At 39.1% G+C, this 72,089-nt stretch overlaps 2 protein-coding genes across 4 annotated transcripts; both read left to right on the top strand.

Annotated features, from left to right (window-relative positions):
• The first annotated feature begins 36,454 nt into the window (after positions 1–36,454).
• LOC103956590 (DNA repair RAD52-like protein 1, mitochondrial) lies at positions 36,455–38,219 on the top strand. Its single transcript, XM_009368611.3, has 4 exons — positions 36,455–36,844; positions 36,941–36,978; positions 37,066–37,160; positions 37,839–38,219. Exons 1-4 carry the CDS (start codon positions 36,537–36,539, stop codon positions 37,980–37,982), a joined length of 585 nt encoding a protein of 194 aa, XP_009366886.2. The 5' UTR covers positions 36,455–36,536; the 3' UTR covers positions 37,983–38,219.
• A 25,470-nt stretch (positions 38,220–63,689) lies between these two features.
• LOC103956591 (RNA-binding protein 24-A) lies at positions 63,690–68,213 on the top strand. Of its 3 annotated transcripts, XM_048575917.1 has the most exons (7): positions 63,690–63,948; positions 64,039–64,288; positions 64,425–64,557; positions 65,492–65,639; positions 66,370–66,406; positions 67,211–67,535; positions 67,664–68,213. In XM_048575917.1, exons 2-7 carry the CDS (start codon positions 64,106–64,108, stop codon positions 67,702–67,704), a joined length of 867 nt encoding a protein of 288 aa, XP_048431874.1. In that variant the 5' UTR covers positions 63,690–63,948; positions 64,039–64,105; the 3' UTR covers positions 67,705–68,213. The 3 variants fall into 3 exon arrangements, with proteins under 3 accessions (XP_048431874.1, XP_048431875.1, XP_048431873.1); XM_048575918.1 differs by having other exon boundaries at positions 63,691–64,288; positions 67,644–68,213; XM_048575916.1 differs by having other exon boundaries at positions 63,691–64,288.
• Positions 68,214–72,089: the final 3,876 nt, after the last annotated feature.

Genomic DNA, 72,089 nt, shown 5'->3' on the forward strand with positions numbered 1-72,089 from the left:
GAATCAAATAAGTAGTTCAAAGATCATTTCGATGAGTATCCCAAAAAATGTCGTTTTGGAAAGATTAGTACAAGGTCCGTTGATAACTATCCATCCTCGAGCTGAGCGCACTCTTAGAAGAATAGTTTGAGGCATTTGTAGGACAGTGAGTTTCTAGGCCGATGACACATGGGACTCAGGTTTTTCAGAATGACCAAAAAGCCCTTTGAGTGAGATCATAGCTATTATTCTGGTTTGAATTACCATAGGCCACAGTAGTTCGGCACGGCTCCATTAGCTCTAAGCCCATTAAAGATATTATTTGTCTCCCTAATACGAAAACCCTATTCAACTCAAATTAGGATATCTTTGGGGATTAAGCAACATAATCATAATCCTAGGAGGATTGGATATCTTATCTAGACCGGCAATTCCTTACACAACATGTTAACCCAACCAAAATGACACAAAAATAACAGGTTTGGGGTCAACATGTTAACTAATCAGGTTGTTGTCATGTCACACTTTAAGGACCCATTAATAATGGGTTCTTAATAGGTTTACGTGTAGGTAATCCGTTTCAATCTAATTAGGAAAAAAAAATTTGTTGGGTAAAGTACAAAAAACTACCTCAACTATTATTGTTACAACACTTTCATTCCTCATCTTTTAAAATTGAAAATGTCATGCCTCATCTTACGAATTTGTGCCAATGTTATACCTTCCGTTAGCCTGCTGTTAATTTGTCAGTTAAATGCTGACGTGGCTTGATTCAGGGCCTACTTTCTATTAAAAAAAAAAATCATTTAATATTTTTTAAATATTAAAATAATAAAGAAAAGAAAAAAAATAAAAATAAAAACCTTTCGTCGCCCAATTCGCATCTCCATTCCCAAACAGCTTCCCACTCGAGTTCGTCCCCACCGCTACCGGAAAATCCGAACACGTCCCATACGTCGCTGAAGCCCCAACCGAACAGCACCTTCGGGTCCCACTCCGCTCACTACTCCTCCCGGAAACCGACCTCGACCCACGACGCCGCCGCTTCTTTGCGATGAACCGGAAGCTCCCGTTCCTAGTATGGTGTCCACCGGAGATCGTCCTGTCGTAGTCAACCAAGGTAAGTCTCTAGGGTTGATTCTGCTTATTGCAATAAACTTTCTGACGCAGATGGGGGATTGGGATTTCCATGTCCAAGGGCCTCTCATTCCCTAAATTTTGTGTCTGGTTACTTGGTGTTGTTTGGTGGTGGATGTGAGGGAGGTTAGTTAGTTAATCTTGCTTAAAATAATCCCTTCTCAAATTTTGCTTTTATGGGTTGCATGTAGGGGCTCAGGGTGGGGGAGAAGAGGGGGTGGGGGATTGGGGAGAAGAGAGAAGGACGCGTGGGGGAGGGGGGAAGGGATGAAGTTTTGTTTTTTTGTTTTTTTTTTTTTTTTCTTTCTTCTTCTTTTGTTTTCTGGGTTGCAGCAGGTAGATGGAGGAGGGAGGGAGGGGGGAAGGGAAGAAAGGTTTTGTTTTTTTTTTTACTTTTCCTTATTATTTTAATATTTAAAAAATGTTAAATGATTTTTTTTAGTTTTTAATAATATTTTATTAATTTTTTTAATAAAAAGTGGGCCCTGAATCAAGCCATGTTAGCATTTAAATGACAAATTAACAGCAGGCTAACGGAAGGTATAACATTGGCACAAATTCGTAAGATGAGGTATGACATTGTCAATTTTAAAAGATGAGGTATGAAAGTGTCGTGACACCAATAGTTGATGTAGTTTTTTGTACTTTACCCAAATTTGTTTGATAATTTTAAACTACTAAAAAAACCTTACTACAATAGCTACAGTATTTAATCTCATATAAGTAAGATTTAAAAATTCAAAGCACATTAAAAATACCAAAGCACATTAAAAAATTCATAATAGTTAATTTATAAGTGTAAAAAATGTGAAAAAAATATGCAAACACTCGTGATTGCATCTTCTACGCTTTGAGATGGGTACATAGCCGTTTGATTTTTTAAACCCTACAAACCCTCATGAATAGTGGTCTTTGTTTCAATGCAAAATTAATAGAAATTTATAATAATTAATGCAGAATTGTGAAAATGTTAAAAAAATAAATATATACAGCCACTCATGACAAGCTTTACATCTTTCATGAAGATGTCCACTCTGAAATTTGACACCATAATCTATAAACTGCATTTATGCTCTATTCTTCTCACTAGATTTCATTTTTTAAAGACATAAACTTTTGGAGGATGCAGAAAAATGAACTGTTCGGATCTTGATATCACATTCTGATATTTACCATTAACTGAAATATGAGTCAATGTTATAAAATTTTAGAGACTTTATGAACTCCAAGCAATATTTTCACCAACCGAAAAAATCTATATGTGATACTAATAATCCAAGCCATTCATCTTTCTGCATCTGCTGATAAAATTTGAAACAAAATTCGATGAAAAGAATGAAGCGCAAAATTGAACAACAACTAACAGCTAAATTTTTAAATGGGTAAATTACACAGAACTACCTCAACTATTAGGTCATTAATAGTTTCATACCTCGTCTTTAAAAAGTTTCAGCGTCATACCTCATCGACGAATTTGTTACAATTTTATACCTTCCGTCAGTTGTCCATCAATTCCTCCGTTAAAATGCTAATGTGGCAAGTGACGACACCCATTTTCTATTAAAATATTAATTAAATATTAAAAAAAGAAAAAAGAAAGAAACCCAAATCCAAATCCATTCCCCCTTCGCGAAACCCATCCCCTTTTCCCATCCTCCCCATCTGTCCCCGCCTTCCAAACCCAGAACCACACCCCCCTCATGCCCACTCTTCCTCCATCTCCTCCTCCCTCCCATGGTGCCCCTCCCCTTCCTCCTGCTTCACTAACCTCTCCCCCCACCTGAGCCAAACCTGCAACTTAGAAAAACAAAAAAAAAAAAAAAAAAACCCCATCTTCATCTTCCCGTAAAGGGTAGGTGCAGGGAAATAGGCGGGATTAGGGAAGAAGGGATATGGGTTTTTTTTTTTTTTTTTTTTTTGGTTGCAGGTGGGGGGAAGACGAACTGGGGGTTTTGAATGGGAGGGAATGGGTGTGATTTAAGGAGTAGGGTGTGTAGAGGAAGGAAAAAGGTGGGTGCGAGGGTGGAGGAGGAGAAGGAGAAGGAGGAGGATGAGGGGGAGGAGCGCCATGGGAGGGAGGAAAAGAGAGCGCGGGGACCGGGGTGGGGGGGGTTAAGGGTTTGGAAGGGGGGACGGATGGGGAAGATGGGAAGAGGGATGAGATCTGGGTTTGGGTTTCTTTCTTCTTCTTCTTCTTCTTCTTTTTTTTTAATTTTTAATTAACATTTTAATAGAAAATGGGTTCATCACTTGCCATGTTCAGGGCCGCCCCAGGCCCAGTGCAAGCCGCAAGACCGTCCAGGGCCCAAAATATTTAGGGGCACCAAAATTATTAGGGTGGTATATTTGTATATGTTTTCATAAGAGTATAAATTTAAAAAATTTGATTTAATGACAAAGAAGTTTAACTAAAACTGGTGGTTTTGTCATTTGAAATTAATAAGGAGGTCTTGGGTTCAAAACACATGTGTGCTTATTTGTTTTTCAATTTTTACAAATTTCGTTTCATAAGAGTATAAATATATAAAATTTGGCTAAATGATCAAGAAGTTCAATTAGAATCAATGGTTTTTGTTGTTTAAAATTAACGAGAGATCCTAAGTTTGAAATGTTAAGTGCATGTTTATTCTTTTCAATTTTCACGAATTTTTGTTTGGTTGTTAATTTATTTTTAATTAATAGTTAGTAGCTATGTGGGTTGTTATTTTTAAACATTTGTTGACACACCCCGATCGAGATCAGGGCATGCTGGCCGTCACGTGGAAGTGACATAACCATGTGCACAGTGCGGAAGCTAATAAAATAATAAATAGTACGGATAAATAAAACTAGCTTTACACAAAGTAATAACAAACAAGTGCAAGCATAAGTGTGAACACTAAGTTCAGAGCAAGAACGCCTAATGCAGTCCAGGAGAAAACGATACAACAAAAGCACACCCGAAGGTGGTCCTACGCTGGTGGTGGTCTGTCAGATATGCCGGGGAAGACCTCGAGGAAGCCACCAAACGTGCTAGCCAACTAGAACCTGGAGGGGCGCAAAACAAAAGCGTGAGTGGGCGAAAACAAAGCTTTTCAAAAACCATTTCAAAACAAGTTATAACCCATCACCGTAAAACCTGTATACTTCCCAAAAAATAGCATACACATATATATATAAGTCATGCTCGGAAAACGTGCCATGTTATATGTCTCGAAGTAATATGCAAGTGCTCAGGAATGTCAATCAATACCATGTAACCTGTCAACCGGAGTCACCTAACGTGACCTGTACGGCTGAAACTAGAGCTCAAATCTCCATCTTACTAACTATACCTGCACACGAGTCGGAACCACCTAAAGTGGTCTGTACGATAGGCCTGGGTGTAATATAGGTACGCTCAGTGCTACGATCACGTGAAGGCTGGGCGAATAATCGTCGGTCACCTACGAGTCGGAACCACCTAAGTGGTCTATACGAAATGACTGTGCACCTAATTTGGATCCAAGATGAGCGTGTGGTGCGGGAGGTGAACATCACGTGAAGGACTGTGCCCTACTCTGGGCGGGAGCACTAACACCGGGGGTGCAGGTTATGAGCTCTCTATGTATCTAGAATCACTACTGAACGTAAATGTAAATCATACTCACCTGGCACTTACCTGTGCGTCCGCAGCGCCAAACATGTATATATATATATATATATATGCAACTAGCAATGTATAACAAATGGCAATATAATGCATGGCATATAACGAATAAACGTTTCAAAATCAATTTCTGGGAAAAGTATAAGTATATAAGTATATACGGAAAACCAAAAGCCCACTCACTGGTAAGTAAAAGGGTCGTAACCCCCTTGCCTCAAGTGACCACGCTCGTCCTCGGGATACGTCTCACCTATATGCGAAACAACTATAAAAACGTTAATTTTAAAGCACATAACCAACCTTTAGAAATAACTTCTCATACATTGCTCAAATGGGGTGTATGAATACACCAACGTGATCTACTCAACCTCAGGAACATTCCCATATTTTTAGAAAAATTTTCCATCGCCGCACGCTCCCCCACGCGCCAGCCAAGGCACGGCCACACGCATCGGCCACGTGCAGGTACGTGCCTGGCACGCTGACGGCGTCAGTTAATGCCGTCAGGAATATTCCGTTATCTTTAACGGTTTCAGTCAACGGCGTTAGGAATATTCCGTCGTCTTCTCCGACGAGACTCTAGCGCTGTCGCCGGTGCCGGAAAATCAGGAAATCTTTAAATCGTCCTATCTTCTTCATTTTTCAACCAAATTTCACAAAATTGGTACCAAAATGAAGCTTACAACGAGAGGAACAAAATCATACCACTTTCAAGTGCTAAAATCCACAAAATCTCGCCTGGAAATTACCCCCAACTCCGGCCAACCTCGAAACTCGCGATCCCGACATCCAAAACCTTCAAACGAACCACCCCGAGCCTCCTAGGGACCTCAACAAGCTTCCTACAAGCTTGAAATTCCCAAAAACATAAGAAATTACGTGTGCATGAACAGTGCTAAAAATCGGGTATCTCGAGTTCGACGTGAAAACGAAGGTATCCTTACCTGAAATGGGTATGGTTGGACTTCTACGAGCCTCACGAGCATGGATATGTACTTTGTTTCTTCAATCTGTGAAGATTTGGTGTGTTTGTGTGTGTGTCCATACAATGAAAGGGAAAATGGGAAGGGAAATGGCACGGGACTGGTGCAGGGAAATAGGAAATGGTGAGGGTGTGTGTGGGGGAAAGTGTGTGGCCCAAAACCTGCCAACAAAACCCCAAGAACAACCACATAATGAAAAAATCACGCTAGGGGCAAAATCGTCTGTTCACGCGTACGTTTTAAAAATCTCCAGAACGGGCTGTTACATTTGTTCCTAATCTTCTACTAACAGTAATGCGTTGACCAAATTTTTAGACCAAATTTGCAAATCATATAACGTGTCATCAAAAAGTTTAATTTAGTACCAATTTATTACTTATACATATCAATTAAAGAATAAAAAATATCATTATTTTTTTAGTCCCATATTGACATGGTTAGTAAATAAGAAAAAACACCTCACAATTTATACAAACACACTTTAAAAGTTCAGATGGAAAACAAAACTTATATCTATCTACTTGTAAACCTAGAGCTTTTTTGTTCCTTCTCACGATACAAAATAAATTGGTTTTTCCTTATTTCTAAATTATTAAGTTTGAAGTGTTTTTCTAACTATAAATTTATCAATGTCCTACATGTAAAAACAAATAATTTTCTTGTATAAAGTAACGGCACATTTTTTAACGTCACTCCGGACCTCAAAAATCTCTGGACCGACCCTGGCCACTTCAGCGTTTTAACAGAGGAATTGACAGACAATTGACTGAAGGTATGAAATTGTAACAAATTCGTAGATGAAGTATGACATTGAAATTTTTTAAAGACGAGGTATGAAACTATTAATGACCCAATAGTTGAGATAGTTTTGTGTATTGTACCCTTTTTAAATCTATTGACACACCCTGACCTAGGAAGGTGGAAGCATGCTGGCCATCACCGTGAGGTGATGTAACCATAAGGTAAGTGAAGTGAAAAAATGAATAAATTTAAAACTAATTAGAACTAATTATACTAAACAGTGAAAAAGTGCGCAATCGTGGGAATAACCCACTATAATTATTCAGAGCTTAAAAGACAATACGACTACCAAAGAGTAGTCAAAGCAGCTAAAGTACACTTATTACACAACAGCGATAAGTTTATACGTGTAAACCGAAGATAATGTCAGAACTGCCGAGATTCCTAGTACAGCTATCTAGGTCATGGAGGGGCGAAAAACAAAGTTGAGTGGGTCAGCAAAACAATGCTTATACGAAAACCTTTATTTTCGTATATAGTAGCCCTTCGCCGTAAAACAAGTATAGTTTCCTTAAAACATACTACATAGGTAGGTAAACAACAATAATAACAATATAACCAAGAAATATGCCAAGTCATGATATATCAATGCCACAGTAATAAAAATCATGTGATAATCAAGTATAGCTAAGTGCTCATCCATCTAAGCTGACACATGAGTTCGAACAAATAATCTCTGACATGAACAAGATCGGGCATAATCAATACGCTCTAGTACTATGATCACGTGAGGGCTGGTGCAGAAGCACGTCACATACAAGTCGGATTGCCTAATGCAATCTGCCCGACAGGACTGGTACCTAACTTAGATCCAAGGTGAGCGAATGGTGCGATGTGAACATACACATAAAGGACTGGCCCTGGCCCTGGCCCTGGGGTGAGTACTAACACTGGTGCAACAAGATGAGCATATATAGATATGTATGAATGTCATGATAGTAATATCCCAACCACATAGCAGCATTTATCACATTTAATATCACAATGACGAATACTTGGCAATATAAGCGTAAAAGTGAAGTAACTATGCATTTAGGGAAACTATAAATATGTATAGGTATAAAATAAACTGCCCACTCACAAGTATGTTGCAAGGTCGTAGCCCCCGAGTCTAGCCTGGCCTCGTACGTCCTCGAGATACGTTTCCCCTATATGTGAAATAACTATAATAGAATTAATTAGCACATATACGAAAACTTAAATAAAGCCCCCATAGTTTGCTCAAACCTAGGGTTTAAATACATGAAATCGATCTACTTGACGTCACAAATCTACACAAATTTTCAGCTAAATTTTTGGACCCCGCATACGCCCCCACCCGCAGGCACGTGCCGTCAGTGTGACTGACGCCGTTAGGAATATTATGTTAAAAGCTTAACATAGATTAACAGCGTTACATGATGTCGTTAGAATATTTCGTCGACTTTGATGGAATATTCCCTGTCTTCTCCAACGAGCTTCGTCTTCCGCCGCTGGCGCCACCATCTGCAACTCGAATCTCGTTGGTTTTTAGAAAAAATTTCAAACTTGCATAACTTCTTCATTTCTCAACCATTTTCAACCTACTTTATATGGATTTGAAGCTTATAAAGAGTAGAATCGTTATACCTCTTTGGAGTCCAAAAAGTGGACGAAGGTGGTCAGAAATCACCTCGAAATTTTTGGCCAAAAGTGAACTCCTTGATACTCGGTTGTTTTGACATCCAAGGTTCTTCAAAATTGTCCTAGAGGTCTTGGGAAGTTGTGGGAAAGCTTCCTCGCCCTCCCAACCTCCTTAACTCGGCCTAAAAATTGATGAACTCAAACTCACTAAGTTCGAACTTTCTGAGTTCAACGTTCAAAACTCAGCCAAACTAAGGTTGGTTGGTATGGTTGAGTTCGTGAAGGTGAGATGAATGTAATGGTGGGATTTTTAAGCTCGATCTATGAGCTTTGGTGCTCATTCATGGCAATTGTAGAGAAAGAGAGCTTCGGAAGGGAGAGAGAAGGAAAAGAGAAAGAGTTTGATATTTTCTTGCTTTTCTGATTAGGTGCCGTGTAGAGGGAAATGATGGGATTGGTGAGAGATTTGAGGGAGTTGATTGGTGAGTGAAGAAAAAGGGGAGAGGGCACGAGTAGATTTAAAGAATATAAGGGATAGGGTTTCAGGTTTTCTAGAGTAAAAGGAAATGAAAATCTATATGTAATAGTGTTTCCACACTGATAAAAATTCACGTACACTCATAACAATGTGTACAGATTAATTACGGAAGTGAGAATAAATTAAGAGAGGAATAAACACGTCCACGTCACTTGCCTCTAAGGGCATAATAGTCAATTCACATATTTGGGGAGAAATTACATAGAAAATTAGGGATGCGTCATCACATCTATAATTTTATGGGATTATGGTGGTGAATTTCGGAGTTAACATCTTCAAAAAAGTTGTAAAGTTTGTGTGACAACCCATCCCTAATTTTAAGTTTTATAAATTTTAAAATAGTGAATTGGCGAAAATGCCCGGAGGCACAGACTTTGACTTCCGTGGAGCATTTTCTAGAGCAATGTATGACTTTTCCCATAGCGCATTTGTGTAGTACTCATTGGTACGAACGCATAGGCAAAAGCCGTTTGTAAGTCCGGATTATAATGATATAATTACAAACGTTTGAAAGTGATTATTTATATTTTAGATTTCAAGTGTTAAACTCCCACCTTGTGGGAAGTTTGACCATTCATGATAAAGGGAAGGAACCAATTAGAAATAGAGGAGGAAGTGTGGACCAATCAGACAATTGGCAAGGGACCAATTAGAAGAAAAGGTAGCAGCCAATCAGGAAAGGGACCTTTCTCTTCCATCGACCAAACCCACGACAAAATCGGTTTCGACCCGGTTCTAATTCCGACCAATTTATACCATTTTCAGGTGAAATTCACCCCACCTTCACCTGCAATCAGCACCATACTTCTTCTCCTTTATTTTTCACCCAAGATTCGACGGAAATTGGGGTAAATTCGTGGTATTTGGGCATGGTGACACCAACGGGTTTTAGAGGTGATTCGTCAATCCGGAGAGTTTCAACACTAACCACCACCCTTAATCAACTCCCCTTGGCCCCTGGAACAAGATCCAAGCAGTTGTAGTGATGTTGGAACATTGAGGAAGTCGAATCGAATAACACCCATCTTAGGGTTTCCAACGGGTTTGAGTGAAATTGGAGTCTTCCCTGGCTAAATTGGACTTGGCCACAGGTATAAAACTTGCTCTACTAATTGAGATCTTCATTTCTATGAAGTTTGAGAATTTTTAGAAATAGTTGATTTTTCAGGTGAGTCGAGGGGGCCAACTGCCATGTGCGGCGGTACCTGAGCCGAGTCACCCCTGACCTTTCTAAGCTAAGTTTGAACCCCAATTCCATAGGTGAAGTCCGATTGATGAAATCTCATTGTTTGAGCATAGTTTTGAAAAAGACGGCTACTTGAACATTATATGAATTGACGATCCGACCGTTGGATCGTCACCAAACTTTAATACATTATAGTATGTAATATTTGATGACCATAGAAACTTACAGATCAGGAATCTGATGTATGGATATTTCCGAATTGGATTTGTAAGTTCGTAAAATAAATGTTAACCGCCACTTGTTTTGCGCAATTGGCGGAGATCCGACCGTTGGATCGTAATGAAATTGTAGTATGTTATTCTAGAAGTATAATGTGGATCTTTGGAAGTTGCAGATTGGAAATCTAATATGCGGATCTTCCGGATTGAGTTATACATGGTTGTGGACCCTACCGTCGATCTTTGATCGACGGTTAACTTGTGGTCAATGGGTCTCAAACTATTTTAGAATGTCCTTGAGGATGTGTTTATGTGAATTATGTATTCTATTTATAAGAGTTCTGAGATGTGATTCAATAATTGTTCTAGGCGCCATTCGTTCAGGACGCCTCAATGTTCATGCTAGGAAAATGATTGGGCGGACTCCAGGTGAGTGGATCTTTTCCTTTTTATCTCATATATATATATGATTGATAATTTCAAAAATACTTTTAAATTGAATTAAGCAATTTGTGTTGTGTTATATATATTTATATGCTCTAAAGTACTACGAGATGGTCAAGTTTAGATTATGCCATGGTATATCCATATGCATGTTACCTATAAATAATTGATGTGAACTACGATTGGCTTGATCCCTATTTGGGGCACATAGGCAGTCTAACAATACGTTAGATTAGATGCAACCATACAATAATTGAGATTAAATAATCGAGATAAAAGCCCTGTTTGAGGAATTGAGCAATGTGAAGGAAGTTGGTGGAAAGGTGAGATTTAACCTTATGTTTTTGGTGGTTAAATGTTGGTCATAAATCAATGTGTGAGGCATTGAGAGATTGAAGTAAATAATCGTAAATAATGATGGTCAATTAAACTAATATTTAGTTGGACTTGTTCTCAATAATTATTCTCGAAATAAATAGTTCGAGAGTAGGGTGTTACAGATTATGCATATTTGGCCATGTTATATAAATATATAAATATATATATATATATATATGTATATACTGGTAAATGCTATGATATGGTTGGGTATTAGATTGCATTATGACGTATCCATATGTATACTATCTGTAAGAAATTACTGTGAATGCTTTGAAGTGCGAAGAGGAACGTAGGACGCACAGGTAAGTTCAGGTAAGTTTATGGTGTTATTTGAAATGATCGAGTTATGGCATGACTATATTTATACTTTAGGCAACTCCAACCTTGTCGTACAGGTTGCAATGATAAGCAACTCCGACACTGTCGTATAGGTTACCTATGAGTCGTACATGTTATGTTGAGATGCATTGAGAGCTCATAAACCTACACCCCGGTGTTAGGGCTCCAGCCCGTGGCCAGGGCATAGTCCTTCACGTGATGTTCACCTTTCACACCTTACGCTCACCTTGGATCCAAGGTAGGTGCATAGTCCTGTCATACAGACCACTATAGGTGGTTTCGACTCGTAGGTGGCTAGCAATTATTCGCACAGTCTTCACGTGATCGTAGCATTTGAGCGTATTTATTTACACCTAGTCCTGTCGTGCAGACCACTTTAGGTGGTTCCGACTCGTGTGCAAGTATACTTATTGGGCTATTGGCTAGCATGTTGATGAGCTATTGGCTAGCATCTTATTAAGCTATTAGCTAGCATCTTATTGTGCTATTGGCTACCATGTTGATGAGCTATTGGCTAGCATGTTATTGAGCTATTGGCTAACATGTTATTGGCTAGCATGTTAATGAGATATTGGCTAGCATGTTATTGAGCTATTAGCTAATATGTTGATGAGTTATTGAGTTAGCCGTACAGGTCACATGAAGTGACTCCGGCTAGCATGTTGATGAGCTATTGGTTCAGCCGTACAGGCCACAATAAGTGGATCCGGCTGACATACCATTTCATATTGATTTAGTTCACCTAGGTTACTTATTCTTGTTGAGATATTTGACACGACATAGCTGTGAGACTATTATTTTGGTTATGGTTTAGAGTTATAGTCATGCCTATTATTTTCTGGGAAATTATACAGGTATTACGACGAGGGGTTACTACCTTTGGTAATTGAAATTGATTTGAAAAGTTTTGTTTCACTCACTCACATTTTCTATTTTTGCACCCCTCCAGGTTCTAGCAGCAGAATTCCGTATCAATGAGGATTCATGGCACTTTTTAGTACATATGTCTTTTTATGATGGTATAATCATTATCTTACCTTACTGTACTTTACCTATGCTCTGTATCACGCGTGAAATGGGTCCAGACCCGCTCATCACTCACTCGTGTACTTAAGCACTTTTAGTTTTTAATTTATTCACATTTTATACACTATCACACTTTATGGCTTCGTCACCTTCCTAGTGTCGGCCAGTATAGCTCGATTCGGGGTCCTAGTGGACATTCCAGGTCGGGGTGTGACAGTTTGTCATTGCGAGCATTTGTAATTTTTTCTTATACTTTTCACACTTCTATATTAATTAAAAACCTTGCTACAACAATACCCATAGGATTTAGTCTCATATGAGATTAAAACCTTTCATGAGATTAAATTCTTATCATTGGATTCCTTGATCTCACTTATGTGGTATGTAGATACTACTTTACTATTACGTTTTTCATTTGATTATTTATTGATTTAAAGTATATTTTCTTGAATGGGTAACGGGTTAGGTCATATTACTCGTTCATTTTAACAATATTACATAACATGACCTGTTAAGATATCAGGTATGTCATGAAAATGACATGAATGAGAAAAACACGCCAAGAATGTCAAGTCTAATCTTATCCTAGATTTCCTCCTAGATTGATTCTGATTTAAATGAGATTACTCTCTCAAGATCTTTATAAATACTCTAGATGGAGTATTTATGAAGGGCTCTCTATGACTTCTCTTTTTCTACAATGTACATATATATATATATATATATATATATATTCCCTCATGCACATTGTTCGTCTACGCGTAGGCATGGAGAAGCATCTCATGTATGCCTCAACATAGGATATTCGTCAAGGATATATTCTAATGTATCGCACGTCATATATCCTCCTTTCTTAGAACTCTACCAGTGGTTTGATTCTCCATGCACGGAGATATATAGGTAATCCGATATAGATACAAACACCCTGTAATCAACTCCATTCTCCCCTCATCGGAGTTCGTAGGTCATTCTAACTGGATTTTGCCTCCATTTGTGGATGTGCGTGAATATGATTCCAACATAGTGGTAGTGGCCGAACCACCCTCTTTTGGCTAACAACTTTAGTGTTACTTATGTGCCTTATTCAGCAGCCAAATGAGCTTGCCCCGCATGATGAAGCAGAATAGGGGATGGTACACTGTGTGTCATAACACAACTGAAGGTAGTTTTTATTTTTTTTTCAAGTGTCCCTTCACTTGTATCGAGACACGTACTGTACTTGATGCGAAAATTATACGCACACAAATTAAACCCTCTTTTTATCAATTGTAGTAAGTATGTAAGTAGGGATCATTCTGGACCGGGAATTAGGAGGGATTGTTAATCACTTGGATTTGACTCAAAAAACGTAAAAACAAGTTTAAAACACTATACTAGACTCAAAGAATGCAAAACTCAGAATACGATAGATTAAGAATAAGGCTAAACAAAATATGGGGGGGGGGGGGGATTGAGGTTTGGACGAATTTAAATTAAATGGATAGATTTTAAAGAAAACAAATTGTAAATACGAATTTGACGGAAATGAATGGATGGGAAGCTAGCTAAGGGGTTCATCTCCACACATGTTATACTTGCATACAAAATGATTTCTAATTGCTTTTCAATAAACCATGAATTCTCAACACCCCGGGTTAATTAGGTCTGTTTAAATTAACCGTCAAGTTTTCCTTAAGTTAATGAATTGGATGATTGCATACGACAACCAAAAGCATTTCCCACAAGTTCCCCACATGAATTGCATAATAGAGATACAAGCAAGAATCATTAAGTTCTTTGAAAACCATAAGTGTTGACGAGGCATTCGTTACTATGATTGCATGAAACTTATGCCAAGAATTTACTTAACGCGATTGTTTATAAGCAACCTCCACTACTTGTGAATATAAGTTCATAACTATTAGGTGAAACTCACTTATATTCTAGCGTCATATTCATGCATGAAAATTAAGCGTGCACTCTCAATAAACATACATAAATAGGTTATCAATCAAATAGTTAAACAAATTGAATCCACAACTTATGAAACACAATTAGAAGTAATCAAATCATATCGCAAGCATAAACATGTATTTCGAATCGCCCCCTAGCCAAGGGGGGGTTTAGTTCCTCATACGTACAAGACAAAGAGAATTGAAATTAAACATTGAAATCGAGGAAAAGCAACACCTAAAAATTCCAACAACTCAAACTTGAATTGTATGAACGTTTAGGCACTCTTCTCCTCCTCTTTGTTGTAGCACAAGGTCTAAGGATAATGTTTTGGGGGGATGGAAGTGTGGAATGGAGTGGGGAGTTATGGAAATGGATGCAATAGAGGAGAAAATGGTGCAGAAATGGATGAGGATGCACAGCACAAAGGGGGAGTGTTTGTGTTGTGTTGTGGTAATGAGAATGGAGAGTGAATTCCATCCATTGTGTGATGGGATTGCATGGTTTTATAGGGAGAGAATGGGTGAGAATGTGGCTGCAATGCATGTGAAAAACAGCTAGGAAAGTGGGTGGAAAGCTGGAATTGCACAAGGGGAATGCTGGAAAGGCAAGGGAACCCACGGCAATGCTTGTTTTGGTGCTGGAAATGCATGTGTTGGCTGATTTGTTTGTTGGTAAGGCATGTGAGTGACAACTAGGATGATTGGTGGCTGCAATGATGAAGGGGAATGGCTGGAAATGCAAGGGAAATGCATGTGGAATGACAGCTAGGTTGCTTGATGGAAAGCTGGAATTTCAAGGGTTATGCACGGCAAGGAGTTTTCTTGATGGTTTTGGGGTTATGATGCATGTGAATGCATGTGAATTAAAACTAGAGTGAATGATGATGAATGCATATGGAACAAAGAGGGAGAATGTGGTGCAATGATGAATGGGAAGCTGGAAATGAAGGGGAAGGCACAGCAAGGAAGGGAAGTGATTGTTGTTTGTGTGAAGTGTGTGTGAATGATTAGGGTGAATGAAAGGTGAATGAATAATGAAATGGGGAAACATGTGAGTAACAACTAGGTTGAATGATGATGAGTGCATGTGGCTAAATGAAAACATGTGAATGAATGAGAATGTGTGGCTGCAAGGTTGTAGTTTAGGGTGTTGAAAGGTTTTGCATGGCTTTGAAGTGATTGTGGATTTTGGAATTGGAAGGAAATGCATGGCCTTGGGGTTGGTTTAAGAGAGAATGGGCTAGGCCCTTTGTTTTATGTCCAAAGTGCATACAAGGCCTTCAAATTCGTCCAACACTTTGGCTCCAAGCATATGCTATCCATTCCAAGCCCAATTTTGCTCCAAAATGCATCTTTTTGCTTCCTTCGCCATATGAACCTAAAAACACACGAAAATGGCTTAAACTACTAAAACAACTAGGAATTAACAATATAAATGCATGAAAACAAGCTAAGTAAGTCGCCTAAATATGCTCCTATCAGTACTAACTCATATTCCCATTACACATAAAAATTTCTCTTTTCAGCTGGTGTGCCAAAGTAAGATGATGTCAAATAGTTAATTGCCACTTAGATTTTTATTGACAAAAATATTGATAACTATGGAATGCAAGATATAGTATCAATTAGACGTCAATGGCCGATAATGTATCAATATGTGCAAGAATATTAAATGGTTAGGCTAACCAATTGGTTGGACAATCTGACCCAACTCGCTCCTAAATGGCGGCACTCACTTCTAGTAGTCTTCAATCGTCGACATATATTGGCTCATTTGGAAGTATTTTATAAATGACTGAAAGCGCTTATAACTAAAATGTTTTCAAGTTCTCAAAACACTTAAAGCGCTTTAAGTACTTTTTCAAGATTCACTTGCATCTTTACTAAAGATTCTTTTTAAAAATAATTTCACCAGAACTTTTTCAGCTATGTTAAAGCACTTCCAAACAAGCTCTTTTTTTAAAAAAAAAAAAGAAATTAACTCAAATAAGAAATATCTTCACCCAAAGAATAAAGGATTTAAATTATGAATAATTTTATTGTGGAAGGTAAAATATAAATTTTTTTTTATTCTATATATTAGTAAAATGCAAGGTCAGTCATAAATTAAAATAAAGAATTTTTTTTGAAATATCATATGAACTTGTACGCACTATTCTATTTGTCATATAAACTAAAATTTTAAGCAATTTGTCATACCTACTTTTCCACGCCGTCATGTAAGGGCTCAACACCTTTACCTAACTTTGATAAGTTTTCCATCCAATATAAGTCATGTGCGGGTTATTTCGGTCATTTTAATACCTTACTTCTGTATTCGACAAGAAACTGTAGGTTTTTCAGGCAATGGAACAATATTTTTGATATGATAGCAATGAAATGATCATCCAATGCACTTGATGTACATTTAAACTAACCTAAATAATAGATTAATTAAAACCAAATTAAACTCGCAAGTGCACGAATCAATTGTAGTAATATATGCAAATACGAGGTCGATCCCACAGGGATTGCTTTAACACCAATTTAACCGATTAATCACACAAGACTATATTAAACAAACAAAGGATAAATAGAATTGAATAATTGAGTAATTGATTAAGACTAAAATTGTGAAAGCCCGTTCCGAATTATTCGTACCGCAGGTGTGAAATGATGATTTTGCCCCTGGACGTTATTTAGTGTTGTAGGGTGTTGTTTGAATTGTTTTTGTTTGTGGGCTGCCATCTGGACCTCACCCACACACACTCACACCTATGGACCCTCTTTCTATTCTCTCTCTCGAATTTTCTTCCATTTCCTTTGCAAAGGTACGGACGAACTTCAAACTACCTTCTACTTTCACGAATCGACGTCGAGGAGGTTACCTTTGTGTTCCTTGTGAGCTCAGGAGCTCATTCATACAATTTTTAGGATGTGAAACCTTCGAAAACTCGAGAACCCAGTTTTTTTGCACTGTTCATGCACACGTGATCGTGAGGTTTTTAGAAGTTATTAAGGTTCTAGGGAGCTTTAGAACCTTCTCACGAAGCTCGGGGAACAATTTTGAAGTGTTTTGGACGTCGGGAAGCCCAATTTTGGGAGTTGCAAGTTTGGCCGGAATATCGTGAGTTTTTCCGGCAAAATTCGATTGGTTTTAGGTCCCCAAAGTGATAAGATTTTATTCTACTTGTTGTAAGCTTCATTTTGGTACCAATTTCATGGAATTTGGTTGAGAAATGAAAAAGATATTAAGGTTTGAAGTTTTTCCAGTTTTCCGACGAAATTCGAGTTGCTGACGGCGGCGGACAGCGGCGATCGGCGAGGCTCACCGGAGAATGAGGAGAATATTTCGTTAGAGTTAACGGAATATTCTAACGGCGTCAGGTAACGGCCATTAACGTCTGTTAGGGTTTTAACGGAATACTTCCTAATGTCGTTAGGGTTCCACATGCATGCCAGGCACGTGCCCGCACGTGGCCGATGCATCTGGCAATGCCTTAGCCGGGGCATGGCGGCGGGTGGGAGGTCAAAAAATAATTTTAAAAAAATAGGGATGTTCGTGGGATTGAGTAGATCACGTTGGTATATTCAAACACTCCATTTGAGCAATGTATGAGAAGTTATTACCCAAGGTTGGTTATGTGCGTTAAATTGACGTTTTTATAGTTTTTCGCATATAGGTGAGGACTATCCGAAGGACGAGCGCAACCACGCGAGGCTCGGGGCTTACGACCCTTCTACGTATCAGTGAATGGCCCTTTGTTTTTAGTATATATATATTGATTGGTATCTTTCTAGAAATTACATTTTAAATGGTATTATAATTGAAATGCCATGTCGAATATCGTCATTATTATTATTGTGATTGTGTTGGTTATATATTGGTGCCGCGGACGCTCGGGTAAGTCAGGTGAGTATGTTGTTAGTGATAGATGTGGTGTTGATGAGATTGAGTTATAGGTTATATTCCTGCACCTCGGTGATTGTGCTCCGCTAGAGTAGGGCCTAGCCTTCAGGTGATCGTTCATCTCCTGCACCGTAAGCTCACCTTGGATCCAAGGCAGGTGCCAGCCTGTCGTACAAACCACTTTAGGTGGTTTCGACTCGTAGGTGACTTGTGATATATCGCACAACCTTCATGTGATCATAGCACTGAGCGTATTTATTTACACCCAGCCTGTCGTACAAACCACTATAGGTGGTTCCGACTCGTGTGCAGGATAGTGATTGAGGAGCTATAGTTTTAGCCGTACAAGTCACTTTAGGTGACTCCAGCTGACGTATTGATATCACTAGCATATTATGATTTGTTTTAACTCACTTGCTTGATGCTTATATTATTTGTTTGGATATTCTGACACGGCATATTCTGGCATGGCATATTTGAGCTTTATTGTTTTAGCATGTTTTCATATACAAGTACGTGTACTATTTTCTGGAAAGTATACGGGTTTTACAGAGAGGGGTTATTACTTGATATTGAAATGGTTTAAAAATAAACTTTGCTTTTGCCCACTCACATTTTCTATTTTGTGCCCCTCCAGGTTTTAGGTAGCAAGGACGTGGGTGACGAACAAGGCATCGAGGCATTTTTGACAGAGCACCCTCCATGTAGGATTTTCTAATTATCACTTGTGTAGTGTTTGTTTATTCTGGACTGCACCTAGGATACTTGAACTCCTACTTTGCATGTTCCTTCTGTGTTTGTCACTAGCACTCATGGATCTTTTATTGTAATTATTTTGTTGACTTTATTTTCGTCGTATTTTTCACTCTCTTGCTTCCGCACTGTGCACTTGTCTACGTCACCCTCACGTGACGGCCATCACGCTCCATTTTAGATTTGGGGTGTGTTAGTCGGTATCAGAGCGTAGGTTTGGCAATCCTGCATTATTGTGAGTATTCTAATTATTCTTCTGTTTTCTGCCAAAACTATGCCGCCTTGTCGAGAATCACGTCACTCAACTGAGCCTAGTTTCCCTGATATAGCTCAGTTGGGGGAAGCTATTGCTCATGCGATTTAGTCTATGCTTCACCCTCCTCAAAGGACTCCTCTGGAGACCATGTATAATCTAAAGCTGGATAAGTTTGAGGGTCATGAAGGATATGAGGGAGCTGAGCGGTGGCTTGAGCATATTGAAAAGATTTTTCTAGTGTTGCAAAGTCAAGGGAATCTTCATTCTGAAAGGTGGGTAGAGATGACTTCTTGGTTTTTAGGTAAAGAATTGGCATCCTGGTGGGTACAGGAGGTTCGTCATTTCACCCCAGAGGAAGCTGCTGAATGAAAAATGTTTAAACGGTTGTTTCGGGAAAAGTTTGTTCCCCCTAAGTATATTGCTCGCAAGAAGAAAGAATTCACTGATTTGAAGCAGGGGAAGTTAACGACGAATGAGTACTACAGAAGATTCACTGATTCGTCTCGTTACCATCTGGAAGTTGCTGCTAATCTGGTTGAGATGCTTTGTCGTTTCAGGCTAAATACTAAGAAGAAGTGGCGTTTTATGGCGACCACTACTCCTTGCGATACTTATCAGGAGTTCTACGAGATTTTGTTGAGGATTAAGGATTCTGAGAATATGCCTAGTGAAAGTGAAGAAGAAGAGAAGAATGGTAATCAAAAGAAAGATGATAGAGGTAAAGGTCAAGCATTTCAGGGACCCAGGAAGACTCAGAGTTTTAAGAAAAGCAGGGCTAGCTCTAGTTCGTCTAGTCGAGGCATGAGTTCTACGGGCCAACGTAAAGGTGGTAGGTTTGCCGAAGGCCCACCTTTTCAGAGGTAATGAGATGTTGGCGGTTCTAGTGGTTCAAGACCTCCGTTTTGTCGGAGATGTAACAGCTGGCACTTTGGCGAGTGTTGACAGCGCAGTTGAGGATGTTTTACTTGTGGACAGGTTGGACATCGGGTAGCAAATTGTCCACAGGGATAGCAAAGGCCCCAATTGCCTTCTTTGCCACCACTAGTTCCTAGTCAGCAGGCTCCAGCACCGAACGGTTATGGTCAGACGGGTCGTGGGTGTGCTTACCATTACCAGGGAGATTATGTCCCTTATTCAGCAGCGCCATACCCATATCCTCAAGATCCATATTATCCAGGTGGCTACCAGAGTGGATATCAACAGTAACCTGGAGGGTACATCCCATATCCTCTTTATCCAGCTGGCGAATCGCAGTGGTATTCGAGAGTTCAGCCTCAGCAGAGAGAGGTTACTTCTAGCAGCGCAGGGTCGTTAAAACCGGCTGGTCAGGGTCGTAGTACACCTGGACGTAGTGGTTGACAGCAGCCTCAGGGCCGTATTCATAACTTCACAGTGCAGGATGCTCAGAACAAACCATATTTAATCATGGGTACGTAGAGTTTGCGATCGACTTATTGCCAGGTACAAACCCTATATCCTTGACTCTCTATCAGATGGCTCCTGCTGAGTTGAGAGAGTTGAAACTTCAGTTGCAGGAGTTATTAGATAAAGGTTTTATACAACCCAGTACTTCACTTTTGGGAGCTCCAGTCTTGTTCGTGCTAAAGAAGGATGGTACCTTAAGGCTGTGTATAGACTACCAGCAGCTGAACCGGGTGATGATTAAGACCGTTATCTATTGCGACGTATCGATGATTTGTTTAATTAGCTACGAGGAGTTTGTGTGTTTTCGAAGATTGATTTAAGGTCTGGCTACTGTTAGCTGAAGATTAAGAGTGATGATGTCCCTAAGACGGCGTTTCAAACCCGATATGGTCACTATGAGTTTTTAGTGATGTCGTTCGAGTTAACTAACACACCTGCTGTTTTTATGGATTTGATGAACCAGGTGTTTAAGCAGTACTAGGACAGGTTTGTCATTGTTTTTATCGATGACATTTTGATTTATTCCAAATCCAAAGCAAATCATGTGAAACATCTTACTTTAGTGTTGACAAAACTGAAGAAGCATTGGTTATACGCTAAATTCATTAAATTTCAGTTTTGGTTAGATCAATAGCGTTCTTAGGACATGTCATCTTAGCTCAAGGTATTCAGGTCGATTCCCAGAAATTGCAGTGGTGGAAAATTGAAAGCAGCCACGACCCATCTCTGAAGTATGGAGTTTCCTTGGTCTGGCAAGTTATTGTTGACGGTTTGTTAAGGATTTTTCCATTATTGCATTACCACTTACGAGGCTAACCAAGAAAAATGTTAGATTCAAGTGGGACGATAGCTGCGAGCAAAGTTTTCAACAATTGAAGTATTGTCTCACTCATGCGTCGGTATTAGCACTTCCAGACGATAGTGGTAACTTTAAGATCAACAGCGATGCGTCGTTGAATGGTTTGGGCTAGATACTCATGCAACACGAAAGGGTTATCGCTTATGGTTCGAGACAATTGAAGCCTCATGAGGTAAACTATCCTACTCACAATCTTCAGTTGGCGGCGATCGTGTTTGCACTAAAGATTTGGAGACATTATCTTTATGGTGAGAGATGTAGGATCTTCACAGATCACAAGAGTCTCCAGTACCTGTTTACTCAGTGAGATTTGAACCTTCGCCAGCGGAGGTGGATAGAGCTGCTAAGTGATTACGACTGCACGATCGAGTATCACCCAGGACGTGTAAATGTAGTAGCTGATGCTCTTAGTCGAAAATCTCAGGGCGGAATTGATGCTTTGCATGCAAGCTGTGTTCCTCTTCTTACTGATTTGAGGTTGACCGGGGTAAAGTTAGAAGTGGAAGTTCAAGAGGAGGCCAATCTTGATCGACCGTAAACTCGAGGCACAGTTCGATGATGATGAAACTCAAGAGCTGATTCGGCTAAGAAATGAGGGGAAAAAGAAAGATCTTCGGATTCGAGAATCAGACGGCATGCTCATGCTTGAAGGTAGAATGTTTGTACGGAACAACGCGGAGTTAAAGAGGGATATTTTGGATGAGGCACACGTATCAGCATATGCTATGCATCCAGGGAGCACTATAATATATTATACCATATGACCATTTTACTATTGGCCGGGTATGAAAAAAGAGATTGTTGAGTATGTTAGCAAATGTATTGTATGCTAGTAGGTTAAAGCCGAGAGGAAGAAGCCGTTTGGATAGATGCAGCCACTTCCCGTTCCACAGTGGAAATGGGAAAATATTACCATGGATTTCATGTACAAACTTCCCCGTACACGGAATGGTTATGATGGCGTTTGGGTAGTGGTTGATCGGCTCACCAAGTCCGCGCATATTATTTCAATTCAAGAAAAGTTTTACTTGAAACGGTTAGCTGAACTCTTTGTGTCGAAGATCGTTAAATACCATGGTGTACCAGTTAGCATCATCTCTGATCGAGATCCAAGATTTACTTCTAAATTCTGGACAGCATTTCAAGCAGCTCTTGGTTCTAGATTACTGTATAGCACGGCATATCATCCTCAAACCGACGGGTAATCACAGAGGACCATTCAAACACTAGAGGATACGCTAAGATCCTCTGTTTTGCAGTTTGGCGATGCATGGCATAGACGTCTAGATCTGATGGAGTTTGCCTACAACAACAGTTACCATTCAAGCCTTGGTATGTCACCTTTCGAGGCATTGTATGATAAATCTTGTCATACGCCGTTGTGTTGGTCAGAGGTAGGCAAAAGACTTTTGGAGGGCCCAGAGATAGTGGACGAGACTACCCAAAATATTCAAGTAATCAAGTCTAACCTGAAGGCGGCCCATGATCGTTAGAAGAGCTTAACGAACACACATGCCACTAATCGGACCTATAAAGTAGGTGATTGGGTATTCTTGAAGTTGTCGCTGTGGAAGGGTGTTGTACGATTCAGGAAAAAGGGGAAATTGAGTCCCAGGTATATCGGACCGTATATGATCACTGAGCAGATTGGCGAAGTAGCTTATATTCTTGAGTTACCTTCAGAGTTATCTCGAGTGCATGATGTATTGCACATTTCGATGCTTCGTCACTATGTCTCGGATCCATCACATGTGCTACCTCCGCAGCCGTTGGAAATTGATCTTGATTTGACTTATGACGAGGAGCTAGTGACTATTATAGACTGGAAAGATAAGATTATGAGGAACAAGACAGTGCACTTGGTGAAGATATTGTGGCGAAATCACTCAGTGGAGGAGGTTACTTGGGAGACGGAGGATCAGATGAGAGATTTGTATGCCCGTTTGTTTTATGATTACTAGTGGTTTGTTTTGATGTGTAATTTCGGGGATGAAATTTTCTTAAGGTGGGTAGTTTGTGACAGCCCGTTCCGAATTATTCGTACCGTAGGTGTGAAATGATGATTTTGCCCCTGGACGTTATTTAGCATTGTAAGGTGTTGTTTGAATTGTTTTTGTTTGTGGGATGCCATTTGGACCTCACCCACACACACTCACACCCATGGACCCTCTCTCTCTTCTCGAATTTTCTTCCAATTTCTTCCATTTCCTTTGCAAAGGTACTAGCGAACATCAAACTACCTTCTACTTTCACGGATCAACGTCGAGGAGGTTACCTTTGTGTTCCTTGTGAGCTCAGGAGCTCATCCATACCATTTTTAGAACATGAAACCTTCGAAAACCCGAGAACCCAGTTTTTGTGCATTGTTCATGCACACGTGATCGTGAGGTTTTTAGAAGTTTTTAAGGTTCTAGGGAGCTTTAGAACCTTCTCACGAAGCTCGGGGAACAATTTTGAAGTGTTTTGGACATCGGGAAGCCCAGTTTCAAGGAGTTGCAGGTTTGGTCGAAATATCGTGAGTTTTTCCAACGAGATTCCGTTGGTTTTAGGTCCCCTAAATTTTGTAAGCTTCATTTTGGTACCAATTTTGATGGAATTTGGTTAAGAAATGAAGAAGATATTAAGGTTTGAAGTTTTTCCAGTTTTTCAGCGAAATTTGAGTTGTAGACGGTAGCGACCAGCGAAGCTCAACGGAAAAGAAGGAGAATATTCCGTCAAAGTTAACGGAATATTCTAACGGTGTCAGGTAATGGCCGTTAACGTCTGTTAGGGTTTTAAAGGAATATTCCATGGAATATTCCCTAACGCCGTTAGGGTTCCACATATGTGCCAGGCATGTGGCCGGCGTTTGGCGGTGCGTGGAAGGTCAGAAAATTATTTTAAAAATATGGGGATGTTCGTGGGATTAAGTAGATCACGTTGGTATATTCAAACATCCCATTTGAGCAATGTATGAGAAGTTAATACCCAAGGTTGGTTACGTGCATTAAATTGACATTTTTATAGTTGTTTCACATATAGGTGAGGACTATCCGAAGGACGAGCGCAACCACGCGAGGCTCGGGGCTTACGACCCTTCTACGTATCAGTGAATGGCCCTTTGTTTTCAGTATATATATATTGATTGGTATCTTTCAGAAATTACATTTTAAATGGTATTATAATTGAAATGCCATGTCGAATATCGTCATTATTATTATTGTGATTGTGTTGGTTATATATTGGTGCCGCGGACGCTCGGGTAAGTCAGGTGAGTATGTTGTTAGTGATAGATGTGGTGTTGATGAGATTGAGTTATAGGTTATATTCCTGCACCTCGGTGATTGTGCTCCGCTAGAGTAGGGCCTAGCCTTCAGGTGATCGTTCATCTCCTGCACCGTAAGCTCACCTTGGATCCAAGGCAGGTGCCAGCCTGTCGTACAAACCACTTTAGGTGGTTCCGACTCGTAGGTGACTTGTGATACATCGCACAGCCTTCATGTGATCATAGCACTGAGCGTATTTATTTACACCCATCCTGTCGTACAAACCACTATAGGTGGTTCCGACTCGTGTGCAGGATAGTGATTGAGGAGCTATAGTTTTAGCCGTACAGGTCACTTTAGGTGACTCCAGCTGACGTATTGATATCACTAGCATATTATGATTTGTTTTATCTCACCTGCTTGATGCTTATATTATTTGTTTGGATATTCTGATGCGGCATATTCTGGCATGGCATATTTGAGCTTTATCGTTTTAGCATGTTTTGATATACGAGTACATATCGTATTTTCTGGAAAGTATACGGGTTTTACAGAAATGGGTTATTACTTGATATTGAAATGGTTTAAAAACAAACTTTGTTTTTGCCCACTCACGTTTTCTGTTTTGCGCCCCTCTAGGTTTTAGGTAGCGAGGACATGGGTGACGAACAAGGCATCGAGGCATTTTTGACAGAGCACCCTCCATGTAAGATTTTCTAGTTATCACTTATGTAGTATTTGTTTATTCTGGACTGCACCTACTCTACTTTGCATGTTCCTTTCGTGTTTGTCACTAGCACTCACTGATCTTTTATTGTAATTATTTTGTTAACTTTATTTTCCTCGTATTTTTAACTTTCTTGCTTCCGCACTGTGCACTTGGCTATGTCACCCTCACATGATGGCCAGCACGCTCCATTTTAGATTCGGGGTGTGTCAAAAATTAACAAGAAAAAGAAAAGACAATTAACTAAATCAAAGACACGACACAAGAAAACCTAAGGTTATGAATCCACCAATAACAATTCTATTTATTTTTCCTAGAGCCAATTACTATCCAATTACCATGCCAATGTTAAAGGTTGTTCTTTCTAAGGTCTGAATTAATCTGTGGTCAGGCATCAACTATTGTATCTCTACATGATAATTATATCTTATTGGTTAGGCATACAATTAAACACATAGAAACCCATTAAGCAAAGAAGAATCATGTCAACCAAGTAGGACTAACTTGATATTGGTCATCCTCACTAGTTTGTCTACTCTTCTTAATCTTAGTTCCAATAAACCTAATTGATATTGGTTATCCTCATAGATTTATCTAAATCTCTAGATGCAAAATTTCTAAAGGTGATCAGTCATTAGAAACCCGAACCTAGAATAAAATACCCACAAAGATTAAGAATATAACATGGCATATAATCGGATAACAATCAACAAAGTACTTCGCAAATATTCATGTCGTGACTTCATCATAAACCTTAGAAAATAACTTAGTTACACATAGAAATAAAAATAAAAGAAAGTTAGAACCCAGAATCCATGGCAAAGCACATCCCTAAGCTCTTCTTCACTTATTGTGGAGATGGTGAATGGTAGTATGGTGCAGTGGTATGGGTTATGCGGGGGTAGATGGATGGATGATGGATGGATGGATGGATGTATGGATGTATGGATGGATGGATGATGGATGAGCGAGAGCTTAGGGACCTTATTTAAACTAAAAAACCCTAAAAGGTCTGGGAGAAACTCTCCTAAAATAAAACAAACTCCTAAACAATTAATGACACAAACTAGGAAAGAATCCTTCTTGGCTTGGGAAACACGTCATCTGTCTTGCACGCCAGATTTGGGGTCGATTTTTCTTTTCGAAAATTCTGTAAAAATATGACGAACGTAGCTTTATCTCTTATCTTTCCAGGCATATATTGTACATCACTAGAAAAAATCGGGAAGGCCTTCAAATCTTCATTCTCCTACAGCTGCGCAATTCTGAATAGAAAACAACTTCTTCGAGATTCATTTGTGAAACTGGAATGAATGGCTCCATGGAAAATTATGAAATTTGAAAATAACGATCTTCAGCCTCTTAGCTTCCTTCTCCAGTTAGCCTTGCATCAAAACTCCTCCGGAAAGTCTAATTATCACCAAAAACGTCCTAAGTGCACAGAATGGCTGAAACTAAGAAAAGGAAAGTAATAAGGCTCTTTTAAGATCAATTCCTTAACAAAACTTAGGCATAATTAATATGAAAATTTGATAAGTAATGCACCTATCAGCACTCTCTTCTGGTTATTTCAAATATTTAATAATACATAAGTGGGAATTTGCATTTTAGCATGCCCGACTCTATAAATGAGAAACAAGTTGACGTTTTGTGCCATAAATGGAGTTGTAGATGCATATGCGCTAAAGAAAAGTAAAAAATTTAAGTGTTTGTAGTAAAGAAAAGTAAAAACCTTGTGAAAAGATGTTTAAATGACCTAAGTAACCCCAAACACAAGTCATGTTCGAGGTACATGAGTTATATTGGATGAAAAACTTAATGGAGTTAGGGTTAGATGACAAATTAATGATTTTGTAAAGTTGGTATGACAAATTGCTTAAAATTTTAGTTTATATGACAAATTGAAAAATATGAACAAGTTCATATGACATTTAAAAAATTTCCCTTCAAATAATTCCAAAATAACACATAAAATATCAACAACTAATATACTTCCAGTAATAGTACTTGGCTCCACAAGATTTTGAACGCAGTCCTACATAAAAAGGAGGTGAAATAAAACAATGATTGGCTGCTCAATAATAAGTAAGAGTTTCTACTTAAAATTGTTGTCGATTTATAGAATTTTGTGTTTATGATCGGAATTGTTTATACTATGAATCACTTTGTAAATATCATCTCTGCAAAAAAATAAAAAATATATAAATAAATAAAAATAAAAATAAGGTCATTTAGCCAATCTATTATAGCAAAAACATAGACAGTGCGCAATGCTTTTACCAATTCCGTTAATCTACTTTTATACAATTTGATGACTAATCGACCTTAGTTCTAATTGCTTTTTTTTTTTTTTTTTTTGTAGAGATGATATTTATAAAGTGATTTATAATATATACGGTTGTGATTATAAACACAAAATTCTATACATCGGCAACAAACAATTTTGAATAAAAACTCCCACTCATCTTTGAGTGGCCAAATATTGTTCAGTGGAATAAGTTGCTTAAAATAAAAAGATAAAAAGAAAAAGAGTGACAAGGTATCAGCATATGGAGGAACCACATCTATTTTGTAAAGTGTAATGCTAGGAAGACCAACTTTTTAAACCAAATTTGCAAACCAAATGAGGTGATTCTAAATGATTGGATTATCAATTAAGTGTCGATTAACGTACTTATTTCTTAGTGGTGGCATATCATTTGGTATGCATATTTGTTTTAAAAACTTAATCTTCCTAACATTATCTAAAATGACTCCTTTCGTAACCTTGTGGAACCAAGTATCGTTCTACTTGTAATACCCATTCCAGCTCACTTTAACATCTTCCAAATAAATAAATGATGTCATTAATAAAAAAATGTTCGTCCTTACACTCCCCAGTCATTCTCATGATAAGGAGTAATCCTGTAATCCTATTTTTCTTTTACTTTCTATTTTATGAAAACCCAATAATATCTAGTTTATCTCTTGACAAATAAAAACCCCTAATAATAATAATCTCGTTTTGTTTTTATAAACTTGGGGAAAATGTTTCTAAGACTAATGATAATTAATCAAGTGGAAGAGAATATTGAAGTCTCACCATTGCTAAAACTAAGTGCTCGGTTGACATCTTGCTTGGACATAGATAGTTAAGCAAATTCATGATTACCCATCGTCACTACATGTCAACCCTCTCTCGCATTGAAAGAAAACCACATATGAGAATCCATTTTTTCCCTTGATTGTTGATTCAAAACAAAACTTCTTTCTGTGATAGATGCAGAGTACACAAGTGTGTGCAATGTGCATAATATATGCCCACGCGCGCATGCACTAATTAAACAAACTCGAATAATAAAGCATTTAAACCACAATTTCATACATGAACCATACTTTTACTTGAAAGGACATGAATATAGAAAACACACCTGTGGACATAGTCGAAGAAGAAGCCGTGACATACCTCTAAAGATAACACCTTCTCCTCTCTTGCAAATTCACAATGCTTAGCCAAACAATCGATCTTTGATTCAACTATTAACCGTAATATTGTGGGAACAGTGACCTCTATTTAGAGCAAAACAATCCTTATAATTATTCTATATTAGTCATTCCAGAACACTGCAATAGAATTCTATACAACTATGAATACTAAGTCGACAATTTCATAGTTTCAATTCCAAATTAACTAAGACAACCCCAACTCTTTTATTTAGACTTTTTTTATACCAACTTAAAACACTACATGATTTCTAGGATTCAGAATCATACTCATACTCTAATATACTCATCTCTGTACTTTTGAAAATTTTCCTTGATGGTCAAGAAATGATGTCAAAAGAAGAGGTTAAGATTAGTCAGTGGAGTCGAAAGGAACTAGCTACACGGTAAGCTGGTGGTTGATCACACAAGTCATCTTTTCTCTTTAGTTGTTGCTCTCTTTAACAAATATGTTTATCTAAAGCTACTCCTTCAAGAACCTTCTTCCATACGTTTCTCTTAATTTATTACTTTCTTTTTAGACTTTTCCAAACCAGCCAGCACAATTGCAGCTGAAAAAAGGGTGAATCACGTAGAGAGGCCTATGACTTTGTTAGAATCATAGAGATTAGAGAGCATCATTACATTTTCCTCTCATTCATTCCCATTGTTGATGTGCTTTATTAATTAACTATTAATGAACTAGTAATTGAAATTCCCTCTAGCTAGTAGCTAGTGATTATTTCCTTAGGAGCACATAAGGGTTGGGACCCCTTAGATCTCTTAGGATATGCCATATGTCATTCCTTTTGGACAACCACCAAATACTGTGGGGTGGGTCTGTGTCGACATACCAAAATGCTTACGAGTGGGGGAACAACAATGAGTTCCATGTTTCCATCGCTTCTAATCCGAGAATAGAAAGGGAAAATAAGATGAGTAATTGCTTCCCTAACAAAAAACAATCAACCATATCCTTGAGTTAGGGCTGGTTTGAAATTATTGTACTTAAAAAAAAAAAATTTATTAAAAAAATCTAGAACATTAAACGTGTTTGGTAAAGAAAAAAAAATATTCTAAAAAACTGTTGTCAAGAAAAGCAAAAGCAAAGTCTACATTTTTTTTTTCTCTTAAAAGTATAGTAATCAATACTTATTTAATAAAATTTTCAAATGGTAAATATACCCCTACATGTTTTATAAAATTACAATTTTTGCCCCTATATTATTGTTTTTGACAATTATTATATCAAATGAAATACCATATCATTTTTAGTTATTTAACATATTCAAAGCAATTTATATAAAAGTTTGTCAAACACTGGTTTTTTTATTAAAAGCACTTTTAGTTATTTAACATATTCAAAGCAATTTATATAAAAGTTTGTCAAACACTGGTTTTTTTATTAAAAGCACTTTTACAAACAAAGTTTACCAAACATTCAACAACCTTATTTTACTGTTGTTTATTTTCACATCACAACAGAAATGGTTTCTTTAAAAAGAACAGCAATACCAAACTAACCCTTAGTTGCTTAAATCAAAAAATCTTCTTTTTTTTTTTTTTTTTTTTTTTTTTTTTTGTCTTTATCCTTTTGTTGTATTTTTTAGGTCATATTTATTTACAAAGAATGAGAATTGAAATCATTTTAGTTGTTGTGTTATGTGACATAGAAATGAGAATCAATTTACTTCTAAACTTTCGTCTGTGTTCACAAATACGTAAAACATAAAAAAAGTGTTAACTTCTCCTTCAAATCTATAATCAAATACCAAGTGCATTTTTGCTCTATCTTCAAGTGATAGTGATGTTCATTACCCTATTAATTGCCGTTATCTTAGTTTTAATTTTGACATTTGTGTAGTTGATAAATCAAATCAAACTCATCCAACGATAATGAATTAGGTGACAAACATCACCATTACTTTAGAGAGGTGGCAAAAATATTTCCTCAAATACCTAAGTATCAGGAATTGTAATTCCCTTTCTTTACTTTTCTTATTTTTACGTTCTCTCGTTCCTTTCTTATTTCATGTTTAAATTAAGTGAGATTCAAACTTTAAGGGGGCACCACACGGCAACCAATTAGACTAAGTATTAACTACATGGGAATTTTTTTATTTTCTGGAATTATGGATGCTTTATTAGTCAGCATAAGATAGCTTAAAACTATTCATACCTTCTACTTAGTATTACGGTCTAGTAATATTCTTCTTCACTTGTAAGTGAGAGATCTTAGATTCGATTCTCGCCAAAGACGAATTTGAACAACATTATTCATAGCCCAATGTGAGGCTAAACTCACCCCCTCCCCTTAGTGTAAATAATATCATTTGTTAAAAAAAAAAAAAAAAAAAAAAAAACTATTCATACCCAAATGTGAATTCCAGGGACTAGGACAACAAAAAATCCGAGAGACAATAAACTAAAGAGGAGAGTCTTGCTAAAAACTTTAGAGAAGAAGCAATTATGTAATTTATATAATAAAAAAGTTGTGTAATTTTCTTCTACATACAATATCTCGAGCAATAGACAATTGTGCGACTCTTAATTTCTGTACCGTACATCACCAACTGTTCTATACTGTAGGGGAATAAAACAGTGGAACTGTGGAAGTCTTGATCAAGAATTGTATATTTGTGCATAATCAACCGCAATATAATTGCTCTTATTCTATGCATGCACCAATGTATCTGTCATAGCATTTGTTATGAGCAACGCAACTTGCACCATAGTGGCCAATATTGAGTAATGAGTATTGCTTTGTGGGCTATAATATCAAAGCAAATATGTTCCTACCAATAACTATTTTTTTCCTCAAATCTTTCGGTGGTCTTTTCGATTTACCGAAACGCTGGGAAAGATGGTGTACATCTTCAGTCACTCGTTTCAAAAATGACCACAGTACACAAGTCTACATCACTTGATAAAGATAACTTCGCCTAAATCATAGCGATAGCCTAAGTGGTGAATGACAGTTTAATGGATCAGGTGTAGGGCATATAAAGGTACAAGTAGTGTCAGATCCATGAATAATATTGCATGGGATCCTACAGTAAAAGTTAAAAAATAAAATAATTGGATAGCGCCTAGTGTGAAAATCTATTCCAAGATTAGTGATTTTTGTTAACATGGACCTCTGTTATTCAGACATTTCATTGAGTACTTATTATGTATATAGATATCTAGCGAGTCATGTTGTCAAGGCATGAATCGAGAGATTCTATTCGGATTTTTGTGTCAAGAGTCTAAGAACCAGGAGATCAAGACCAATGAAGAGAGTGAGAGAGAAATTTGGACCCTTAATTTATGTGAGGCGCATTGGTAAGATTGGCTAATGAGAGCTGCATGATTTAAAGTGAGTACTCTGGATCTCCTAGTCTTTGATGTGACGATCCATCCTTAATTTTATGTTTTTACAAATTTTTAAAGTGTGATTTTACGAAAATGCCCTTAGAGACGAGGGTCTTGACTTTCGTTGATCAACGTATAGTGAGGTATATGAATTAATCATTTAGCGTTTTCCTGAAGTACTCGACATTACGGACTCGTAGGCGCAAGCAGAAGAGGATTTGGAGAAGTACTTTTGTTTTAGTCACTATTTATATATTTTTATAATGTTTATATTTATTTATCATTTAGTTATTTTTTTTAAGTTGAAGAAGAAGAGAAAGAAGAAGGGGGGAATGGGAGAAGAGAAGAAAGAAGGGCTACTGCCCAATCAGAAAGATGCGGGAGGTGGGACGAATCAGGGGAGGAGAGAGGAAGCAAGAGAACGAATCAGAAATGGGAAAAGGAAGGAAAGGAGGGAAGGTGAGAAGGAGGGGAAATCAGGTTTCCTCCTTGACCCGCGCGACCCGGCCAAGCATCAAGGCCAAATTCGTTCATTTTTCTGGCAATTTCCAGTGAATTGCGTTGAACCACTACCTGGAAACACCACCCTACCCTCCCTATTCCATTTCCACCAAAATTAGAAAGAATTTGGTGGTATTTTGGAGGAAAAATGGACGGTGGTCCTTGTGGGTGTACGGTGGTAATCCGCAAATCTTGAAACTAACTCAACCAATTACCACCACCTTTAGGCTCCCCTCAACCCCAGGAGCAAAGCCCAAGCAATGTTTGAGGCGTTGGAGTGACTATGGAGGTCGAATCGAGCACACCCACATATAGGGTTTCCGACGGGTTTTAGCAAAATTGGGGCTTTTCTCGACCAAATTGGCCTTGGCCGCAGGTATAAAGTTTATTATACTCATTGAGATCTTCATTTCTGTAAAATTTGGTAATTTTTGGAAATAGTTGGATTTTCCGGCGAGTCGGGGGTGGCGGTCAGCCACCCACGGCAGCGCGTGCGGCGGTGCGTGGCTAGGGGGCCGTCGATGTTATTCTTAGGCTAAATTAGATGTCTTGAGTTTAGTTTTGGTAATTGTATAACGTAGATTGATCGTTTGGACCTAAATTCATTAAGATACATTACTTGGTAAAGATGTGAATCAACAATCCGACTGTTGGATCGTCACCAAACTTTAATATGTTATAGTACGTAATATTTGAGGACCATAGGAACTTACGGATCTGGAATCCGATATACGGATCTTCTCGAATTGGATTTGTAAGTTCATAAAATAAAATGTTAACCGCCACTTGGTTTTGGCAATTGGCGGAGATCCGACCGTTGGATCGTAATGGAACTTTAGGATGTTTTCTAGAAGTACATTTATGGATCTTTGGAAGTAAGGGATCAAAAATCCATGTTGCAGATCTTCTGAATCGAACTACGTATGGATGTGTGTTATGTAAGTTACATATTTTATTGATAAGAATTCTGAGTTGTGATTTGATAATTGTTCTTGTCACATCCTGGCCTGGGGCAGATCACTTCCCGGGCCCGCTCCACCACCGTAGCACGATATTGTCCGCTTTGGGCTTACCATTCCCTCACGGTTTTGTTTTTTGGAACTCACGAGCAACTTCCCAGTGGGTCACCCATCATGGAATTGCTCTCGTGCGCTACTCACTTAACTTCGGAGTTCCCATGGAACCCGAAGCCAGTGAGCTCCCAAAAGGCCTCGTGCTAGGTAAGGATGAGAATATGCATTTAAGGATCACTTCCCTGGGCGATGTGGGATGTCACAATCCACCCCCCTTAGGGGCTCGACGTCCTCGTCGGCACACACGCGACCAGGGTTAGGCTCTGATACCAAATTGTCACATCCCGGCCCGGGGCAGATCACTTCCCGGGCCCGCTCCATCACCGTAGCACGATATTGTCCGCTTTGGTAATTGAAATGGTTTTTAAAATGCTTTGTTTTTGCCCACTCACACTTTTTGTTTTGCGCCCCTCCAGGTTTTAATTGCTGAAAGTTCGTATTGACGAGGATTTTTGGCAAATCTCAAGATAGGTGGTTACTTTTGAGGGTATAATTCTTATCCATTCCATTGTACTTACTTATGCTCTAACGTCACGTGTGAAGTGGGTTCATTCCTACTCACCAACGCACTATGGTATTTAGGCACTCTTAGGTTTAAATTTATTCACAGTTTTCCACATCATCACACTTTATGGTTTCGTCACCTCCTAGATGTCGCCCAGCATAGCTCAATTCGGAGTCCTAATGGACATTCCGGGTCGGCGTGTGTTATTTGAGCTCTAAACACTGAGATCAGAGAGGGTCTCAATTCAACAAGGTATTTCAACATTTTCCAAGCCATGCTTTTGAGGCATGTAGATTTTTTGCCTAGGAAATTGTGTTAAATGGCTCTCAACGTAACAAAATGAGGTCCATGGGTCCAAAATGAAGGAGGAAATTGGTTTGTTGGCAATGGCTTATGTCAACGAGGATGCATTGTTCTAAAAATCCTCACCTAGAGCCGCCTAGGCGCTAAGCGGTTGACCATCGTCTTAATTAATGTCTAGGCGTTCGAAAATTTAAGAAAATGCACCTAGACCTGTTAAGCTGCCTGCCAAGATTGCCTAGCCCACCCAGACCCATCTGAATACCTGCCTAGGTTGCAACTCACTTAGATAGAAAATAGATAAGTTTCCTTTTGCATTTTATTGTTTCCAATAAATTGTAAGTGGCTTATTGAACACTTAAATAAATACACATGATATGTTTGCTTCCCATATTTTCATTATGTTTCAATACGTCATAATATATATGTCATTTTATTTTCTAGTTTATGATAAAATTATATATATTTTAAGTATAAATAGACACTTATTTACACAAAATACAATAGATTTACTTAAATCTGCCTAGTTCGCCTAGGTGCTAAGCCCCAGCTCGCCGTCCAACTAGCACCTAGTGTCTTTTAGAACCTCGTGAAGGTGTCATGCAGTAGAAAGCATGCCCTCCACTTGCATACCGCTAAGAAAAACAACTCGTTTTTCATTGCCCGTCAGTTGTTTGATTTCCAACCATCAGTTAATCTGAACAGTTAGATTTCCTTCAATGTTGGGCATGTCTCCTTCTTTGTTGTTCATATTTTCGCTCTTCTTTATCTTGCAACCTCCTCAGGTTACCCTTTGTGGAAAGAACTTTCTTTTCCAAAAATCTATGTATTGAGATGAGTACGGAGGATGGATGAGGCTTGGTGTGCGTAGACGTGATGGCTTGAAGGTTTTTTTTTATGGAGAAATGTAAGGAAATAAAAAAATTGAATAACGACATGACACTATAGGAATGGCTAGAATCTTAACAAAATTTTGTGCGGATATTATTAAAGGATAATGACATGTGGTGCAATGAGAGTAGTTGAAAATCTCTTCGAAAACCTAATGTGACAATGACACATGGATGTTCAGGCCAAAAAAATACATAAAAAATATTTTAGCCAAAATGGTCCTTGAGATTTGCATAACACGTAACTTTGGTCCCTGAGATTGAAAATCAATAGAAATGGCCCCTGAGATTATCCAGCATCCATTATTTTGGTCATTCCATTAAAAACTCCGTTAAGTGTCACGCAGCTCTTGGCCGAAAGTTTAAGCAATTTTCAAAGCTTTGTAACTCAATCGTTTCTTAACCAAATTCGACCCATAATATATCAAAATGAATATAGGAAAGTGGAGAATAAGATTATACCTATCTAGAAACCCAATGGTTCCTGGACATGGCCAGAAAATGCCTAAAAGGTGACTGATCCGCAGAAAAATTGGAAAACTCGATGGAAACTGGGTAAACTTTAAATGGTCATAACTTCTTCAATACTCAATGAAACTGAGTGATTGAAAAATGAAAATCATACTTCTTGATGGCTAACTCACCGTGGTTTGCCCGGAAAACAAATCAAAAGTGGCTATCTTGGTCTCGAGTTAGCCACTTTCGAGCTGTTTTCCGGCCAAACCACAGCTAATTAGCCGTTGAGAAAGGTATCATTCTCTTCGTCTCATTATGAAGTATGATTTTCGTTTTTGAATCACTCAATTTCGTTGAGTATTAAAGAAGTTATGAACGTTTAAGTTTATCTAGTTTCCGGCAAGTTTTCCAGTTTTTCCGTGAATCAATCACCTTTTAGGTTATTTTCTGGTCATCTCCGACAACCATTGGACTTCCAAATATGTATAATTTTAATAATAAAGAAATGTTAAAAACTAAGAAACTTCATACAGTAAAAGGTTAACCTTTATCATAAACCTAAAGTGTCCCGTTTCGGTTTGGGGCTTTGCGCTTCGTTTGAAAACATTGGACAGAAAAGAAAACGGAAGGAAAGGAAGGAAAGGAATGGCGCTTTCAGTCTCTACCCAATCATCTGCGTTGAGATCGCTGTGGACAGCTGTGGGTCGGCGGCGTTCCTACGCCAAGGTGGCATCTTCTTCCTCTTATGCGGCGGAAGGGCGGAGGGAGAAAAAACAAGTAGAAGCAGAGGCAGAAGAAGGCGTCGACGTCGACGTCGACGTCGGTGGGTTCGCAGTGAGCTCCGGAATCAGCAGACCCCTCTCTGAAATCCTCAAGCAACTCAACAAGAAAGTCCCCGATTCCCTCGTCAAAACCCGCTCTGAAAATGGCTTCAACTCCAAATACATCCCCTGGTATTCAATTAATTTCCTTTAATTTCAAATCAAATACGAATCAAATAAAAAGGGGGGTCTTATGATTCTGATTCTGGCCTGCCATTTTCATTGCAGGCACATTGTGAATCGGATTATGAACTTGCATGCTCCAGGTAGCCACCACACCAGTTGGTAGTTTTCTTTCATATTCCTAAATGTCTTCCAATTTTGTTTTGTTTACTGAAATATGATATTTGTAGAATGGTCCGGTGAGGTTCGAAGCGTCACTTACTCTGCTGATGCCAAGTCTGTATCGGTTGTTTATCGCGTCACGCTCTACGGAACTGATGCTGAGGTACAGTTTTTAAATTTCCATTTGTGTTCTTTTTTAACCTTTTAATTCGGATAGTGTTGTTGGAACTTACTGTAATTCCCAATTATTTATGTAAACATTGTAGGGATGAAATTGAATGAATGTATATTAGTATGTTTAGACACAAACTTGTATTTATTAGTTTATGCATCTGGTATCTACAAATGGATGAATGGGATGCATATCAGTTATATTTTGCAGAAACATAAACCTACTCACAGTTTAGGTAGCCACGAACTAATTAATATTTCTGTTCTTCATCAGAAAGCGTGCAGAGTCTTTCTTCGTTTCTGTTTTATTTTCAGTTGAGTACAGTCGTCCTTTGTGATTTGCAGGATCCAAGTTGTATACATCCTTTTGACCTCTTTGTTTGATTTCTTTAAGGATAATTGGGTCTCAGATATATTTTCAACACCAAAAAAAAAAAAAAAAAAAAATGTATATCAACTTTGTTCTATTAGTTGAAGTCAGGACTCCCGAAGCTTCCACAGGTTCTGTGAATTATGAAATTTGTAAACGGTTCAGTTGATGCTCCTTTACATGGGCTTCAGACATTTCTGAAAAGAATAAGAACAGAGAAAAAAAATGTGAACTTTAGCATGCATAACCAAGGGAGGATCTGACTTGTTCTCTCCAATTATTTGTTCCATGTTTCTCCAGATTTTTAGGGAGTCAATAGGCACTGCTTCAGTAGCTGACACAAGTTATGGGGATCCTGTACAGAAGGCAGAGGCAATGGCATTTCGTCGAGCTTGTGCACGCTTTGGTCTTGGACTTCATCTTTATCATGAGGACTTGTCGTAGTGGCACGTAGTGCTTGGTTCTGTGAAGTATATGCTTCTTTGCACTTTTTGGTGGATGGGTGATGCTTGATTTGGCTTCTTACTTTTGTTTTTTGGGTTGGTAGATTTTGAACAGATGCGACCCTGTCACAGTACAAGCACGTAATTAAGAAGGTAGCCTAATGTTATGTTCCCTGTTTAAGTTACTCATGGAGGATTTAATGAAAAGAACGATCTATCCTGGACTTATTTTAGTATACACCTTCCAGTGCTTCGACTTTGTGGAATGAATGTGATTCTGAATCTTGATAGGAGCCTGCTAGAAGCTGCAGTTTTGTATGTGTTTGTTGCAATGCATATGTAAGACTCTCGTAGGCTCGTAGCAAAGACTATGGTATAGGGTGCCAATGCAGCCTGGAAAGACTGCTTGGCTCCACCACATGCACCATACTACAAAGAAGGTGGAGCTGTCTGCTGCACTGAGCGAAAGTGTGGTAGAGGTCCATAAAATGCAGCAGATGAGATACTCATGCCGCAGGTGGATCCAGGAGGGTAGCCTGGGTGATTTCTGCAAAGGCAACCAGATTGCTGGCTTATATTAGCAGCTGGTTTTTCTTCTCAAATTGTGGAGACTGATTCCGAAGAGGCGCTTTAGTTAACTTAGGAAATATTTGTTAGTTTGGTACATAAAGATGGTGATTGCCTTGCCATGGAAGACCTGCTTAGGCTTTGGATGACTGAAATTCGCGGTCTAATGTCTGTCGTCTTGTTTAGGATTTATTTCATATCAGCAGCATAGCTTCTAAAACGAGTCACAACCTAGGTTCTTAGAAGGCATACCATCCCAAGATTGTTTGCCCCAGCACTGCGCCGCATCCATGGTCTTGGTTTTGATTCCCCGTCCCCAGTATCGCTTTCGCCTATGTCAAGAAAAATAATATATTTCTACGAGGACTGATGACGCTTTGCTGCCTATGGTGCTTAAAGGTAGTAAGCAAAACTACTCTCCTTTTACAACCGGAAATGTATACATTTACTTGAGAGCCCTGAGCGAAGCAGTGCGGTTGATGGGCCTGCAAATATGAGTTTTAATTTTAGAATGGGCTGCCCATGCTGTTTATCAAGCTTGCCTTCCTCACCGCAACCCCAACCAACCCCACCAAAGCAGCTGTGTTCTAACTTGATTGTTTGGACCTTTTGCCTACCTAAGGGGGTGGCTTCACTTGTGTTCCGAATACATGAGAAAATCTCTCTACAAGAACTGAACTGAACTTTAAACAATGGAAGTGGGCCCCACGCAAGTGTTTACTGAGCTGGAAGCCTGCAGGAACTCAATGGTTGTCTGTGAATCCGGGGGATAAAAGATAGAAGATAAAGCAAAGCCGTGCATGCATGCATGCAGCATGAGCTTGACTGTATATATACATGCATGAGACATTGATACAGACATGCACGCATGCATGTCAGCATCTGTATTTATGCATGCTTTATGAGTTGGTAATAATAACACACCCCCACACACTACGTGTGTACACACACACACACATAGTGGCGAAGCAAGAAATTCTTGAGGGAAAGGACAAAATTTAAAAAGTTTAGGGGGCGTTTGTTGCGCCGGACTATCTCGGACTGGATTAGCTTCAAGGACTAAGCTGGATTGACTTAGACTAGACTAAACTGGACTAACTTAGTGAAGCGTTTGGTGCAGTATTGGACTAAGAAGCTGGATAATAACAAATTCTAATATTATATTATTTAATATATAAATTATTAATATTTTATTATGATCTTATCTTTTTCTTCATTTTTTCCTACCATTTCCGTCCCACTCTTTTCCTCTTCTCTCATCGTCCCACCATCTCCCTCTTTTTTTCCTCTTAGACCTCTCAATTCATGTCTCTTTCTCATTCCTGGTCAAACTCCTTATTGATTCCAGTCTCTATTTCTCTGTCCTCCCTCCCTCTCTAGCTATGCGTTGTTCGAATGGAACCTCACGGCTCCAATTTTCCCGACGATTATATATATATATGTATATATATGTAGGATAGTTCTGTCTGCTCGATCTTGTCATTGAAAGATGACCTCGCTTATGTTGGTCATGTTTCATCTGAGTGCCTTGTCAGTAGCTTCGCTGCATTGGAAATCGTGCAATTGTTCGGACAAGAGCCTCTCAACTTCTTCCTGAATTTGTCTTTGTTGGGTAGCGGAGCTCTTGGCTACCCTCGATTGTGACCTGTTGGTCTAGGTTGCTCTTCTACATTTTTGGCTTGTCTATGCTGTGGTGGTAGTGTATGTGGTCCATTCTTGGCAGGCGAGGGAATTCTTCATAAGCTGCCTGTTGAAGTTGAGCCTGATTGAGTGACTGCTTCTCTCCATCCGTTGCATTGCCTACTCCGATATGATGTCGAGAATGCTTCTTGTGGGCCTAGTCGCAAATAAACGCTTCGTCTCAAAGGCTGCTCATGTTGATTATCGGAATATGGCCCTAACCGTGAGTGTATGCTCATTCACGGCCCTAGTCAAGAGTGCACGCTTCTCTGCGTAATTAGACAGAAGTATACGCTATCTCAGGGGCCCAATTGGGAGTGTACGTTGCCCGAACGCTAGGTTTGTGGTTGGTCGAGTGGCTATTTGCCAGGATGTTGCTAGAGAGGTTCCTCATCTGCCCTTGTCCTACTTTGGGACACCTCTTCTAGGGCATGTTGGATCTCGGTGCGTTGCAAGAGTTGATTCACCAAGGTCGTCTGTTGTGTAAGGGCGCTCGTCAACTCTATAACTTGTCGAGACAAGTGTGGTTCACCATTTGGATTGGAAGAGCTTAGAAGGAATGTGCCTCCTTGAGCAGTGGAAGGGTGGTAGACTCCGAGCGCGAGATTTAAGTTGGGAATTGTCAAATCCGCAGAGAAATGTGGTGAAAATGCCCCCAGCTCGATGGTAGGTCTGGATAGGTGAGATAATCTTGGGCTGACTTGGGCTGCTTAAGAAGCCACATGAGTAGGCTGGGCCATGAGAGTGGGCTACTCGGCATGTGGTGTATGCGAGTGTGAGGCTTGGGCTCGGCTTAGCAACGCGTTGGGTTTGGGTGGCACGGGCCGATTTGCCTTGGGCTTAGAGTGACATGGCTTGGGTCGTGGCCTTGGTGTCTTGGGCCTTGGATGGCACGACAAGCTTGGATGACACGGCTTGGGTCGTGGTGGTGGCACCATGGACCTCGCCGTGGGTGGCCACCATGATGGTTACCATGGTGGAGCCTCGTGGATCGCCGTGGTCCCATCTCTTGAACATTGGAATTTTTCATTCGTTGAAGTTTCTAAATTTCTAGCCATTATTCTTTTCTTTTACGTTTTATCAAAGAATTTTTGTAAATAAAAAATTCTGAAAATAATAACGTACGAAAAATCTATAAATGGACAAGAAAATAGAGAAAATAGAAAACCTTGGATGCGAGAGTCTTCTACGAGTGTGTGACTCAACTCTTAATGAAAGCACCAATTTGTGGATGCAAATTTCTTCCTCCTTGTTCTTGGACAAAATTGCACCTACAAAACAAATAACACCTTAGGTCAAGGCCAAAAGCCTCACGCGCCCATGATGAGGGGGGCTTTGGCTGAAGAACCTCCGATGCCAAAGTTAGAATTTTGAGAGAAAAATGTTTGGAGAATTTTGAGAATTTAGTAAGAGAGTTGGAATTGGGTTTTGGAGAGAATGAGGTAGTATTTATAGGGGTGTGGCCGGCCCCTTTGGGAGAGAAAGGACCGGCCACTTGGTTCATTTTGTGGGCTAGGTAATTGGTTTGTGTCTAATTAGGAATAATTGAATAATAAATCAATTAATTAGCTAATTAATAGAATAATTTCCTAATTGATTAGCTAATTAATATAATAAAAGGGGAATGATTTGGAAGTATCCTTGTGGAGAGGATTTGATGAGGATGGATGAAATAAGTTTTGAATTATTACTTATTTTGGGCACTTTTAACATGGTTGAGGATTGATTGCCCGCTGCTTACGTATAAGAATTTCGGTATGTCTTAAGGGTAATTTTATCTTTTTAACCTAAAAATCCACGTGTCGCTTTGTGATTATTTTTGGCTCCACGGGTTGAGCGGTGGATATGGGCATAAGGCTGGCCGTGGCATGTGGAGCAGGAAAAGTAAAAGCAAGAAATGGAATGGAATGGATGGGATCGTCACTTTCTTTGGTCAAAGCAATTGGGAGACAGCTGCCCCACTTGCCAGATAATACCACCTGCCTTCCTGCCCTTTTTACCCTATTACAAGTTTTGCTTCTTAATTCCTCACCTCTATCACACACATGCACTATATATCTTTGCCCCTGCATCTTCTGATCTTATATCAGTCGTCCAATATTCATACCTTCCTCGGTCCCCTTCATCTTAGATCCGTATTGGCATATACGTACGTACAAGAAGGCCCCTAGGGCAACCCGTACAAGCAGGAGGCTCTTTGATTTGGGAAATTTTATGTATTTTTTTTAATTTAAAGGAGGAGGTGTAAGTATTCTTTATTTTAATAAAATGACATTATACCCACTTAACTATTATACTCTGGTGGTACTTCTCTTTACTTGTAAGTAAAATGTCTTAAATGTAAATCATAAAAATGCCGAGTTCGCAACCCCACACTTCCTTAGTGTAAATATATTGTTGCATTCAAAAAATAAAATGACATGATAATTCTCATAATATACTGCAAACATAACTTAATGGTGAGGCCGTATAAAATGATTAGATTACCAAAGTCGATTGTTACACCATGAACGTTTTTAGTATGAAAGAAAGTTACTAGTATTGTCATAGAATTACCTATCACGTATCATTATTCACTTTTGGGTTCCATAGCTTCATGTTTTAAAATCCTTTTAGGAGCAAATTAAACCATCTCCACGGTTGAAGAGTTTTTAGAATCCCATACAATTTTCAACATTTTTTAGATTTACATTTGTTTTTTTGTTTTTTCAAGATTTGGTTAAGTTGCTTTGACATATAGATATAGTTACGTTAGCATTTTTTTTTTATTTTAAATTACATTTCATTATTTTTATATAATTAAAATGCTAACTTTTAGTTGATTTTTTTTTTATGTGGCTTCTTGTAAGAAAATTGTTTCTACTTGCTGATAATCGAGAAAAAATTCTCTCCGGATCTCTTCCACCAAGGTCATCGGATCAAGTGATCAGGATCCTTCAAATTTGATCTAACGACCCACCTGTTTTGACCCCTTAAAAGCTGTAATAATTTTTGGCTGTTGGATGAAATTTGAAAGGTCCGAATCACTTGATCTGGCGGCCTTGGTGGAAGAGATCCGGAGAGAATCTCTTCTCCTGATAGTCTTTTTAGATTTGATTCAGTTTCCCATGTTTTATCTCCCACGTTTGAAATTTGAATGAACTTAACCATTTCAATCACCGGTTGTTTTCATTTGAGATAGATAGACGTTTATATGATCGTTTCTCTGTTACTTCGGTCTTTGTTTTTGGCTACTTAAGGTTGGCATGCGGTGTGTTGTGGCCTATATTTGACTGACATAGAGAGAGAAGGTCAGTGACAGAGAGAGAGAATAGAGTGAGAGATGTATTTGTAGAGTTATGTAGAATATGTTGTTATTCCCTTATGCAGTGGCTTTATTTATAGTAATAAAAGAGAGGAAATCCTTCTCCTCCAAGGAATACAAGTCCTAATAGGAAAGAATAACTAGAATCAAATCTAATCTAGGATTTACACAATCATAGTTAAATAAGAAGTTTATAACACTCCTTCTTGAGTGTGTAAATACTTAAGTAGATTTGGCATCCTGTAGAGGTTGAGGAAGTAAACTCATTGACATTGATTCTGGGAACACGCTATTCTCAATAAGGTAGGAACTTGCATAAGGAAGTAAGTCTCACAAAAAAACCCTATGGCTATGGTAAAAACCTGAGTAGAGACAAATCCATAGTCTAAGGAAAAATGCTTGAGTAATGCAAAGTCAAATAAAACGTCTATGGGACGCCATCAGGGATATGATAAACCTAAGGTAGGTGCCTCGTCAAAATCTCGTTAGGTAGCAAAAACCGAGTGGGAAAAATGCTCCTAATCGTAGGAAAAAAAGAGTACATTACAATCAAGCAAGTACACTTCAAGATACTCTCCCTGAGTTTGACACAATTCCAAAGAGAACTAGAAATGTTACAACTTAGAAAGTTTACGCATACCAATTCCTTGAACAAGCTTATGAAACATCGCATTTGGTAGTGATTTGGTGAAACGGTCGGCCAGATTATCTTGTAAACAGATTTGCGCGACTTCAATCTTCTGACGCTTGTTATTGATGTGAGAAGAAGAACTTCGACGCAATGTGCTTGGTATTGTCTCATTCGATGTAACACACTCTTCTTGAGCTGTTCGATGCATGCTGTGTTATCTTCATAGATTGTCGTTAGGACATCAACGACGGGGAAAAAATCGTAGGAACTTTGAATATGGCCCACAACTACTCTCAACTAAAAGCATTCCCGAGTTGCTTCGTGTAAGGTGAGAATTTCAACATGCTTAGATGAAGTGGAAACTGAGGTTTGTTTAGTTGACCTCGAAGAGATTATGATGCCTCCAATGGTAAAGACATAACCCATTTGAGAATGCGCCTTGTACGGATTAGATAAGTATCCTGCATCGACATAACCAACAAGGCAAGAATTGACTCGAGGTAAGGGAGTGTAGCATCACTCGAGGATCCATAGCGATAGAACAAGCCCAAATCTGTAGTACCCTTAACATAGTGGAAAATATCTTTAACACTAATCCAGTGTTTGTGTGTTGGGACATTATTGTATCTTGCCAAAAAATTAATAGCGAAGGAGATGTCAGGTCTAGTGCATTGAGCTAAGTACAATAAAGCGCCTATCGCACTTAGATAAGGAACTTTAGGCTCCAAAATCTATTTATCATCTTCCTTCGGAAGGAAGGGATCTCATTTTGCATCAAGCGATCAAACAACCATAGGAGTACTCAAATGCTTCACTTTATCCTCGTTAAAATGGCACAAGCTAGCATAATGGACTGAAATCTCACGATTCTTGGGAGGTGGATTCGTCTATTCAAGGATGCATCCGTAATCTAGAATTTCCTCATGAGTTAGATAGAATAAGTAGGGGACAGTCAGATTCACAGTATGTTCTTCAGGTGCTTGTGTCGTGTGTTTCCTCTTCTGAGGGTGTAAATCCTTTGAACTAAGAGGTCTGCCATGCTTTTGTGTAGGGGCAGATGATTGGCTATCTGCTAATGTATGTGGATCAGTGAAAGTGGCATCCCGGGCCTCCAAGAGGGAAGTTCGACGTACATTTGGTACATCCATCTTTGCAGGCATATTTGCAGCTGGAATATGTGATCTTGTCACTCGTGCTAGATCGGTGAAAGTATCTAGCATGCTCTGAAGATCTAATATGCACTGCACTTCAGTTTCAAACTGAGCGATGCGCGGATCTAAATGAGACAAAGTGGGAGTTGTCCATGATAATTCATGTTGTTCTTCAAGAGCGTTGATGTTCTTATCTCCCCCTAATGGCGGGATGACTGCCTCATAGAAGTAACAATCTATGAAACCAGCGGTAAACAGATCGCCTGTCAAATGTTCTAAGTAATAAACAATTGAAGGAGAATCATATCCGACATAGATTTCCATCATTCGCTGATGCCTTATTTTTGTACGTAAGGACAGTGAAATTGGCACATAGATTGAACAACCAAAAACGCATCGATGCGATATGTCAAGTTCGTATCCAGTAACCAACTGAATGATGCTATATGATTAGGGTTGCAACAGGCCTCAGGCAGACCAACACGGCTACGTGCATTATTACATGGCCCCAAGTAATGATTGGGAGCTTCGTACGTATGACCAACGATCGAACAATCATTTGTAAATGCTTAATAAATGCCTATGCCAGGCTGTTCTAGGTGTGAACTTAGGATACTGGATGTTCAACTCCAACCCCAACTGACATGTTATAGTCATCAAAAGTTTTAGGTGTGAATTCTCCAGCATTATCCAATCGAATAGATTCGATCGAATAATCAGGGTGGTGAGCCCTTAACTTGATAACCTGAGCCAACTGTTTTGAGAGTGCAACATTCCTTGTGGACAAGAAGCACACGTGTGACCAATGTGTGGAAGTGTAAACCAAAACCATCAAATATCAAAATGGTTCGCAGGGAAGATGAATTGGCCCACAAATGTCCCCCTGAATCCTTTGTAGAAAAATAGAAGGATTCGAATGAATCTTGTCATAAGAAGGCTTAATAATAAGTTTTTCCATGGAGCAGGTTTGACATGCGATTCCTTGAATCGAACCTAAACTTCACCACTGTTCATCCAGGGTGTCCCAAACGATCATGTCAAAGTTAATTATTATATACTTTTTCGGTGATACTCATAGAAAGTGATGCACAGAAATTCAACTCCATTTTCTACATAGGCTTCAGCATGGTAATTATTATATATAATGTCCTTGAAACTCAACAATGTTCTTCCGAAATGCAGAGAATAGAGTGCCTCATCAATGGTCAAAATTGTACCATTGGACAACATTATACGTGCTTTACCGTATCCTTCGATCAGGTTAGATGGGTCAAAGTTGCATCTTAGGTATGAAGTTAGTGAAATAGATGTGTTCACGTAAAATGGTGTGCGTGGTTGCACTATCTACTAGACAACTAACTTTCCCAAACTAATTTGAATTGGTCACATGCATAAAAGTTTTTAAAACAAATATCCATTCAAAATAATTTAAGTATTCAAGGATAGTAATTAATTAAAAACTTGATATCAACAATAAATCACCAACAAATAACCTAAACATAGAGGAAAATTGTGCAAAATTAAACCAGAAAAAAAACAGGGGGGTGTTCGGCTACTAGGTGGAATTCAGCCCCATTGTCTAAATTTCAACTACAGAATAGTTTATGTCTAAGATTCGAATCTTCCATAGGGGTGGTATCCTCCTGAAAGTTAGAAACCTCCATCTTGGTACTCTCTGGTCCATCCACTTGCACAAAGTTTGATTCAAACTTCTTAAGACGAGAATGATATTCAGCTACAACCTTCTGGGGAGCTCGGCAAACACAAGACCAATGGTCCTTTGAGCCACAACGATAGCATATGTCCATATCCATGGTTTCAGGTGATTTACCCTTAGGGCGCTTCTGGGCTTAGTTTCCTCCATAGATATGCTTTGGCTCTGTTGACCTTGATGGGGTGGCTTCTGGCCGCCCTTACCACACCTATTTTGGAGTTTTGGGCATTTGTTTGTGCTATAATGTGCTTCAAGCATAACAGTCGCCCCAATAGATCCAGCTTGATGATTTTTCATGAACAGCTGATTTTGTTTTTCAGTGAAAGTAAAACAAAGATCAAATTTGAAAACTTAGTGAACTTATGAGCCCTATATTGTTGATGCAAGGTAATATTAGTAACAGAGAAGGTCAAATAGGTCTTTTCTAGGAGATTCTCTTTGGTTAAGGTCTCGTTACAGAACTTGAGAAGTGATCCAATTTGACAAACTTCAGAATTATATTCATTCATAAACTTAAAGTCTTGGAAGCTCAAATGCTGCCAGTCATGTCTTACTTTAGGCAAGAAGATATATTTTTGGTGATCAAAGCAATTTGCTAAAACGACCCAAAGTGCTCATGGATCTTCCTCAACAAGGTACTCAGTCTGTAGTGCGTCATGAATATGTCTTCGAATGAAGATCATGGCAGTGGCTTTCTTAGCTTTGCCAACCAAGTTGTCTGTCTCATCTTCAATGGCGGGACATAAATACTTTGTGGTGAGGTGAAGCTTCACATCTTGGACCCATATGAGATAGTTTCTTCCAGAGACCTCTAAAGTGGTAAAGTCAAGTTTGTTCAAATTCAACATGTTCCTATCACAAAATAAATGGACGAGATGTGGTTAGTGTAATGGAGAAAAAATTTTCATGGGTGATTTTTTTTAAGGAAAGCTTCAGGTTTTCAAAGAAGGCATGTTTCTAGAAACTTCAAGTTCCGAAATAATTATGAACTTAAGGTTCATATGTTCCTGCAGACAAACACAAATATATATATATATACATAAATATGCAACAATAAAATATGCAAATAGAACTTCAGGTTTATAATTATAATTGAATTAATTATTTGGACTTCGAGCCAAATTTAGAGTATGGGTGAAAAATTATAAAACCCATAGGGCCTAAAAAAAAGGCATTTAAACTCGGAGCCCAAAATAATAGGCCAAAGCCCACGAATGGGCTGAGTAAATTGAGAGCCGTAAGGTCCAGGCCAAAAAACTAGGCTAGGATTAGGCATGGGTTGATTAGTCCCCCAAATAAATTTAGGCTACAGGCCCAAGGCAGAAAAATGGGCTGCAAAAAGGTCGAGGCCAAAGTATAGGCCCAGACAAGGCGCTGATCAGCTGTAGTGGGGAGCACGAATACCCCAGTGATGTTGGGATCCGATACGACACAAACACACATACACCAGCAGAGGTTGTGATTGTGTGTGACATAGTTCATGGGAAAGATGGCAAGAGCCCAAAATGGCTTAACTAGTTCCCGGGCCGGGTTATCACCAAAGCCAAAGGGCTAGTGATGTGGATCAAAGCGTAGGCACAAGCAGGCCCAATAAAAGGGTGCTATGTGAGATAGGCCAAAGGAATCAAAGGCCCGTTAGGGCTCGAGTTTGGATCTTCAGGCCACCCTAGCGGCGCTGGGTGTGGGGATCCGCCAGAGATGGTCAACGACGCCGCTTCAGGCGGTGTTCCATGGTCTGTGCAAACAATGGTTCATTGAAGAACCAAGATTTGATGACGGAGGGTGAACCTAAACGTTAGGGGTGGTGAGAACCAAAGGGATTTGAGTGAATCCTACTAAAAAATCAAGAAATTCTTCTGGAATTTGGAAGATTGTTGGTGAAAATGATGAGTTTTGTCCAAATCACATGATTGTCGGTCGTGTTTTCGTTGGAAAAATCGACAAAGGGGACTTGGGCTTTAGGCCGAGGGTTTCAGACGGGGATGATGGTGCCTAAAATACACCGTTTGGTTCTGGGCTTGCTGCCTCGTAATCCGTGGTTAGGCTAGGCTCGCCAAGCCGATGCAGACTGCTGGCGGCTTACATGGTGGTGTAGCATAAAGCCGGGAATGTTATGGTTTTACGAAACCCCTTTTTTTCTTTGTTTTTTTTAGATTAATTCAACATATAATTTAATGCATGAGCAGATATATGATGCAATTCATGGCAATATCAATTCACATAATTCAACAATTATACGTATAATCATACACAATTTATGTTGAATCTAAAATTTGAAAAACGTAAAGTTGGGTAATGCATTATGGTGAATGTTCATGCTATCAGGGTTGCAAAAATATCGAGACAAACATCATTGTTTTGAAAGAACCTGATTGCGTGATGATATTGATGAACTGGTTTGATGCAGAAAACTTCCACGTCAGATTCCTAAACGCAGTGGTAGGAGCAAGGTGATAACGTGTTGTGGCCTATATTTGATTGACAGGGAGAGAAAGGGCTGGCAACACAGAGAGAATAGAGAGAGAGGTGTGTTTGTAGGGTTATGTAGAGGATGTTGTTATTCCCCTTACGTAGTGCCTTTATTTATAGTAATAAGAGAGAGAAGAAATTCTTCTCCTCCAAGGAATACAAGTTCTAATAAGAAAGAATAACTAGAATCAAATCTAATCTAGGATTTACACAATCACACTTAAATAAGAAGTTCATAACACTGTGTAGTTTTTATCGAGATTTTTCTGCTGCTTCACTCTTTGTTATTTGCTCCATAATGTTCACACATGATTTAAATCAACCCCTTTATTTATTTTATTTTTTGGGTACAATCTCTGTTTTTTGGTTTGTAAAATATTTTATGGTTCAACACATACCGTTGTATTTCAATTTCAAATATGAAAAATGCTAAGGAGACTCTTTCAAACGTGGGACTCTCTATCTTTGTCACCATATGTCTTTGGCACAATGTTTTATAATGTTGGCATGAGAATTGACGTTAAACTATGAGGTGACAAAGAATCTATGGAATCCCATTTTGAGAGAGCCCCCTTATCATATCTCTTCAAATGTTTCTACTCATTAGGAATGCCAAATAAGTTAACACTATTATTAGCAGTCACCTACCTTTTGATGTCACCAAATGCAAAACAACCCTTTTTTCAAAGTATTAAAGTGCTTGGTTGCAACAAGTTTATTTTTGTATGGTGTTGGCTTCATCTGTGTATCATATATGGCTTTAAACATATTCTTCAATATTACCATACAAACTAGAAAAGTGTAGAGGAGTTAATCAGTAGTCGTTGTTTCTATTCTTAGTCGTTGGTAACTCGGTAGTGTCATCAAGTACATGAAGCATTTATAATCAATACTCAACATCTAGAATATAGGGTGGTGTTACATACTCTGAATTCATGTACCAAATGATGTGACACATTTTACATTGTATAAATTTTCATTACAATTATTCATCAAATTTGAACTTAAGTTGAAGTAAAAATTTGATTAGTGCCACATCATTTGGTGCATAAATTCGGTGCAAAATTTTATTATGCCTAGCAGTTGGTGTAAATAACACCACCATTCTGTTAGTGTGACAGAATGTTCTATTGTCTTCTTCCTTTCACTAGTTGAAGCATAGGTGGGGCTACCATGAGTATAGCTGCTGAAAGTCATGGTTTGCCAACGAGGGTGGCGGTCGTTAATTCTTCGAGTGGCAGAACGAACAAATCCACCCGCAAACGTCTCATTGCCAGCGATTCATCGACTCCTCCCCATAAGAAATAAGCAGTCGATTCCCCGGTGCACACAACTTAGGGAGGCCTAGCCTAACTCTTGTGCCAACTAAGGATGCTTCGGCGAAAGAGTTTGACATCTTCCTCCTAGTCTGTCAGGGAGTGCTTGAAGGTGATTGCATAGCTGTTTATCTAGTCTCTGAGGTGGGCCGGTCAACCAAGTGGCAACAACTATCGATCACCATGTAAGGGTAAGTCACAAGCTCTGGACTTATTCTTTTCATAACCAAAAATTCTATTCTTCTTAATAACATTGCCTTTTGTCCTTTTATAGGTTCTGTTTGCCACTACTAGCGCTTGAAATGCTATTTAGTAAGAAAAAAAAGGAATGTTGAGAATAAGCAAGCCTTGTTTAAGTTAAAGAAGAACTTGAAAGCAAAAGAGCGTGAGCTGGGGTTGTTCTGCAAAATGGTTGAGCTGGCGAATAAGGAAAATGCTTGGCTGTGACAAAAAACCAAGTACCTGGGGAAGGAGTAAAGGCAAGCCACCTCTAGCCAGTTCCAGACCTCTTTGGAGTTTGATGAGACTAAAGATAATGTTCGGGTTCTGCATGAGAACGACGTCTTCAAAAGCTCTAGATAACATTATGTCCAACAGTACTTTAGACATAGACAGTTTTCTTCATACTCCTGAATGTATCCAGTTCTCCAGCTATATGGACTTCTATAAAAAGGTGAAGGCAGTTCACCCCGACTATGACCTGGATGTCGGGAGTGAGGAAGAGGTTCCAAGCATGACGAGGTGGAAGAGGCAATCATTACAGAAGTTCCCTAGAACACCATCCCTTCCACTTTACCACCTCTTGAGCAGACGACCGGGACCTCAGTTGAGCACACCATATGCCTTTCTTGTGACCAAACGCTTAACTTCCCCAAGCAAGACTCTTAAGCCATTTGATCTCTTTACTAGATCAAGCCCTACATCTTTCTTTATGCTTTTCTTTTTAAGCTTTTTGAACACTTCCACTTGGGTTGTAGTAATTTTTTGCTTTTCCCTCTTGGACTAGGCCTTAAGGGTCGTTTTTAATATATTTATGGATTATGTATTTTATGCTTTGTTGTTGTGTGAATGTATGATGGATCATCTTTTAACCTTTATATGACTATGATAATTAGTTTAAACTTGAAAGTCATTAAAGTCGGGAAGATCTGTGTATGTAGGCTTTAGTGTAGTAAGGGCCGACCTGGTTTAACTTTATTTTTCAACAAACTTCTTTCTTATTCTTTTTTTTTTTTTCAAAATTGGAGTATGTCTCTTGCATCCCCCCTCCTAAAATTCAAAGGAGTTAGGCAAGTCTTCCATTTATAAAATGTGGCCCATGTTCCCACTGTATTTCCAAAGGGTGGTCTGCATCTTACCACAATTTTATTTACACCATACTTGGCCCATTTCCAACTATAGTACTGTTTAAGATGCTCAATATTCCAGGGTAAGTCAATTGTCATCCTTCGTGGTCAATTAGTCGATACATTCCTAGTCGCACCACCTCGACCACCTTGTCTGACTCTTCCTAACGTGGAGCGAAAATGCATGTCGCCTTCTCCTTTGTAAATGGCGTCACAACTCGTCACACCAGATCCCCATGGCTAAAATTCCTTTGGCGAACATTTTGGTCATAATGCCGAGCAATCTTTTGTTGCTATGATACTTGATGAAGTTCAGCCTTTTCCTCAAGGAAATCCAAACTAAGGCTAGTTGCTCACGATTCTCCTCAAGGTTAAAGAACTCAACTCGATGAGTGGGCTCATCCACCTCAACGGGTATGACTACTTCCAATCTTAACATCAAAGCAAAGACCATTTTGTTGGTGGCACCCTTGTGCGTTGTTTAATACGACCACAAGACCTATTGATTAGAGCCGACCGATCACCTTTGTCCAGGGTAGCAGCCAACTATCGCTTTAAAATATTTTTTATGATCTTGTTGATGGCTTCTACCTGACCACTTTCCTTTGGGTGGTATAGTGAGGAAAACGCAAATCGATGCCATAACCCGAGCAATAAATTCTGAAGCTTAAGTTGTCGAACTACCAACCATTATGCGTGATGAAGACCTTTGGTGTTCCAAATTGACAAATTATGTTTTGGGCACTTGGGGTACAGAATACCTAGCTTATCCAAGTGTTTGATCGGTATCAACTGCTTAATGTTCTATTTCGATACCAATACTAGTCTCGTTAGACTGTTTGCTCAGACATTCTCCACCCATAAGAAATAAATAATGGTACTTCAAAAACATCTTCACCGACACTTACATTGTTTAACATAGGCTGCCATGTTCTCGTTCGGAGACTGAAATTCCCTAGACTCCATTAGTCGGGCAATGCTTCTTAAGCAGTCGTCTTGCTCGAAAGAGCAGCCAAATCATTAAACGTGTTCCTTTGGTTATTGGGCAGAGTGAAATCTAGGATAAAGTTTACCATAGCCTGCCTTTTGTGAGCGCGCCTTGCCTAGAAGCGGATGTTAAATTCCTCCAACTTAATCGCACACTTGATTTGCCTCCCTGAGACCTCAGGTTTATTCAACACTTACCAGAGCAGATATCCAGTAAATACCACAATTGAGTGAGCTTGGAAGTAAGGTCGGAGAATCTGAACCGACATGATGAGGGTTGGCGTTAACTGTTTGACTTTTGAATATCGTGCAATGCTCGGTTAATATAGTACACCGGCTACTGTATTACGCTCGTCTTCCTTTATAAGAACAGAGTTAATTGCCAACAACAAAACTGCCAAATATATATTAAGTAGCTCACAGATAACATTGGCGCACACCAATGTGCATTTTCTGGCCAACGAATTCTTGTTGGCATTTTGTCGTCCATTTAATCGTCCGCATAGCTCTTGGGAGTGCTTTGAAGAAATGTAGGCATCGGTCTGTTGATCTAGAGACGATCCGGTTTATAGCCGCCACACGGACAATGTTATTCTAGATTTCCTTTTTTGCTTGTGGTGGTGCCATGTCGGTGAGTGCCTATATTTTCTCTACATTCACCTCTATCCCTCTCTAGCTTACCATAAATCCTAAGAACTTCCTAAGCCAATTGCGAAAGTAGACTTATCAAGGTTCAACTTCACCTTGTAGGCATCGAGGATTTCAAACACTCTGGGCAGCTTGGCCACGTGCTGATTTTCCTTCCTACTATTCACAAGTATATCGTCTACATAAACCTCCACCATTTTCCCTATATGGTCGGCACACATCTGCGTGACAAACCACTGATACATAGCCCCCGAGTTCTTGAGTCTGAAAGGCATTACGATAATGAAGTCCTTGGTCGGTTTTGAAAGTTGTATTGTTCCAGTTGGCAGGTGTACGTAAATCTGGTTGTACCACGAGAAAGCATTGAGGAAAGCTAAGAATTTGTGACCCACAGTGGCATCCACAAGTTAGTCGATACATGGTAGAAGAAAACTATCATTCAAGCTTGCCCCATTGAGATTCGTGTAAGTCGTACACATGCACCAATTGTTTGATTTTTCGACCGAAGTTGCCTTCTTAACCATCACAATGTTTGCTACCCATCCTCGATAATCTACCTTCTTGGTAAATTCAATGTTGAGTAGTTTATCCACTTCCACATTCATGACCTCATAACGCTCAGTCTCATAGGATTTCTGCTTCTGGCGAATGGGTCTGCAATGCAAGTCAAGGTTGAATTTATGCGAAATGATGTTTGGACTATTCTCGGTATGCCAGTATAATGGTCTCGAGGTGTTCTTAACCTTTGTTATCCCTTGGATCTGGTGCAGGCGACTCTCCAGGGGGAATGAGCGATCTTGTTAAGCACTCAGGCAGTACTCGGGCCTCTATTTTTTGTTCCCTTTGTCCTATGGGTCATGTGGCATCAATGGAATAAGCCATCTCTGCTTTCTTACGGCTTGACAAGGGGAGTATGACTACATTGTCATGGAGTGTCTAAGTCAGTTGGGTAGAAAACACAACCAAATTGTATGTGTTTTCGATAAATGATGCCAAATTGTTAACGCTCAAAATTTGCATGTTAATTGTAGTATCCCACATCGCCCGTGAGGGCGTGGTTTTTGGGCCTTATATATCTATTGCCAGCATGTACCTTTCAGTGAGGCCTTTTGGAGCTGCGGCTTGCAAGGACAAAACAGTGCGGTAGCCCTCTACTGTGACCTAGTCCAGAGGGGGAATGCCAAAGCGGACAATATCACTGCGAGGGAGGGCTGGGATGTGACAATTTGGTATCAGAGCCAGACTCACGGTCGTGGTGTGCTGACGAGGACGTTGGGCTCCCTAAGGGGGGTGGATTGTAGTATCCCACATCGCCTGTGAGGGCGTGGTCTTTGGGCCTTATATATCCATTGCCAGCATGTACCTTTCAGTGAGGCCTTTTGGAGCTGCGGCTTGCAAGGACAAAACCGTGCGGTAGCCCTCTGCTGTGACCTAGTCCAGAGGGGGAATGCCAAAGCGGACAATATTACTGCGAGGAAGGGCTGGGATGTGACAATTTGGTATCAGAGCCAGACTCACGGTCGTGGTGTGCCGACGAGGACGTCGGGCTTCCTAAGGGGGGTGGATTGTAGTATCCCACATCGCCCGTGAGGGCGTGGTCTTTGGGCCTTATATATCCATTGCCAGCATGTACCTTTCAGTGAGGCCTTTTGGAGCTGCGGCTTGCAAGGACAAAACCGTGCGGTAGCCCTCTGCTGTGACCTAGTCCAGAGGGGGAATGCCAAAGCGGACAATATCACTGCGAGGGAGGGCTGGGATGTGACAATTATTGTAGTATCCCACATCGCCCGTGAGGGCGTGGTCTTTGGGCCTTATATATCCATTGCCAGCATGTACCTTTCAGTGAGGCCTTTTGGAGCTACGGCTTGCAAGGACAAAACCGTGCGGTAGCCCTCTGCTGTGACCTAGTCCAGAGGGGGAATGCCAAAGCGGACAATATCACTGCGAGGGAGGGCTGGGATGTGACAATTATTGTAGTATCCCACATCGCCCGTGAGGGCGTGGTCTTTGGGCCTTATATATCCATTGCCAGCATGTACCTTTCAGTGAGGCCTTTTGGAGCTACTGGCTTGCAAGGACAAAACCGTGCGGTAGCCCTCTGCTGTGACCTAGTCCAGAGGGGGAATGCCAAAGCGGACAATATCACTGCGAGGGAGGGCTGGGATGTGACAATTTGGTATCAGAGCCAGACTCACGGTCGTGGTGTGCCGACGAGGACGTCGGGCTCCCTAAGGGAGGTGGATTGTAGTATCCCACATCGCCCGTGAGGGCGTGGTCTTTGGGCCTTATATATCCATTGCCAGCATGTACCTTTCAGTGAGGCCTTTTGGAGCTGCGGCTTGCAAGGACAAAACCATGCGGTAGCCCTCTGCTGTGACCTAGTCCAGAGGGGGAATGCCAAAGCGGACAATATCACTGCGAGGGAGGGCTGGGATGTGACATTAATAAACTTAACACAATTAACCCTTGGTGGGTTCGGAATCGGAACTGAAATGAAATGAGACTCAATTTAAGTGGTTCACCCCTCAAAACTACCTACATCCATTTGTTGCTCGGATTGCATAGATTTCAAAGGTTACAAATAGTGCTCGACTAAACCTTATATAATTCCCTTTTCCTTTAGTTGTCCGACCCCCTTACAAGAGGTTCCCACCTGTTTATATAAGCCCTTAAAAGCATCTCCAAAGGAGATGTCAAAAAGTTCACATCAGCAATAATGGTAAAAAAAGACAGCACTAATGTTTTTCAACCGAAATGTTAATTCCTATGTGGCATGACATGAAATGGTAGAAGGGGAAGTTACTATCAAATTTGACAGCATCTTCAAATTTATTTTAGTGGGTAATAAATGTTTTTTTATTTATTTATAATTTTTGTTATTATATTTTGTTTTAAAAACACTAATTACAATTATAAAAAATACTAATTACAATTATGGAAAGTAAATAATGCAATTAATAATAGTTTATTTTTAATGGGTAATAAATGTTTTTTTATAAAAAAATTTCAAACGATAGATTTTGTTAGATTAGATATTAGGTTAGCCACCGACGGAGTTTGAATCCACGATGTCATGCAAGGGCTCAACACCTTTCCACCACTGTTGTGGAGCCAAAAATAATCAAGTGGCGACATGTGGATTTTTAGGTGAAGAGAACAAAATTACCCTCAAGACACACCGGGTTTCCTACATATGAGCAATGGAGAATCATCCATCAACCGAGTTAAGAGTGCCCAAAATAGGTAACAAGTTCAAATTTATCTCATCCATCTTTACTCCATATCCTCTACAAGGAAATCATTCCATAACCCTCAAAACCTTCCGTATAAATTAAATTAATTAGGCTAGTTAATGGATTAATTCCTAATTAATACATTAATCACCAAATTAATCACCATTACATCACCCAAAAAACATCCAAGGGCCGGCCATTGTCTTTTCCAAAGAGGACCGGGCATGCTCTATAAATAGGATTCCATTTCCTTTCAAAGACTAGTTCCACACTCTTGCAAAACTCCCAAAAGCTCTCCTAACGCTTTTCTCTCTAAATTCTAACTTTGGCATCGGAGGTTCTTCGGCCAAAGCCCCCCCCCCCCCCCAATCATCGTGGGCGCGTGAGGCTCTTGGCCTTGACCTAAGGTGTTATTTATTAAGTAGATGCAATTTTGTCCAAGAACAAGGAAGAAGAATTTTACATCCACAAATTGGTGTTTTCATTGAGAGTTGAGTCCCACACTCGTAGAAGACTCTCGCATCCAAGATTTTCTATTTTCTTGTCCATTTGTAGATTTTTCGTACATTCTTATTATTAGAATTTTTTAATTGCAAAAATTCTTTGATAAAACATAAAATAGAAATACAATGGCTAGAAATTTAGAAAATTCAAGAAATGAAAATTTCAACATTCAAGAGATGGGACTACGGCGATCAACGAGGCTAAATGTGACAATAGGTGGAGTGGCACCACCACCACGAGTTTCCACCAGGGGAACCACCGCGGTGGTTACCATGGTAACCACTCGTGGCGAGGTCCATGGTGTCACCACCACAGGCCCGAGTCGTGCCATCCAAGGTGGCTCACGGCACTAAGGCCACGGCCCAAGCCATGTCACTCCACACCCAACGCGTTGCTAAGCTGAGCCCAAGCCTTGCACCCGCATGCATCATACGCCGAACAGCCCACTCTCGTGGCCCAGCCTGTTCCCATGGCCAAGCTTGCTCCTGCGACATTCTAAGCAACCCAAATTGGCCCAAGACTATCTGCCCGGAGCCTACCACACTTCCATTGCTCAAGGAGGCATATTCCTTCCAAGCTCTTCCAATCCAATTGGCGAACAACACTTGTCTCGACAAGTCATGGAGTGGACGAGCGCCCTTGCACAACAGACAACCTTGGTGAATCAACTCTTGCAACACACAGAGATCCAACGTGCCCCGGACAAGGTGTCCCGAAGAAGGACAAAGGCAAACGAACCTCTCCACCAGCATCCCAGCAAGCAGCCACTTGACCAGTCACGAACCGAGCGTTCTAACAGAGTACTCTCCTAACTAGACCCCTGAGATAACGTATACTCTTGTTTTAGTGCATGGAGGAGCTTGCACTCTCAGTTAAGCCTATGGACAAACATATACTCACGGTGGAGCCAAAAATAATCAAGAAGCAACACGTGAATTTTGAGGTGAAAATGACAAAATTACCCTTGAGACATACTAGGTTTCCTACACGTAAGCAGTGGAGAATCATCCATCAACCGAGTCAAGAGTGCCCAAAATAGGTAACAAGTTCAAATTTATCTCATCCATCTTTACTCCATATCTTCTACAAGGAAATCATTCCATAACCTTCAAAACCTTCCATATAAATTAAATTAATTAGGCTAATTAATGGATTAATTCCTAATTAATCCATTAATCACCAAATTAATCACCATTACACCACCGAAAAAATATCCAAGGGCCGGCCACTCTCTCTTCCAAAGAGGGCCGGCCATGCTCTATAAATAGGACTCCATTTTCTTTGAAAAACTAGTTCCACACTCTTGCAAAACTCCCAAAAGCTCTTCAAACACTTTTCTCTCTAAATTCTAACTTTGGCATCGGAGGTTCTTCGGCCAAAGCCCTCCCCCCCTAATTCATTGTGGGCGCGTGATGCTCTTGGCCTTGACCTAAGATGTTATTTGTTTTGTAGGTGCAATTTTGTCCAATAACAAGGAGGAAGAAATTTGCATCCACAACTGTGGTAAGGGACCACTTGCAAATGTTTTTTTTTTTAATTTTTTTTTATAACTTTTGTTATTATCTTTTGTTCTCTTGCAGGACCCAAACATATCAGGTCGACATTTAGCAATGAAGTGATGTTTGCTCTGTCGGAATTGCACATCCTTATAGATCAATACATGTTGAGTGACCTATTCGAGCTTGATTAGGTAACAATGTCACTCTGAGCAGTGTTTTGACCACTTTATGTCCCGTCCTAAACTTCTGTTTTTGATTGGTGATTGACACGTGGCCTGATTGGTGTTTGTGTAGGCCTATTCCTAAAGCCTTGTGCCATAAAGTTGTCAGTCTTCCCATGGGTTCTTGGTGGTCAGAAAGTATTTTATGTTTCTTAGTCGAACCAGGCTAGCAAGCAGTTGGCTCTAACGCTTGGGCATATCCCTTTTTAACTCCCTTGGGCCTTGGGTTTCTTAATCTTCTATGGGCTTTGACCTTAATTGGAACTTTTATGGCCTCTTTCCCGACCTCCACTATTTTCTAAGGTGAAAAGGACCCTGAATTAATAGGCTTTTTCTCTTCGATATGCATCAAAAGCTAGCCAATTTTAGTAAATAAAGAGATATTTTCCATGTGCAAGAATACCAAGAGTTCCACTCAGTTATGTGAGTGAAAATTATCAAATTTCCCTTGACTTCTTCTTTACAAGTTTGATTTACGTTCTGTTTGCGCTCAAATGTCCATGTAGAAATTCCACTTAGCCCTTTCAGATGCATTTTCGTAATTTTACAACTTCAGATAAAACAAAATACAACAAAATTAGGAAGGGGTCATAACCGTAAATATACAAATTAAATGGCTGGTTCATCTAATCAATACTCAATATCTAGAACTTTTTTCTTTTCAACAAAAAAAAAAAAAAAAAAAAAAAAAAAAAAAAAAAAAAAACTTCCACGAGATAAGATGCTTCTTTTTCTTCTTCACTATTTTATTTTTCTCCTTTTACTTTAACATGGCTGCTATCTATTCGTTTCTTACTGTTGCCAATGCTAAAAATTAATACAGTTTAGGTTTTCCTTCCTAGTAAAACCCTAACCTTCTCCCTTTTTTCTCAATCCTTGTCGTCCCCTAGGATATTTACCAAATATATTTTACCTTGTGCCGTGACCCCTTTCCCCCCTTTTCCACCATGACTACTCAGGCTTCTTCCTCCTCTACCTCCATTGGACCCTCTCTCTCCGATCCTAAAATTGCTCACTTTTTGAAACTCGCTGATTTTAACTATCTTCTTTGTCTTAGTCAGGTGAAACCATTTCTTGTGAGGTCACAATTTATTTGGTTACTTGGATGACACAATTCAGACTCATGCTGCTACTCTTCCTGTTGCTGACAAAGAGCCCGCTAAATCGAATTCGAAATCCATTTCGTGGTTTCAGACTCATCAACTAGTTGTCAGCTATTTCAATTGTAATTTGATCATGTAATTGGAAATAAAACAAAATTTTAACAAACAACTGATCTAGGCCAAATGTACCCAGTCAGAAAAAACTATACATGAAAACTAATCCAAAAATTTCTTTTAAACTTCGATGGCGGAAAATTGAAATTTTCGATTATCAGAATCAATACAAGTAATGTGACATCCCACATCGCACAAGGGAGTGATCCTTAAATGTATATTCTCATCCTTACCTAGCACGAGGCCTTTTGGGAGCTCACTGGCTTCAGGTTCCATGGGAACTCCAAAATTAAGCGAGTAGCGCGTGAGAGCACTCCTATGATGGGTGACCCACTGGGAAGTTCTCGTGTGAGTTCCTAAAAACAAAACTGTGAGGGCGTGGTCGGGGTCCAAAACGGATAATATCGTGCTACGGTGGTGGAGCGGGCCCAGGATGTGGTGGACCCCGGGCCGGGATGTGACAATTTGGTATCAGAGCCTAACCCTGGCCGCGTATGTGCTGACGAAGACGCCGGGCCCCTAAGGGGGGTGGATTGTGACATCCTACATCGCCCAAGGGAGTGATCCTTATATGTATATTCCCATCCCTACCTAGCACGAGGCTTTTTGGGAGCTCATTGGCTTCGGGTTCTATGGGAACTCTGAAGTTAAGCGAGTAGCGCACGAGAGCACTCCCATAATGGGTGACTTACTGGGAAGTTCTCGTGTGAGTTCCTAGAAACAAAATCGTGAGGGCGTGGTCGGGGCCCAAAGTGGACAATATCGTGCTACGGTGGTGGAGCAGGCCCAGGATGTGGTGGATCTCGGGCTGGGATGTGACAAGTAACTATTAGTGGAATTTGAAACTAGAACAAAAACTAACAATCCTACAATCTTATTCTTCAACTTCAAAATTTTCATATTACACTGTAGCATTACAAGGTATTGAAATTTTATCAATTTATGTCTTCTTTCTAATTGACTATTTTAAATTGATGACATGGTGAACAAGAGATTGATTGTAACATCCCACATTGCCCAAGGGAATGGATCCTGTGATGGGTGACCCAGCGAGTAACGTGTGAGAACATTCCCATGATGGGTGACCTAATGGGAAGTTCTTGTGTGAGTTCCCAAAAACAAAACCGTGAAGGTGTGGTAGGGGTCCAAAGCGGATAATATCGTGCTATGGTGGAGTCGAGCTCAGGAAGTGGTCCCGCCCGGGTCGGGATGTGATATGGATATATAGGCACATCAATTTAGAATCTCACCAAAACACATTGGAATGATATTGACAACAAAACACAACAATTTAGCAGAGGCTTAGTCATTTGTACCTTCTTTTTTTCTTTTTTTTTGGTAAACTAGTCGTTTGTGCTTATGTAAGACATAAATGAATACAATTTTAAAACATCAGAAAATTAGAATCTCACCAACTCCTTTCGAAGACGTTGCCAAATGAAAAGTATAGTTAGCCTCCAAAAATACGTCTTTAAGACCTAGCTGCCTAGGTGAACTGGTGAACCCAGATAAAGTAGCATGGTAATGTCACTATGCTTGACACATAATTCAATCATCTATAATCATATTATTTAATTTCTAAATTTAATTTACAAAATTTAGGGTCTGTTTGGTATCCTATTTGAAATTTTTTATCATTTCTCAAAATATTTCTTAAGAATATTTTTTGAAAACAATTTTCTTTACGACTAAAAAACTTGATTGGTTTGTGATTTAAAATTTTTAAATCTTACGATTTAAACTAAACAAAGAGATCTAAAAAGAGGGGGTCGCAGGAGAGGGAGAAAGAGAAAAAAGGAGGAAATAAATTAAGAGATGATTGAAGAAAGGAGAAAGAAGAAGAGAGAGGTTCGGACGAGATAGAGAGGAAGAGAAGTGAGAGAAAGAACTGAGAGAATGAAGAGAGCGGATTAGAGGAAAGACGAAAAAGGTTAAAAAAAAAGAGGAGAGAGAAAGAAGAAAAGATAGATAGACTTGGAGTGAGAGGAGAGGAGGTAGAGAAAAGAAATGAGTGAGTTTAATTTTAAAACTCTAAAACGTCACTTTTTATGTTTTTGAGAATATACTATATTTTTTAGTTAGTCTTGAGTTCAGTTTTTTAAAATAGTTCTACCAAACAAGTTTTTAAGACTTAAAACTTGAAAATTGTTTTTGAGTTTAACAAGTTGGATTCAAGTAGAGTATCAAACAGGTCCTTAGTCTCTCTTTCTTTTTAAATGATTGTTGGAGACTGTAAAGGAATTGGATCCCATACGAATATGCTTTGTGGGGATCCTAAGAATCCTCACATCTTAGTTATTCATCATGTACCGTGAAGTCAGAAATCATTTGATTTTTTATTTAAAATTAAACACAAATAATATCTGATGAAAACTGATTGCACGATGCATGATGAATGGCTTGGATGTGAGGATCCCTAGGATCCCCACAAAGTGGATCTGGAAGGAAAGGAATACTCTCTGGATCCCTTCATCCTAATTCACCAAATTAGAGAATTTGTGCCATTGAAATTTGATCCGATAACTACAAACAAGGGACCAATTTAAAAGTTATAATAACTTCAGTCATTGGATTAAATTTAAATGACACGAATTCCTTGATTTGGTGGATTAGGAAGAAGAGATTCGGAGAAGATCCGGAAAGGATCATCTTCCACTGTAAACAGCGGCGGTTGCCAACTGGACGGCTGACCTTTGACTTCCCGTGATTGCTGTTTTTCTTAATGACGATCATTCCCTCCAAAAACTTAACTTTCCCCGTTCCGTTCCGTTCCCGCCACTGATCAGTGTGGCTCACTTGCCACTAAAATGTTGAAGAAACGAAGGCACTTGTTGTTGGTAAGTTTCGTAATTTTGGTACAAAGACAGGGGCTAATAGGTCACTCAACGTCTCCCCCTTAAAATAATCAAACGACAACAATGAATGAAAGACATAATAATGCAAACAGAAGCCATTCCCACTCTCTTATGATTACGCGTGGAACCCTGCACCTATAAGGGATCACCATTATTCATGTTTGGGAGTCTCAGACCAGAAAATAATTATTAATAAAACCTAATTGGAAGTCATGTTGAGTAGAGAGGAGTGTGATAAAGACGCGCCAAAGGTAGAGCATGAGTGAATTTGGCACAATAATGTTCAAGAGGTGGGGGCTGGCTGTGTATATAATTCATGTCCGTATTAAGAGAGGGGCTTTCCACTTTTTTCTAACTTTCGCTTCCTCCCTCCCTCTCTCTCTCTCTCTCTCTCTCTCTCTCTCTCTCTTTAGTTTTCTCTTCTCTTCTCTTTTTGTTGATCTCTGACCTAATTGTCTGTCTGTGTGCTATCAACACCCTCACCACCACCACCACCCCCAAATTCACCAATCAGAATATCAAGCAAGATCCGTCTTCTTCTTCTTCTTCTTCTTCTTCTTCTTCTTGTACCGCCGCCACCACCACCAACAGCACCAGCAGCAGCTAAGCTAGAGCTAGATCTATTGTTAGTGTAGTGCATACCAATTATTAGTAGCTAGCTAGATATATATATAGGACTCAATTCGTAATTAGTAACATCAACACCACCGCACAGGATTTCTGAGAGATCGATCAAGAGCTGATCATATCATCATATCGCCACGATCAATCAAGAATTGAAGATGACTCCAGCTAATCTGGCAGGGCAGTTTGGCGACACGACTTACACCAAGGTGTTTGTTGGAGGGTTGGCATGGGAAACCCAGAAGGAAACCATGAAGAAATACTTTGAACAGTTTGGAGACATCTTGGAGGCCGTTGTTATCACTGACAAGGCCACTGGAAGATCTAAAGGCTACGGATTTGTATGCACTTTCCTTTTCATTTCAGGCAATATATTGTATATAGGGTTTTTAGCTGGCCACTTAGATAGATCTTGAAATAAATGAAAGATCTAAATACGGTATTTAATTATTATTTTGATTATATGTGTATATGTAGGTAACTTTTCGGGAAGCCGAAGCTGCGATGAGAGCTTGTGTGGATGCTGCTCCCGTGATTGATGGGAGGAGGGCCAACTGCAACCTTGCTTCTCTCGGTGTTCAGAGATCCAAGCCTTCAACTCCGAAGCATGGTAATATTCTATTTCTTCTTTAATTAATCTATTTTAATTCTGTATGATTAAGGTACCATATATTGTCATATACATATATATATATATATAGGTACTGTTTGAACTAACATAGGTTATACATGGATCTTAGCTTGCAAAAGCTTCATCATGAACTAATCTCGCGTTTTCACGTGAACACATATACTTATCTTTTAATATAAGGTACTTTAATTTATATATTATTTCTATTACCATCAGCTCTTGTTAATTAACTTGTTGAGGCAGCTAGCGAACAGCCTTAAGAGTTTTGGATATTCCTCACTAATATCATTGGTGCTTTCCAAGAAGAGGTTATTGAATATATTAGATTTTGACTGTGGTACGAAAATATTCTTATTTGAGGAAAATTCTTTTCACAGTGAAACATATGCAATAGTGCAGCTTTGGATATTCCTCAACTAAGAAATAAGTTTATTTCTGCAATTTTCTTTTTTTTATTTAAGTTTAATCAATTTTATCGAACGAGTCCAACATCTCATGTGCTTTTTGCAAAAATAGTTGGATATATATCTATATATAAAAAATTGGTGTTATGCAATACGTACCATTCTAAAGAACCATATTTCCATCCTCTTCTTAATTTGAACTTCGTTCAAGCAGATATAAAAAGTTAGAAACTGATCATGGTAGAAATATTAAACTTAAGTTAATTAGTGGCATGCAATATATTACTCTTCCCCTTCTTCTGATTATTTTATCATTAGATTAATGTTAATGCAATTTCGTGTATTATATATTTTAGAGAAATAATGTTAATCTCTGATGTTATTGCTTATTTATGCAGCATGTAGAGAGATGTCTTTAATTTGAACAGTGACATATAATCAAAGTTTATTGTTGGAAATATAATGATTTTAATGATAAAGAGATTAACTGGCCTGGGGATGATGGGCAGGTGGAGGAGGAGGAGGAGGCAGGAGCTTTGGGAGGGTAATGGGGTCATTCCGAACAGGGTTTGGAGGTGGAGTGGGATCAGCTTTTCCCTCTGCAGCAACCTTCCCTCATTATGCCATCCAACAAGGGATACCTTACAATCTTTATGGGTATGCATATATTGTACCCGTTTATTGACCATTTGACCATCTCCATCATCAAATAATATAACTAGGGTTACTTTACAGCCTTTATTTATGGCTAACTGAAACTGTTTTTTGCTATTCCGAACTACCTGGTTTAAACGTTAAATTTTTATTTAAAAATATAAAAAATAAGATTTAATAGTTAAAATACTCGGAGCACCAAATATCTTTTCATAGAAAACTATATATATTGTATATATTGATGATGAAGATGCTTTATATGCTATGCTATATATTGTACCCCCATCCATCTTTGCTAGCTGTATGAATATGTGAGCATGGAAAGCTGCACGTGCTTTACCAACTCATGCGCTTCCACCACCCAACCTCATCATCCTCATTAAAGTAGCCCTACTACGTATCAAGATTCAAAAGCACGCTCATATCTCTCTCCACCACATACACAAATGAGTGTGATCAATATTCATTCCTTTTGGCATGGTTGTCATTCCGCCACCCCAAAACACACACAGTGTACATGTAATATATATACACATATTACCTGCAGATTATATCATCAATTTCGCATGTCTGCATTGCATTCGCAACCTTAATTAACATGCATATGTATTTTTTTAACATGCATGAATTTGTTGCATATAAAAGTAATATACACATCGATTGAATACGTACAATCGATATTGTCTTGTTTAGTAGATGCTGACTGACTTGTAACTTTTTCCGTTTCGATCAGGTACTCTTCATACTCGCCAGACTACACTTACCCTACGGTTTGTACAATCTTCTCCTTTTTCTATTATATTATATTATATTATTACCTTAATTAACTTGTAAAAATGTTTCTCTTACCACTTACTTGTACTATCTCTTTAATAGAGATAGACTTACATGCGTACCTACCTTTATTAGAGAGATAATACAAATAATAGTATAAATAGATAGACTACTCATTAATTTGCATTTTCATTTCTGAGCTCAAATAATTCCTCTAAAACATTATACCCATTTGGCTTTCTCATGTTCTCTTTCTTTAATCAAACATTAATCTAAAGGCACGCACTTTACTCTTCCAACAGCGTCCATATTACGTAAGGAGTAAAAGGAAAGGGGACCAACCGACACATATGCATTGCATGTCTTGGCAGTTCCATGTATGCGATACCAAGTTGGCAAGTTGTTAAAAACAATTTAACTTCTTCAACTAATTCCCATCAACCAAACTTTTTTTTTTTCTTTGATTAACATACACCCGTGTTCCAACTTGGTAGTTGGGCTTTCACTATGATCTAAACCAAACAGCACACACAACAGAACAGGAAAGGAAACAAACAGGAAACACGACCATATATGAAAGTAACTGGGAACCCATATGTACAGACTCCACAGCATTAGTTTCACGGCTTGCTGAGTGTTTACTGATATTAAAAAATAAAAAATAAAAATTTCTTTTTCTTTCTAGATACTAATACCAAGTAATTGCACTTGAATTTAATTAAGGTAATTTTCAATTAATTAACTAACTCCTAGAAGGTAGTGATGATTTTATTTCTGTTCAATGTGGTATATATGTTCAGAACTACTATGGTTTGTACGGAGGGGCAGCAGGCCAGTATCCTATGTACGGGACAAGCCCTGCAACTGGGATGGTGGCCGGAGCAGCAGCCGCGGCGGCTTTTTACCCTTATCTTTCATATGGATCAGAAGGGAATGGAGGAGCCGCAGCAGCTGCATATGGTAGCTCAGGTGTGCCGAGCTATGCAACTGGTATCCAATACCCACACCAGCAGCAGCAGCAGCAGCTTTTTCAGTATTCGACCATGAATTCAAGTGGAGTTGGAGGCTACCAGCACTATGGTCCTCCCATTTCTCTTGCGCCCTCACCCGCCTTGCAATCACCAGGTAATTACTTGAATTTGATTTTTGTTAGATTGAGATGAGAGCAATTTCTTAACTTTTAAACTAGTTAATCTTGGTTGAGATAGATGGAGACGCTAATATCCTTGACAGTGTGTTTTGCTGTGCCACAGGCGTAACCGTGGCCCTTCCTGCACCAATCCCTCATCGCTAGTTCATCCCAAAGTGCGTGCATGCATGCATGGCTTCAATTATTCAAACTCGATTCCACCCTCATCAGCTGCATATGCTTCTGAGTTTTCGGCAACCTCTGGCCTAACCATGGTTCACTTCTCCATCTCTTCCTCCCTCTCTCGCCGTCTAACACACAATTAATTAGCCCAAGCAATTGGCATTTGGACTAATTAATTTGCACAAATACAAAGCCTCCCAAAGGGGCTACATGAAATCATTCCATCTCCACAATTGGCTGGGGTACGTGCATCTCATGCATACTCATGCATTTCATTTTCCCCTTGAAGAGTTCTTTTGAAAGCATCATTTTAAACACCAACTCAGGCTATTGGGTTTAGCCAAGTTGGAAAATAGTTTTTTTTTTTTTTTTTACTCTAAAATTCTTAGCCCTGGAGGGGCTGAGGCAACAAAAGAAAAATGTAACTTTTGGCCCAGGAAGGCTAAAGAAATGCATAAAATGGTTTGCAAATATTGTAAATTCAACACAAATAGCAAGCCCTTCACTTTTGAAAAATTTCAATCCAAAAATGTTTTATCCCTCTATCTTCAGCTAATCAATCACCTCAAACAAACAAAGGCGCGCAGTTTTAGGGGAAAAAAACAAGGGCATGGAATGCCCCAATTGTTTTGGCTGTTAACATCTAGTCTTAGGATTTTGAAACTAGCTAAGAACAGTCATGTCTCTATAAAGCTTTACCAAGTTTTTGTCACCTTTCACATAATGTGTCTAACCAACCAACCAACGATCGATCCTTTCCTTTAGGGTAAAGGGAAGAAAATCACAAACTCTAGTTCGTTTCATGTAAATTCATCAAGTGTGGCTAAACTATGGGAGTTTTAGCCCCATTTCACTAATTTTAGGAGGGATAGTTTTTAGCATTAGCTTTTAGCTTTTGCTAGCACATTAATCTCATCATCCTTTTGAGCACTCCATTAATGGATGTGGAGTTCAAAAGCAGCTGCATGTAATCCTTGGAAGATATTTTGGTTCCCTTGGGTTCTTCTCCACTAACGCACCAACCATGGTTAGGACATAGGTCAACCTTATCTCATCACATCTCTCTCTCTCTCTCTCTCTCTCTCTCTCTCTCTCTCTCTCTCTCTCTCTCTCTCTGTTCATCTTCTACTTGGAAATGGACCTTGATGCTCTTTTGATTATATGTATAAGTCTATGCTTTGGATTGCAATTAGGGATCCTATTAAGGACAGTTACGATTCATTCTCCATCGGTGCTGGTTGAGAATGGATATGCTACTCACTACTATATATGCTTTTGATTTGAGACTTCTATGTTTACTTCTGATGATGATATTATGAGACTTTTAATTACCTAATTCTTCTGAAGTTCAAAAATTTGGCAGTATTTACAGAGGGAATATTGGTGACTTCTCAAACTTTAATTAAACACGACCATTAATATGCCTTGAATTGATGGTAGTGCCAGTGCATGCAATTAAACTGAGAGATTTACTGTCTTTTTGAGTAATTGTATTAGTGACGTATTGTTACCAATTCACTCTTAACACGTATATCTTCTAATTACTTTTTTTTTGTCTCAAAAATTTATTAGATTCTTAGTGAAATGTTTACTTCTTCTGCCAAGATATTGAATTAAAAATTGGGCCAATACAAACCCATGAATGGACACCGCCATACTTCGAGACATAAGATGCAACAACATGAGCAGCATGGTTGGATTCCCAATGGGCATACGTGAATGTTGCGGTTTGGAAGGTTTCAGCAAGATTCCAGATGTCGTCAATGATAGCCTCCAAAGATGCATCAACTCCCGTTTCCTTATTGATCATCTACACGATTGTCTTTGCATCAGTTTCAATCTCTTGGATGCCTTCCTTTGCACACCCTCAGTGCAGTAGCTTCAGCCATTGCATCAGAATGGAAGTACAGGTCTCCCGAGCCTCCTGCAGAGTGCAGCAGGCCGGCAAAGTCCCTTATAACCCATCCTACTTCACCTTTATGTGTTTGGGGATTCCAAGCAGCATCAAAATTCACCCTAAGTGTCCCAAACTCTGGTCTTTTTCATCTCACCTTCCTTCCTGCAAATTCCAGTTCATTGGTTCCGTCCACTGCATCTGTGGTTGTTGTGCTCGCCCGTTGTGCTTCCTTGTATTCTATCACCCTTTCCTTCCAAATTTCCATTGCTTCTACCGGTGATTTAAGTGTTCCTTTGAAAAACACCTCGTTCCGGCATTTCCATATTCTCCAAAGGCCAAAAACAAGTTCTTGCAGGATTTCATTTTCGTTTCAAATTGCATAGAGCCTGTTGCACAGATGAGTCCATGTAATGAAACCATTAGCCCTCCAAGGTAATTATTGATGTTATACATTTGGTCTATTAGAATATACTATGCCATCAACACATATTATAACAAGTGGAATAACAACACTGTATGAAAATAGGGACGGTCACACTAAAATGTTTCTCACCTTGTTAGTTAGAGTCCAAACTATATATATTAAAACCTCTCTAAAGTAATACTCTATATGGAATAACCTCCTTAAAGTCATAAAAAAATTTAAACTCAATTTGGGACCAGTTACGTATTGGAATAAACTACATATTATAATAAAGTTACAGTTTTTCTTGATCTCGTCTTAAGGAAACACACATCCACATAGTTATAATTGTCAATGAATACAAAAATAGGCAATATTATAAATAAAACTTTAAGATATTAATTAATTGAAGTTTGAAGGAGCTCGATTGACGTTTAAGGTCCTAGAGCAGCTTGTGATACCTTAAACTATGGCTATTCTCTAACCACCTCACAATATCTTTTTGCTCCAGTTGGGGTTTGATTCTTTTTTTAGTTTTTTAGTTTTTCTTTTTTCTTTTTTTTTTGGCACAACTCAATACGAATTTTTTGTTGGAAATTTTGAGTAGAAATTTCATTGTCCCACATTGGTCATTCCTAAAAGGTTTCCTCACTTTATGAGGTTTTGTCTCTTATAGATAGTGATTGGAGTAATGGACCTTTGAGAATGAAATTGGGCTCAACCTTGGGGTTGAGCTTTGAGGTGTACTAATTAATTGATAATTAATTGATAATTAATAAGATTGGGGCTCTTGGGCTCTGAAAATTAAATTCTTTAATGAATTATTATTTTTTAATTAATTTCGAATTTAATTAAATTATTTTGAACAGACTCATCTTTTCAAATGAAGTCTGAAGCCAATGGAAAAATGCAGAGAGCATAGCACCCCTCTAAAGAGATGTCACCCAACAGTTACATCTCATTCTCATACCTGTTGCGAATAGGCATAATCTCACTATATATACATCCATTTGCACGACATTTAGAACACAGAAATTATCAAATTCTTCTTCTACATTCCTAAACATTCTTACTGAGAGAATCACACATAAATTCGCAGAAGTTAAGTTTTCCGGTGTTGGAATTCTAATTTGATCGTTGAATCCTAGTGAAGCAGACATCCGTGAGACTACAAACACTGAGTAGGGACGAAATTTTTGTTTCAAGGACATTGTGGTACGTAAGCCTCGATCTTCAAGTTGTTTGTTTTATATTTTTTTTTTTCATACTCTGTTAATTTCCTATTCACATTTATTATTTATTAGCATATATAATTTTATTACAGATTGTTGACATATATCCAACAATCTTGAAACAGAAATCATGGATCAACAATCTATGTCTATGAATGGCACTGTGCCAAAATACTCTGAAAAGCCTAAGAAGTTCAAAGGGTTGGACTGTTAAATATAGAACATTCAAAGATATGATTAATTCCATGTTAAATAGTTTTGGGCTTCCACATAGTTTGTGGGGTAAAGCTTTACTTACTGCAAATACCATATTGAATAAGGTTCCTCTAAAGAAGATTGACAAGTCACCTTATGAACTATGGAAAGGACATAAACCCACATATAAAACCCTCAAAGTGTGGGGTTGCTTAGCAAAGGTGCAAGTTCCATTACCAAAAAGAAAGAAACTAGGACCTAAAACTATTGATTGCGTATTCATTGAATATGCAAAGACCTAAAACTATTGATTGCGTATTCATTGAATATGCAAATAATAGTGCTGCTTATAGGTTCCTTGTTGTAAAATCATTGATTTCTGACATACATGTTAACACTATATTAGAATTAGCAGATGCAGAATTCTTTGAGGATATATTTCCTTACAAAGAAAAGGAGTCTGGTTCTAATACAAAAAGGGTTCATGATCATAGTCATGATGAAGCCTCTTCTTCTGGTGTCCAAGATGTGGAACCAAGAAGAGGAAAAAAATCAAAGTTTCTAAAAACTTTGGACCAGATTTCATTGCTTTCTTGTCCGAGAATGAACCTAGAACTTTTAAAGAAGCAATGCCCTCTTC

This window comes from the organism of the source record quoted next, unplaced genomic scaffold, assembly GCF_019419815.1.
Source record: "Pyrus x bretschneideri cultivar Hongxiangsu unplaced genomic scaffold, Pyrus_bretschneideri_v1 Contig81, whole genome shotgun sequence".
Lineage (NCBI taxonomy): Eukaryota > Viridiplantae > Streptophyta > Magnoliopsida > Rosales > Rosaceae > Pyrus > Pyrus x bretschneideri.

Coding starts and splice junctions, on each gene's coding strand:
- LOC103956590 (XM_009368611.3), top strand. CDS start 36,537: ATGGCGCTTTCAGTCTCTACCCAATCATCTGCGTTGAGATCGCTGTGG. Junction 36,845..36,940: donor AACTCCAAATACATCCCCTG/GTATTCAATTAA, acceptor TTTTCATTGCAG/GCACATTGTGAATCGGATTA. Junction 36,979..37,065: donor TATGAACTTGCATGCTCCAG/GTAGCCACCACA, acceptor TGATATTTGTAG/AATGGTCCGGTGAGGTTCGA.
- LOC103956591 (XM_048575917.1), top strand. CDS start 64,106: ATGACTCCAGCTAATCTGGCAGGGCAGTTTGGCGACACGACTTACACC. Junction 64,289..64,424: donor GATCTAAAGGCTACGGATTT/GTATGCACTTTC, acceptor GTGTATATGTAG/GTAACTTTTCGGGAAGCCGA. Junction 66,407..67,210: donor CAGACTACACTTACCCTACG/GTTTGTACAATC, acceptor ATATATGTTCAG/AACTACTATGGTTTGTACGG.